Here is a 72,089-nt window from a genome sequence, read left to right as displayed (position 1 = left end):
ACAGTGATTTGTGTCACTTTGGAACTGCCAGAGTCATGACGCATTTTTCAAGCATTCTACCAGTTTTTTAGGATTTTGCAGTTGTTCAGGGGTGAATGTCCAAAACACTGGAGGTGCCTACTGCTCTAGAAACCTGCCCATATCCTCCCACACTCCCTGCCACTCACAACTATCCCGCCTCAAGACAGATCTCTGGATGAGATTCCTAAGTAGTTGTTTAACCTTAAACAAAACCTGAAGCGTATTCAGGAGACATAACAACACGAACATGCTGGTCTGAGTATCCCAAGGATATTCAACATCTTGGAGAACTATTGTAACTAGCTCAGGGGATAAGAGGGTGGTGAAAGAGAAAGGGAGAATGAACAAGTAGGAAAAAATATCTTCCCGTCCCCTCCACGGATTGGCTCCCTGACGAAAAAAGGCAATAGGTGTAATTGCTAATAGTTTCTGAGATATGGTTTCCAAAGTATAGAGTCGACGACAGTGCTGAGTACAAATACCAGGTTAGAGTCGTGACCAGATATTTCATCATTTCATAAGCCATTGTTACACCGCACAGTACCTTAACAATCTTAAACCAGGGCCCGGAAAGGATAAACAGCGCGACAGGGAGCACATACAGAAAGTAATGTTCTATAAAACTCAATTTGGAAAACAGGCACAGCAGACTTGAGATTAAGGCAGTCAACATTGTGACTAAGCAGGTCCAATACTTATACCAATTTTAGTTTAACACACTCTGGTCAAATCTGTCGATATCTCAACCCTTCGTGCCCCACGTTGGGCGCCAAAAGGACTGTTGTGGTTTAATCCGGCTGGCAGCTGAACACCACACAGCCGTTCGCCCACCCTCCCCCCTCCCTCTCTGGGATGGGGGAGAGAAACGGGAAAGTGAAGTCTGTGAGTTGAGATAAAGACAGTTTATTAAGACAGGAAAATAATAATAACAATAATAATAATAATAATAATGATAATAGTATTACTAATAACAATGTGTACGAAACAAGTGATGCACAATGCAATTGCTCACCACCCGTTGACCGATGCCCAGCCTATCCCCGAGCACCCAGCCCCCCCACCCCGGCTAGCCACCCCTATATATTGTTTAGCATGACGTTAGATGGTATGGAATACCCCTTTGGCCAGTTTGGGTCAGCTGTCCTGGGTCTGTCCCCTCCCAGCTCCTGCTGCCCCCCTAGCCTGCTCGCTGGCAGGACAGAGCGAGAAGCTGAAAAGCCCTTGGCTTGGTGCAAACACTGCTCTGCAACAATTAAAACATCAGCATGTTATCAGCGCTCTTCTCATCCTAATCCAAAACATAGCACCCTACCAGCTACTAGGAGGAAAATTAACTCTGTCCTAACTGGAACCAGGACAGGAGATTAGGTTGGATATTAGGGAAAAAAAAAAAAATCTTCACTGAAAGTTTGTGAGGCATAGGAACAAGCTGCCCAGGGAAACCAACCGTGTGGTTCTCATGGACATGGTTTAGTGGTAGGCTTGTAGTTTTAGGTTAACAGTTGGACTTGGTGATCTTGGAGGTCTTTCCTGACCTTAGTTATTCTGTGATTCTAAAAAAGATGAACTTTACAGGTCGATACAAAAGGCTAATCAATGAAGATGGTATGAGTTCATTTTAATACTTCCCAGTAAAGCTGTTTTTATAGTAATCCTTTAGGAAAACAAACAATCAAACAAACAAACAAAAATCACCTTTCCTGACATTTCTGCAAAGTTCTTCCAATCGTTATAAATTTTCATTTGTGACCATGGCTAAAAAAAAAAAAAAAGTGCAAACTAAGATCTGATCAATGTCATCATCAGTCATTACATAAAAAATAGAAAGTCTTTCCTTATTCAGCTCAACTACACATGCTTCTCAATATTTCATAATCAACATTCTTGACCAAACTCTCTCAGTGCTTTACTTCTGCCTCTGATGATTTGACATCATTTCTGTAATTGTTTCATACATCATAAGTAAGCTTGGCATCAGTCAGGGGGCACTACAGAAGACGTTTGAGCACCTTCATATCAATAACCTCCCCACACCCTTACTCTTTCTGTATGTTGCATGACAATCTCAGCAATAAAACTGCTATCTTTCACTGAGGGCTTTGGGAGGCTGCTGTTAGGTCCCTCCCTTACTTTCGCCAATGTGAACAATCCCATCTCTTTCAGCTTCTCCTCATAGACTGAGTTCCCAACTATTTTGGTCACTCTCTGCTGAACTTGCTCCAATTTATCACCATCTTTATTGCATGGGGTCCCAAAACTTTTCACAAAGAATTCCAAAGAGTTGAAAATATCACCAAATTGTTCCTGAGATATGATTTTATAGCATACGTTTGGTGGTTTTGCACCAAAATATCACATTGCAGTTTTTTCTATTTGTTTATTTTACAGCATGCATGTTGTTGAACAGCTGTGCCGACTTAATTACTTTGAATCTAATAGTAGTAGATTGTTTCTGGTCTTTTGACTATATTCTTGCTGATATTTGTAAGAATTTATTTCTGCAAGTTTATACTCTGGTGTTATGACATTTGATATATATAATTTACGGAGATTAATTATACAGTTTAATTGAAATTTAAATTATGTATAAACAAATGAATATTTTATAGTTGTGAGTTGATCTATTGTACACACAGGCTAGTTTTCTTATTCCACTTTTTCAGTAGCAGTCAGGTTTTGTTAACACTCCTTCCAGAATTTTCTCAAAAAATTGTTTGCATTGGTACATACAGCATTTGTTTATCTTTTGCAATGTAGAGGATGGTGTATGTTATGTTTGTGTATTTATTTAATAACTTATTTGTTTGTCTTTTTAAAATATGTGACTGAAGGTTTGCAATAAACACTCAATTATTAGTAAATACAAACGTCATAAGATTATTTTTAAAATGTATTTTTAAAATATGTAAAATCTTTTTTTTCACATAGTGGAAATATTTAGATTGGTCTCCTATTTAAACTTAAATCAGATGTGTAAAAATTATGTAGCTATGATTAATGCAGAGAAGTTTTTGTAGATCAAAATTGGTTTTTCTAAATTCCTTTTTCCCTTGGATTTAAGAAATCACTAATTTATTCTGGCACTTTCTTTTTCTTGGTTATATTTTAATTAGTTTTAGTCCCTTTGGGTTGGTGGTCATAGTTAACACAAATTATCATCTTAAGGTCAAACTGTTAGTAAAACAAAAGATAAAGCTCTGTGTACTGGTACATTATTCATCTTTCAAACCTTTCAATTTTGGAGGAGAAGAATAATTAAAGTTGTGGTAGTGTCCCATCAAAGGATGAAAGATGAATGAGGAAAGGAAAAAAAAGTCAGAGACTGGAAGGGCAAAGGGGATGATAATTCTTGAAATTCATGGAATCAGTAAGATAAGAGCCAAACATTTTTAGGAAATGATCCTCCACCTCTCTTGCTCCTTTGTCTGTCTTAATTAATTAATTAATTAAATTATTAATTTTAATACCAATTTTTACTAATATTTTAATACTTAACTAATTAATTAAATTAATTAATTAATTTAATTTTCAAATCTTATATTTATCTTTTCTTTTTTTCTTTCCTCCTTACTGTAACGCACCTGTGAATCTAGCTGAATCAGGTAAAAGGAAGCATCTTTTTTATCCTCATTCAAATCTGCGGCATTCTTTTCAGTAATGAATGTACCATATCTGAACATTTAATTGCATTTGTCATAGCACTGCCTTATTTTTTCTCTCTGCCTTCAGACATGCCCAAAATAATTTGTGTTAGTACTAGTTTGTTCTGCCTTCCTTAACAGAACGGCTGTCTTCTTTGTGTTTAGAACAAACTTCAGAAAACTTATTCTGACGTGGCCCAAGGAATTAACTTGCTCAAATGGATTGATTGTTTCAAACATGAGAATATCATCTAGATATCATTTACTTCGTCTTAGCCCTTGTTGCACCCTTCTCTTGACACTTCGGTAGAATTGATAACTCTGTAGTTTAAATACCATAGAATTGCTTGGGTAGGAAAGGAAAAGGACCTTAAAGATCATCTAATTCTGACCTTCCCTGCCATTGGCAGGGATGCCACCCATTAGATCAGGTTGCTAAGGGCCTCATCCAAACTTTTCTTGAACACCTCCAGGAATGGGGCATCCACAGCTTCTCTGGGCAACCTGTTTGAGTGCCTCACCACCCCCTGAGTGAAGAATTTCCTCCTAACATCTAATCTAAATCTCCCCCCTTTCAGCATAAAAGTATAAAAGTATAAAAGGGTAACATATAAAACTCTTCTCTTGTCATTTTCTGTCTGAGCAAAAAGTTGCTCTCCATCTTTTTTTATAGGCCCTTTTTAAGTATTGAAAAGCTGCAATAACGTCATGCCGGAGCCTTCTCTTCTTCAGGATGAACAGACCCACCTCTCTCAGCCTTTCTTCACAGGAGAAGTCGATCTAGCCCTCTTATGAGTTTCATAGCCTTCCTTCCCCTGGGCCTGCTCTAACAGATCCACAACTTTCTTGTGCTGTGTGGCCCCAGGCTTGGATGCAGTACTCCAAGTGGGGACTCATGAGGGTAGAGCAGAGAGGGACAATCACTTTCCTTGACTTGCTGGCCACTCCTCTGCAGATGCAGCCCAGTATGCAATTGGCCTTCTGAGCTGCAAGCATGCACTGCTTGTTCCTGTTGAGATTTTCCTCAAGCAGAGCTCCCAGGTCTTTCTCTGCAGGGCTGCCCTCAATGGCTTCTTCTTCCAGTCTGTACTCATGAATGGGATTGCTCTGGCCCAGGTGCAGCATCTTGCACTTAGACTTGTTGAACTTCATTAGGTTCACATGGGCCCACTTCTCAGGCTTGTCCAGGTCCCTTTGGATGGCTTCCCTTCCTTCTGTTGTGTCAGCTGCTTGGTGTGATCTGCAAACTTGCTGAGGGTGCTCTTGATCCCACTCTCTGTGTCATTGATAAAAGATATAAACAGTACCAGTCCCAGGACAGACCACTGAAGGTCACTGTTTCTCACCAGCCTCCACCTGGACATAGAACCATTGACTCTCAGGGTGTGACCTTCAATGACTCCTTAACCAGTGGATGGTCCACCCATCAAATCCATCTCTCTCCAATTTAGAGATCAGGATGTCATGTGCTACCGTGTCAAAGGCCTTACAAAAATCCCGGTAGGTGACATCGGTCGGTCTTCCCTTTTTGACCAATGCGATCACTCCATCCGAGAAGGCCACCAGGTTGGTCAGGCATGATTTGCCCTTGGGGAAGCCATGCTGGCTATCTCAGATCACCTCTGTCTTTCATGTGCTTTGACATTGCTTCCAGGAGGATCTGTTCCATGATCTTCCAAGGTACAAAGATGAGGATCACTGGTCTGTAGTTCCCCAGGTTCTCCTTTCCACCCTTTTTAAAAATGGGAGTGATGTTTCCATTTTTCCAGTCACCAGAGACTCCACCTGACTGCCAGAGCTTCTCAAATATGATGGAGAGAGGCTTGACATCAGGTCCCATAGACTTGCACTTGTTCAGTTTTATCAGATGCTCTTGAACCTGGTCTTCACTTACAGTGGGAGGGACTTTGCCCCCCAGCCCTCCACTTCAGGTTCATGGAAATGAAAGACGTGGGAAACCTGACTGGCAGTGAAGACGGCGGAAAAGAACTTGTCGAGTACCTCAGCCTTCTCCATGTCTGTTTTTACCAGAATATCTCCTTAAGTTAGAACTTGTTTTTTTATGTCATGTAGATAGTTTTTTATTATTATTTTTTTGCCATGTTTTTTTGAAATAAATTGAAAAAATCTCCAACAAAACAAATGAAAAATTAATTACAGTATCTCACAGGGTTCTTCAAAATAAGTATGGCAAAAGCAGTCACTTTCAAAACCTAAATAACCATTCTTAAGCTGAGATTCCTTCCAGTAAATAATCCAGTAAATAAATTAACATTTCATAGTTGGGCATAATATGTAGCTATGTTACATACACACAAACTGAAATATTGTGTGTTTGTGTCACTTTGAAAGAGTTTCAAAAGTTCATGAAAACATCCAGCACACAAATGAAATTTTCTCCAGCAGATTTTCTCTCAAGCTGTAAGTTACTTTATAATTATATTTCTATCTCCAAAGGCCTTCATAAAGATATTCAAGTGTAGCAATACAAATATACAAAACTATTTTATTTTGTATGATCATCACTTCATTGTATCATACGATCATTTAATAAGTAAGTAATTTTGTAAGGTTAGTTAATTCACACTGTTTTTTTCATTTTCCTTGTTTTGGAAAATACAATTGTAAAGTTGATAGTAGACACTGTAGTTTGTTCAGAATTATTCTTACTGTTCGAGTTTAAGTTCAAAACAAACAAACAAAATAAACCACTTACTTGTCATGGTTTAAGGTACATCTTTACCAGTTTTAAAAATTTGACTGTGCACTTAGTGAGTGAAGAGTTCTTTTTGCTCACCAATAACATCACAGGCAAAACAGACTCAGCATAAGAGAGATTAATGCAATTCGTTGCCTTTTTGTAACAGACTAGAGTAATGAGAACTAAAAGCAAACTAAAAACACCTCCCCCCATACACCCTCTTCTACCTCCTTCCCCTAAGAGGTGCAAAAGAATGGGGAATAGGAGCTGAGGTCAGTATATGATGCTTCATCTCTGCCACTCCTTCACAGTCACTCTCTGCCCCTGCTCCAGCATGAGGTCCCTCTCATGGGATGCTGTCCTTCCTGAACTGATCCTGTGTGGGATTCCCACAGGAAGAAGCTCTTCAAGGACTGCTCCAATATCGATCTTTACCACCCAATGTGTGCAGTCCTTCAGGAATGGACTGCTCCAACATGGACCTCTCCATGGGACACAGGGGAACTTCTGCTCTGGTGACCGGAGCACCTCCTGCCCTCCTTCTGCACTCACCTCGGGAGCTGCGGGGCTGGTTCACTCTCTTTCCTCACCCCTCTCTCCCAGCTGCTGTAGCACACCATTTTTTTCCCCTTTCTTCAATCTGCTCTCCCAGAGGCCTAACCAGCATCACTCACAGCCCTGGTCTGGCCAGCGGCGGGTCCCTTTTGGAGCAGCTGGAGCTGGCTCCTCTCTGACATGGGGCAGCTGCTGGGCTCTGCTCACAGAGGCAACCATGGCAGCCATCTGCTATCAAAACCTTGCCACATACAAGTAGTTAGATGCTGATACACTGAGAAATTTATGGGGATATGTTCATTGTTCCTTGAGTCATTCAGATTTGCCTACTATGTTCTTTATCATCTTCCACATCTTTCGGATATTTCAAATAGACTAAGCTAGTAGGAGCTCCTCTTTCTCTCCTATGTATGGGCTTAAGTTTTCTCTCCATAATAACTTAAGTGAATACTTCCAGAAGATCTTTCCTTTTTTCTTGTTTATCAGTACTTTTCCCCATTTCCCCCCATTTTATCCCTTTTCCCTCCTGCCTTCCCCTTCACTCTTTTCCCACATTTCCTCTCTTTTCCTCCTTTTTCTTATTTCTCATCCTTTTTCACTTTTTTTTTAACCTGTTCCACCCTTTTCTGCTTTTTTCATTTTTTCACATTTTTTGCCTTTTTGTTCTTTTTCTTTCCTCTTCATTTTCCTTTTCATTTTCCGTTTCCTTTTCCTTTTCCCTTTCCTTATCCTTATCCTCTTTTCATACCTTTTTCTCGTTTCTTTCTCCTTTTCTCCTTTTTTCCTTTCTTTTTCCCTTCTTTTCTCCCTTTTCTCCCTTTTCTCCTTTCTCCCTTCTTTTTTCTCCCTTCCTTTTCTAACTTCATTTTTTTCCTCCATTTTCTCCCTCCTTTTCCTCTCTTTTCTTCATTTTTTTTCCTTCCTTCCCACTTCCATTTCCTCCCTTTCCCATCCATATCCTTCCCCATTCCTCTCTTCCCACTCTTCTTTTCCTTCCTTCCCCCCATCCATCTTCTCTCTCTCCCCTTCACCGTGTCTGCCCTTTCACTCCATCTCCCACCCTTGTGACCTGCTCTCTCACAAGTAAATACAGAATACATTTAGAAAATTAGTCTATAGATATGTTAGACTGGGTTGTTGTTATTTCCTCCTCATTCTGTTTCTCAGATTTATTCTCACAATTCCTGTCTCAAAAAGCTTGTATTCACTCTCCAATATGTTTATTTTATACTGTTACTCAGTTCTGAAGAATGATTTACAGTCTCAGTGTTCCCATACTATAAACTCCAGTGTATTTGTGCTAAGAGTTCTAATTTGATGGTGTTGTTCATTAAAGTGTTGTGTCGTACCATTATTTTTGCAATGCTCATTTGTACCAGAAAATTGTATTTTATTAATTCTTAATGCCTTGTTACTACTGCTTCACAACAGTTTCTACAGTACAGATTCTCCCAATTATTCATCTTTAATAAAAGTAGAGGACACAGTAGAATTTTTATCAATTGCATCAAAAAAAATCTGATGCATGTCCTTTTATTTTAGTGAGGGCTTGTCTATGTAATGATCATGTATGGATAATGGTGATTAGTAAAATTGACTGACAGCTGGAGGTCTGTGGGAAATTTTCATGGATAAATGCTACAAATCTCATCTGTTTCTTTCAGTACCTCTGAGTGTAGAGATTGAGACTAGTGTCAATATTTTGATTGTTACTCTGTCTGGAGAATAAAAATGACTGTATAGGTCTCTTTATTTTGGTACCATGGGTTTTAATTAAGAAACAAGTATTTGCCTCAAAGCAAGAGTTGTCATCAGAAATCACATGTAGCTTCCAAGCCCACTAGTATTAATCTTGTTTGCATATCTTTAAGGCTAAAAACCTTTCTAATTAAAGTCTTAAAGCTTCTTATCTCTGATTCCTGGATGATGCTGTAGTAGAATATATCATTCCCAGCAACAATGAGTAAAATTGTAATTCCCTATATAATATGAACCAAGCTGAATGTAAAACATTATATTCATTTGAAAGCAATAGATTTTTTCTTGTTATATCAAAGCAGCTGGTATTTAATCCATGCCAAGAAGGAGAATGCTATTTCACACTACTTATTTGTTAAATCACATCTAGGAGTGCAATTTACTGAAAAAAAAATCAGACCAACCTTATAGTATGCATATGTTCCCAAGATAATATTAATAAAATACTGGGCAATAGATGAATGTAATACAGACAATTCTGTGCAGGGAAAAAACGGACTTTTAGGATGTAACAAGTTATTTTTAGCAATTCAGAAACACAGATTAGAAGTGAATATGATTTAAAGGCGAATAAAAATTTTATTTTGTTATGTGTTTCTGGTAATAAACTAAATGCCTTTGTTCAGTTGGGAAAATTCTCATGCCCAGCAGTACTCATCTTAAACTGAATCTCGGAAATCTTTCACGTTGCAGGATGTTTTTTCCACCCTGCATCACAGAAAGAAAACATGTACATTTCTTCCTTTTAACACTATTGTCTACACAGCTCTGTTTTCTGCAGAAGAAAAATTTGCATAGAGATTTTGAAGGGTTTGCAGTTTTCCAGCCAGAGCTGAGCAAGCAGAAGAACGGCAGTTTACAGAATTAATATTGCTGAAACTTGATGAAGTAAGATTGAGTATATAGAGTTAATAAATTCCTTCTCTGCTCAGAGAAAAATACAGTGGTTTTTTTTTTTTTTTAATTTCTATCCTTTGCCCTGGTATACTAAGTAACAGAAAATAAGGTGCAATGGGAAGTAGCTAGCTAATGAGGAAGAAATGATAAGTTCTATTTCCTCCAAAGTGAGCACTCAATGTTTCATGTAAAGGGATCAAAACACACTTTTTAATCTAAAATAAGATAGCTGAGTTAGTGTTTGCTCTTTGCTGACCTCCTATAATAACACTTAAGGAGTTTAATGTTTTCTCTCTTTCTTGTTCACATTTTTGTTGGCCATCCAGAAGGGTTTCTACACAAAAGCACATGTTAAATGTGAAAAATCCACAATATTGGCGTTATGAAAATAAACAGAGGTCAGCAGGGATGTGCTCTTTCTTTCGGGACCATGGTGACCTATTCCCACCAAAACATAAACCTCTCTAGAAATTTTGGGTATTAAAAATAACATATTGTGGTACCATAGTGCATCGGATGTTACCTCCTTTGTACAAACGGGATAACTGCAAATCTTATACTAAAGTGTTTCAATTTGTAATAAGGTGCCATATATGTACATAACATTTAAATGAGTTACAAAGTTTTCATGCCTGCACAGCAGCCCCCATGGGGGGTTCGTCTGGCTAATCCCATCCTTGCACACATGGACATGTGACAGCTTGGATGGAATGTAAAATGGTCTGCTTAGGAGAAAGTCAAAAGGTCATTTTCTATATATTTATTATATATAATTTTTCTGTTTATTTATTTATTTATTGATTGATAATGGCTAACTTTACACTCTTCTTGGTTTGCACAATAGTTTGTAATCCTAATTGTTCTCTTAAGCCTCTTTTATGTTATTTACACATGCTATCACAAACACTTTTAGTCAAAACCATCCAAGACTTTCCTAAGAAAGGTTGTGATCTTCTAGGGAGATGTGTTACAGAGAAAAAAGTTTCCAACTACTAGGCAAGGATTACTTCTATGACATATGGAAGAGTGTCCAGACAAAAATGTACCAAATTACATCACTCTACCTCTTAGCTTATTAGACTGATGTAAACAACATGATTGTCTTCTCTGTCTTGTATCTAGATCATGTATCTACATATTCAGTTCTACTATTTGTTAAGGGATAACATATAGGGCCTTAAATATATATATCTCCAGAAATACTAATTGAAAAAAACAAACAAAAAAAAAAAACAAACAACAACAACAACAAAAAAACACACCTACTTGCCCAAATAACTTACTGTACATTTCGCATTTATTTTGTATTATCTTATTTAACTTCATCAATAAAACTGAACATAAATATTTCTGTTGTTGCTACAGTTGCAGATCATTCACATGTAAGTGATGTTAATAGCAACATATGAAATGAGATTTAAATTTCTGTAAATTAACATTTATTTTAATTTCCCCATTAATTTCCAACTCAGTTTTTCACAGTTTCTTAGTTCAGTTTTCATTTAATTTTATTTTTTTTCCCCTCAATTGTCATTCAGACCTTTCAGTTATTCTTTGTTTTGGTTGTGTTTTCATTTCTTATGTAGCTTTCTGATTATTTCTGCTTTTATTGGAACTAATAAAAATGGAAGGCCTGTCTAAACGTGATGTAAATTATGTGCCAAGAACTTGAGTTGTGCAGCTTTAGGCAGACCTGCATTCTAATTTGTCTTACTGTTAGTTCCTGTTGTAATAGTAGTGTTGTAGCTTTTATAGATGGCTTTCATATGAAACTGGAACTTTATCTGACTTTCTCAGATCTTACTGATTTCCTGCTAGTATGCATAGAAAGAGATCACTTGGACAACATCCTATAAAATTTTCTTGTAATTAGGAGAAATCTCTGTGACCTTTTATTTATTTATTTATGGTTCTTCATTTCACCAAATGAGCAGTTTTTGTAGCAAACTTCAAGTCTGATATTTTCAAACTAACTTCATTTAATGGAAAAGAAATAGATGAAAATAGTAAGAGTATCATGCAATAAAGTCTGTATACCTTCCTGAAGAAAAAGGATAATTAAATTAAAGCTAATAAATATAGTGGGAGAAAAGAAGAAAGTAAAAATAAAGGGATCCATAAGAGAAAATAGATCTCCTCTTGAAAACAATGTTAAGGTTTATTACTTTTAAGAGTGAGTTGTCTGTATATTTAAATGTTTTTTAGATTCCAGGTTATTGAAAATTCTGAACTTTTCTTTAGTAAGAAAGCAGAAAATGTCTAAAAGTCTTTCTGGCTTCTTCTGCCACTCCAACTGAAGCACACACACATAAAAGAAAAGTATTTAATAAAGTAAGTTTAATATATATGTCTCTTGTCTGGGTGTATTAAATTCTTGCTTAAATCAGGTATTAATGAATGAAATTTTAAAATGTATTGTCTGAAACTAGGTTGTGCATGATCAGTACTTTCTCATCTGAGTTATAAAAAGTTCAGCATTTTGTCAGAATCAGTCAGATTGAGAAGGGTGGTGAATTATCAAATGCAGTCAGTGACATGAGAAAAAAAGTCTGTTACCTGCCAATGTGCCATCCCATTGCTCAGCACTGGTGACTTTCATATGCTGTAAGATTTATTAATATCAGTTAAGCAAAAGTAGAATTTATTAATAAGATTTATTTGAAGTTACTTGAAGTATAAAAGTATAATCTGGTGCTCAAAGTAAACTTGAGATGGGGGGAGGGGAGGGAACGGATGGACAGGGAGAGTAGGGTTAATTAAAGCTTCTTTTCTTTTGGGGGGGGAGGGAGAACACGTATGTTATATAAGGAGATATGCGTTAAATAATTCTGGCAAGCAACAATTTCTTCTCTACGGTAGTATCCAAAACACTGGGCAACCTGATTTTTTTTTTTTTTTAAAAAGCAAATATTCTGTTTCAGCAAACTTTGTCAAGTTACAGTGAAGTTTTGGTGTAAAAAACACTGAATTTTGCTGAATTTTGAACCCTGGCATTTGAATGTAGCACCATAAGCTAGCCTTTATGATCACAGGTAGCAAAAAGCCCCAAACATACTGTGAAAACCTCAAGGCAAATGATATTGCAGCGTTTGTGATAACCTCAGAGCTCACAGGCATTCAACCCGTTAAAAAACCTCACTTACTTTCCGTAGTTGTTTAGGTAAAGCATGGTATTTTAGAAGAAGGTCCACTAAGGTGGCAAAACAAGTTCAACTTGCCATCAAAAAATTTATATAGATGTTTTATAAGGTAACCACACTAGTAGCAAAGTAGCTGTAAACGGTGTTATTTTGTGAGTGATGCTGGCTGCTTTGCATATGGATTATTCACAACTGCTCTCATTTCTCCTACTCATGATCTCTAAGTAAACTGTGTTTATTTTAACATCATGTGCTTAATTAGTACTGGAGAAAAGGAATATTACTATTCTTAATGCAGATGTGAGAAGCCACATCCAGCTGCAAGAAAACTGAACATTATTAGGAAGTTAGGAAATATTTCATTCCACTTTCCTCATCACCTTTGTTTCTTTTCACCGGAATGACTGACCATCTGCAGTTCCTACTGTCACTGCAGATGGATTCCCTGAAGCCCTGTATGGAGTCTAAACAACCTTGGATGTAAAGTCTGGGTGTACTAACACTAAATAAATACACTTCATTTTTCATTCTCTTCTTAAGCCATCTTATCCAGTCTGCTTCCAAAACAACTTGGTTTGCTCTTGCTTAGAAAACAATGAACTCAAACACGTTCAAGACTATTTCTTTTAAAAACATTTTCCCCTGTATAATAGGAAAATGACAGTTGCTCTTTCTGGTTTGATTCCACCAAGCCCTCCCCTAGTGGTTACACATTGTTTCTCTTAAGGGACTTGAACAGAAACATTGTGTGTGAGAAATGATAGCTGCAGAAACCAAAAGTTAACTCCTGGATATACCTGAAAGTCCCTTCCAGGGTTATTGGACAGCAGGAGCAACAAACACAAATGCTTTGCAATGATATTCAAGATTCACTTTGTGTTCAACCCTTTTTCATTCCATTTTACATCCAACATCAAGTTTGGCAAAGATGGAAAATAAGGAGATTTATTTTTTAAATGCAGGGAAAGAGTATTATGTGTGACAGGAATGTAAAATTTGTACTTGCCTTTAGTTACACATCATGCCAATCAATAACATGCATATCCCTAGGGAACATGAGATGAATTGGGTGAGGTGTCTTAAGACTGACTATTACTGAATTTCAGAAATATCCCATTGCTGCATCTGTTCAGCAGATGTGGTTAGTCTTACATATGATACATATACTCACACCTTCACAGCCTTACAGACATTCCTCCCTTCACAAGGTACTGATTGTTCTGGACAAAGAGTTATTTAAATGAAAGGAACATGTGTTTTGTTCTCAGATGCAGATTTTTTTGTTTGTTTGTTTGTTTAATTTTTAGGGATTCTTTTTCATTATTTGTTTTCTTCAGTCAAGGAAATAGCTAAAAAATGTAAGGTGACTGACATAGTATTTTTGGACACTTGAACTATTTCATAAAATAAGATGACCTATATCCAAAGACTTCCTCCAAAATTTTTTGATAAAGAAGCAAAGCAATTATTAAAATATTATTATTAAAGTACATATAAAGTAAATATAAAGTATTATTAAAGTATAAAGGACTGAATGTCCTTAAAGAAAAGCAGAAATACTTTTTTTCTCCTCATCCATTACTGTGGATCTTTTAGTTTCTATCCATTTTCTGTGACTAAGCAATGATGAAAAGTATTACAATAATAAAATTTACTGCCTGAAACTTTCCCTCTGATAAACAATATACATTATTTGTAGTACACACATTGTTTAAAAGACTGTACAGACAATTGGTAGTAAAATTAAGATGTGTTATACTATTGAAATGACCTGTAGAATGTACAACATAATGAAATGACTTGTAGTTAATTGAATTTGAGTTAAACAAAGTCTTGTGTGTGTTTTTTGTTTCCCAATTAAAAATAAGAAAATTAGAAAGACCTGAATGGATAAGCGTGACTTCTTTAAACGTCCTTTGAAATTCAGATTGAGTTAACTTTGTGTCCTGGTTTCAGTTAGGACTTCAGTTGTGGGTCTGCTGAGGGTTGAAGAATAGCAAGTGCCAATCGCTACCACAGCTGTGCTCCGGCGGCAATATCGCACTAACCGAGACTCCCTGAGTCCCATCCATAAGCTAATTCGTCAACTGGAGAGCCAAGGAGTGATCAGCAAGACTCATTCACCTTTTAATAGTCCCATAGGGCCAGTGCGAAAGTCTAATGGTGAGTGGAGATAACAGTGGACTATCGTGGCCTGAACGAAGTCACACCACCACTGAGTGCTGCAGTGCCAGACATGCTAGAACTCCAGTACGAACTGGAATCAAAGGCAACCAAGTGGTATGCCACCACTGATATCGCTAATGTATTTTTCTCCATCCCTCTAGCAGCAGAGTGCAGTCCACAGTTTGCTTTCACTCGGAGGGGAGTCCAATATCCTTGGAATTGGCTGCCCCAGGGGTGGAAACATAGCCCTACCATTTGCCATGGACTGATCCAGTCTGCGCTGGAGCAGGGGGAAGCTCCTGAACACCTGCAGTACATCGATGACATCATTGTGTGGGGTGACACTGCAGAGGAAGGTTTGGAGAAAGGGAAGAAAATAGTCCAAATCCTTCTGAAGGCCGGTTTTGCCATAAAACAAAATGAAGTTAAAGGATCTGCATGAGAGATCCAGTTTTTACGAATAAAATGGCAAGATGGACGTCATCAAATCCCAATGGATGTGATCAACAAAATAACAGCTATGTCTCCACCAAGTAGCAAAAAAGAAACACAAACTTTCCTAGGTGTCGTGGGGTTTTGGAGAATGCACATTCCAAATACAGTCTGATTGTAAACCTGCTCTACCAAGTAACCCGTAAGAAGAATGTTTTTGAATGGGGCCCTGAGCAACGACAAGCCTTTGAACAAATTAAGCAGGAAACAGTTCATGCAGTAGCCCTTGGGCCAGTCCAAACAGGACCAGATGTAAAGAATGTGCTCTACACCGCAGCCGGGGAGAATGGCCCCATCTGGAGCCTCTGGCAGAAAGAACCTGGGGAAACTCGAGGTTGACCCCTGGGGTTTTGGAGTCGGGGTACAGAGGATCTGAGGCCCGCTATACTCCAACCAAAAAGGAGATATTGGCAGCATATGAAGGAGTTCGATCTGCTTCGGAAGTGGTCGGTACTGAAGCGCAGCTCTTCCTGGCACTCCGACTGCCGGTACTGGGCTGGATGTTCGAAGGAAGGGTCCCCTCTACACATCATGCAACTGATGCTACATGGAGCAAGTGGGTTGCACTGATTACTCAGAGGGCTCGAATAGGAAACCCCAGTCGCCCAGGAATCTTGGAAGTTATTATGGACTGGCCAGAAGGCAAATACTTTGGAATATCAGAGGAGGAGGAGGTGGTCCGTGCTGAAGAAGCACCACTGTACAACAAACTACGAGAAAATGAGAAGAAATATGCCCTGTTCACTGATGGGTCCTGTCGTATTGTGGGAAAACATCGGAGATGGAAAGCTGCTGTATGGAGCCCTACACGACGAGTTGCAGAAGCTGCTGAGGGAGAAGGTGAATTGAGTCAGTTTGCAGAAGGGAAAGTCACCCAGATGGCTTTCACAGAATCACAGAGTCACAGAATCACAGAATCACAGAATTGTCTAGGTTGGAAGAGACCTCCAAGATCACCTACTCCAGCCTCTGACCTAACACTAACAAGTCCTCTACTAAAGCATATCACTAAGTTCAACATCTAAACATCTCTTAAAGACCTCCAGGGATGGTGACTCAACCACTTCCCTGGGCAGCCCATTCCAACGCCTAACAACCCTTTCAGTAAAGAAGTTCTTCCTAACATCCAACCTAAACCTCCCCTGGAGCAACTTTAGCCCATTCCCCCTCATCCTGTCACCAGGCACGTGGGAGAATAGACCAACCCCTACCTCGCTACAGCCTCCTTTAAGGTACCTATAGAGAGCGATGAGGTCACCCCTGAGCCTTCTTTTCTCCAGGCTGAACAGCCCCAGCTCCCTCAGTCGCTCCTCGTAACACTTGTTCTCCAGACCCCTCACCAGCTTCATTGTCCTTCTCTGGACTCTCTCAAGCACCTCGATATCCTTCTTGTAGCGAGGGGCCCAAAACTGAACACAGTACTCGAGGTGCAGCCTCACCAGAGCCGAGTACAGGGGGACAATCACTTCCCTAGTCCTTCCGGCCACGCTGCTTCTTTTACGAGCCAGGATGCTGTTGGCCTTCTTGGCCACCTGAGCACACTGCTGGCTCATATTCAGCTGACTATCAACCAGTACTCCCAGGTCCTTCTCTGCCAGGCAGCTTTCCAACCACTCTTCTCCCAGCCTGTAGCTCTGCTTGGGGTTGTTGTGACCCAAGTGCAGGACCCGGAACTTGGCCTTGTTGAACTTCATACAGTTGGCCTCAGCCCATCGGTCCAGCCGATCGAGGTCCTCCTGCGGAGCCTTCCTACCCTCGAGCAGATCGACACACGCACTTAGCTTGGTGTTGTTTGCAAACTTGCTGAGGGTGCACTCAATCCCCTCATCCAGGTCATCGATAAAGATATTAAAGAGAACTGGCCATAATACTGAGCCCTGGGGGACTCCACCAGAGACCAGCCTCCAAATGAATTTGGCTCCATTCACCACAACTCTCTGGGCCCAGCCATCCAGCCAGTTTTTAACCCAACGAAGCGCACGCCAGTACAAGCCAATAGCAGCCAGTTTCTTGAGGAGAATGTTGTGGGAAACGGTGTTAAAAGCCTTACTGAAGTCAAGATAGACCACATCCACAGCCTTTCCCTCATCCACTAAGCACGTCACTTTGTCATAGAAGGAGATCAGGTTCGTCAAGCAGGACCTGCCCTTCATAAACCCATGCTGACTGGGCCTGATCGCCTGGTTGCCCTGCAAGTGCCACGGGATAACACTCAAGATAATCTGCTCCATGAGCTTCCCTGGCACTGAAGTCAAACTACCAGGCCTATAGTTTCCCGGGTCTACCTTCTGGCCCTTCTTGTAGATGGGCATCATGTTTGTTAGCCGCCAGTCAGCTGGGACCTCTCCTGATAGCCAGGACTGCCAATAAATGATGGAAAGCATCTTGGCCAGCTCCTCTGCCAGTTCTCTCAGTACCTTCGGGTGGATCCCATCTGGCCCCATTGACTTGCGTACATCCAAGTGCTGTAGCGGGTCGCCAACCATTTCCTCGTGGATTATGAGGGCCACATTCTGCTCCCCATCCCCTTCCACCAGCTCAGGGTACCAGGTATCCAGAGAACAACTGTTTTTTCTGCTAAAGACTGAGGCAAAGAAGGCATTAAGCACCTCAGCCTTTTCCTCATCTTTTGTGACTAAGTTTCCCCCTGCACCCAGTAAAGGATGGAGATTCTCCTTAGTCCTCCTTTTTGTGTTGATGTATTTGTAAAAACATTTTTTGTTATCTTTAACAGCAGAAGCCAGATTGAGCTCCAGATGAGCTTTGGCCTTTCTAATTTTGTCCCTGCACAGCCTTGCAACATCCTTATAGTCCTCCTGAGTTTTTGATATGACAGATTTTATAGAGGCATAAACTCTTCAGAAAAATAGCTAAAACACTTTGAAGACATTGTTCTTTCCTCCAGACTTTCATTGTTATTAATGTGCGTCTTTCAAAATCTGGCCAAAAGTTTTTACTGAAAATAATTAATGTTGGTGTTCCTAAAAGAGAGTATATAAAACGTTCTATAAACGTTTGTAAAACGTTCTATTAACACTGACTGTTGTCTATTTTTTTTTTTAAGAATAAGCCTTCCACATTGTTGAAACAGTCATATAAAAAGGACTTGAGTTTATTTGTAGGTTTCATTTTTGTTTGTTTCTTTGTTTGTTTTGAGACTAAAAGCACATGGTTAGGTTGTATTGAGCTTTTTTTTAAATTCTTTTTTCTTTTTGTTTTGTTTTGTATATTCTGGATTTGTTAAAATTGATGAATTAAGCAGTTAAATCGATGTTTTCTCAAGATTGCAAATTCTTATAATCAGTATTTATTCACTTGACAGTCCATTTACTTACCAGACTGCAATGCGAAACAATATAGTGAAAGGAAAGTTTCAGAAAGAATCAGAGGAATCATTCTAAAGAGCTCATTGTTTAGGTTGTTGAAGTGTTTTTCCCTTTTTTCTGTCTTGTTTGTCACATTACGAGGGGTAAAACAGTTGTGTTCAGAAAATGCTTACATTAACAGATTGGAGGTAGGAGATGGGACAAGGGGATATTAACTGAGAACAGGTCTGCACCATATGGTAATAGCTGCAAAATAAACAATGACCTTTGTTGGGTGCAGTATTACTGGATTATTCCCTGAAACAATTTAATAAATCCATTGTTTAATCAGATGATATTTCTGGTGTATTATGTTTTTTTCTCTCGGTGTCCAGGACAAAATGACAAGTACTTAATACTAAAAAGAAGACAAGTAAACTGACATCAACAAATTCCAAACAATTGATTTCATTGAATTCAGTGAGTTTTGGAAGAGAGGTGGAAATAATGTAAAGTGATCTTAATTTAAAGAAAGTATGAGAAAGTCAAGGATGTAATTTAAAGGAACGTCTTTTGGTATGTCTTTCACATTTTGTTTGGCTAGTGATGAACTTTAATATCTGTTTCATTATGTAGGAGGTTAGTGTTTAATGTTTTTATCTGAAATTATTAATGCTGAATGTCTAAATGGTGATTTTGTATGAAAAGTTGAAAATTCTGTGTCCTTTCTCTTGGAATCATAGAATATCCCAAGTTGGAAGGGTCCCTCAGGAATCACAGAGTCCAACTCCTTGCTCTGCATGGGACCACCCAAAAACCAGACCAGGTGTGAGACCACTGTCCAGGTGCTTCTTGAACTCCAGCAGGCTATTACCACTTTCCAGGGAAGCCTGTTACAGTGCCCAACCCCTAATACCCAGCCTGAACCTCCCTTGTCATACTTAATGTTGAATATCATTCTACTTTATAAACACGGAGGGTTAGGGTTCATTAGTCATATCCTTCACTATTCAGTACAGAATAAGTGATTTTTCCTGCATCTAATCTACAAAACCCAAACTGTTGGGTAAATATTCAGGCCTTGCAGATCACCTTAATTTTTCACCTGTATTTGAAAACATGTGCATTTCAAACATGCATGACTACCTGACTTTCTAGGACATATTGCAACATCTTATTTTTGTTAAGCCTTTAAACCAAGCAATGAATCTGAATTTCAAAACAGAGTAGAACAGCAGAGCAAAGAAAATTTTCCTGGTGCAATCATCCACACACAACAATTCCAATTCATCTGCTCTTACAAATGGGTAAGATGCATTTGGAACAGTGAAGGAGGTAGACAAAAGTGTTGTCATTTTCCTTTCTCTACTTGATTCTCCTCGTACTGATTCATGGGAAAAATTCTAAGGCAAAAGGCCCTAAGAGGGAAAAATATATCAAAAGCTTTTTCATTAATGACACATATCTTAGAAAATAAATATTAAGGGACTGTTAACTTTCAGTTATTGTATCTTATCTGTTTGATACCTGAACATTTGATTTTAGAGTTTACATAAAGTATCACTCAAGCAACTTATTCTCATTCTTTAGAAGAAAGATAGCAATTGCTGATTTACATGTATACTTTTTTTTTTTTTTTTGCCGGGATCCAAAAATGCCTTATGAACTGCCTTGGAAACTGCTCAAGTTACTTTCCAGGGGAATTCTGTTCTCCTTTGCAGCTCTTTCATTGAATTACTTAAGTATTTTTTAGAAATATGTATACATAGAAATACACACACATACACATACAAGCTTGGAACGCAAGTATACAATACAAAGCTGCTTAAAATCTATGGTTAAAGCATTGGAAAAAGTACCAATATACAAGGCTATTTCTGTCAAAATCATACAAACTGGAAGACCACCATAAAAATGAGAGAAATAGGAACCTCCCCTCGCCTTTAAAATAACTCCTCCCCCCCCCCCCCCCTTAAAATCCCTTCAATTCTGTTGTTGCACAGCAGTTATAGGATAATAAGAGATTTTTTTTTCATATTATGCATATGAATTAATATGTTTGGAAGACATGTAGCTGCATTAGCAGATAGCTTTATCTAGGATTCTGTTAGCAAATAGTTGGACAATACAAGGTCTGTAGAGCAAAATGGTTGGTGTTAAAGCTCTGATGACCGCCTTTACAAAGGTTTACTTCAGATTAGCTCCTGCTGTTCTTGTGAACCAAACACCCATCAGTGACTGGAAAAAATATTCCAGAGTAGTGTAATTCAAAATGAATATAAGTTATCTGTTCTGAGCTCATCCCGTGATCCTAACTAGACCATGGCAACGAGTTAATGAATCATCCAAAAATGTTAAAGGCTACATATTCATTAGGTGATATTATCAATGTTTGCGAGTTCATCCTCCTCTTAGATCTTCTTTTTAGAAAAGTTATGGAATTTTACTTCCAGGTACATTATTTATACATAACTCTAAGTTCAATGTAGAAGGAAGAATACACATAAAGTTCCTTTCAAATTAGTGTTTTTTTTTTTCCCTTTTAATTATTATTTTTTCTCTCTTTTTTTGTTTATATTGTCTAAGTTAACTTACTGGTTCATTATTGAAGTAGATAAAACAAGTGATTGTCTTCCTATATTCATGTATTGAACCCTGGTTAAAACCAAAACAAAACAACCAAACAACAACAACAAAAAATAAAAACAAGTAACATTTCATGATTATGTCTGAGACATGGAATTTGAAGTGCTCTAAGGAGGCTGAAAAAAGCCAAGTAAAATATTAATTTGCAACACAGTGATTATGCCATCACTCCATCCTTATGAACAAACTGAGATCTAATCTATAGTAAAAACTAGACTCAGAAGAAATTAAAACTCCCAAAGCTGTCTTTTTGTCATTTTGAAAAACAACCACATCATGCCTTTGCAAAATGCACCTGATTAACAAAAGCAGTGAGAGTCTAAAGAGACAATTTCTACTGAAAAAGCTTTAACATTTCTCAAACTGATCTATATTAATATCTATGTATAAGAAACATGTTAACTTGAGCAGGATTTGTGAATCTGTTCCTGAAGTACGTTTAACAAGTGTAGGTGAGTCTAAAAGTTAGAAAGATGCAAAAAAATAAGAAATTCAGGAATGGTCATTCTGTGAAGCCTGTGGAAGAAAGAAATCCTTGTATGCTACAGATCTGTTTCTTGTGGGAGAAGTCCCGTAAGTTTACGTATATAAGTAGCACAACGAATAACTGTTCAGGTCATATTGCAGAGTTGTTTGCTCAGTGGAAGAAAAAGCAACTGTTTTCAAAACAAAACAAAACAAAACACAACAAACAAATAAAAAAAAAAACCTTTTGTCAAAACACAGACTCTACCCATCTGACAATTGTAGTTAGTCTGGCCAAAAATTTTTAAAGTTATTAGATGAGGAGAGCTGCCATACAGAAAGTAACTTCTAAGTTTAGTCTGACTACACATCCTTGGTCACCTGAGGAAACTAAGACATAAATCAAATTTGGAATTGAAATTATAAATCAGTATTTCCTTTGGAAATAATAAATAAATAAATATATAAGAATTCTAAGACTTCATTAAAATTAGATTTGAAGATAACCGCTATGAAACTGTGGGTCTGTCGGAGACAAATTTTTAACCAGGTTCAACACTGGACCACACAGTGTTGATTTGGAAAACCCTGCTTAGAAACCGTTGAAGTCTCTGTTGTGCCTCCACAACCTCAGTTCTAACTTTCAAATACCTGAAGCTGTGTGATCTCTGGGTGTATAGGAACCTGAATGTTAAGATTAACACACTAAATTGGATCAAGTTCTGTTGAAAGTTATCCTTATGTCATTGTAACTGGTACTCTAGGACAAAATGTTTTGCTTTTAGTGACCTTTTTTTCATGGACAATTATGTACTCTTCTGTAGAAAACATCATTCTAGAGTAACAAATTTATTTGTTCTCCTCAGCAGTGATTCATTACTAAAACTTTCCTTAACAAATTAGACAGATAATATTACTGGATAGTTCTTAAGTGATTGTACAGTGATATACACATGACGTCCTACCTTTAATACTTAATCAATTTAAATTCAGATAATTTACTTGAAGAGCAATAACTGATAAATTGGAAGTGTCAGAGGATGTACAAAATTCATAAAACAGGAAAATAATCAGATGTTGTATGGTATGATGATAGTTACAGAAGATAATAATTCTCAGCTTCATCCATCTCATTTAACAATGTTCTTTTAAAGGTCAGAAATAGATTGAGGCCTGTGCTAAAATGTATTATTTCACAGGCAAAGTGGCTACCTGCCAAATGAGGATCTGAATTCAAGATATATATTATCCATGAGGTTTGAGGCTTACAATTATTCACACCATAAAAGGATTAAGTAAATTAATATCCACTGATTTTCCATGAGCTCGTTTAAAACATACTTTGATTCACTTCTTTTTTACAGATAAAAATTAAAACATTTAAGCACTATGCAGTTTGACAGTTTTACATGCTATTTCTGTCTGGCAATTCACATGATGTAGTTTAAGTGTAAAAGCTTTCCTGTATTTTTAAAAATTCTTTATTCTTTATATATTAGACATTGTAAAAAGTGGTGTGTGTGTGTATGTGTGTGTGTGTATGTTCATGTGTCTTTTAATAATTTCACTTTTTATTGCTTCATTTTTTTGAGAAAAAAAAAAAAAGGTTCCACTTCAAAAGAAGTTCAGAAAAAGTTCAGAAGTGAACTTTTTTTTTCATGAAATTTCACACTTTTCTTTGTCACTTTAGACAGCTTTGTGAAACTGAAGACAATGATTTTTAATTCCTTCCTTCCTTCCTTCCTTCCTTCCTTCCTTCCTTCCTTCCTTCCTTCCTTCCTTCCTTCCTTCCTTCCTTCCTTCCTTCCTTCCTTCCTTCCTTCCTTCCTTCTCCTTCCTTCCTTCCTTCCTTCCTTCCTTCCTTCCTTCCTTCCTTCCTTCCTTCCTTCCTTCCTTCCTTCCTTCCTTCCTTCCTTCCTTCCTTCCTTCCTTCCTTCCTTCCTTCCTTCCTTCCTTCCTTCCTTCCTTCCTTCCTTCCTTCCTTCCTTCCTTCCTTCCTTCCTTCCTTCCTTCCTTCCTTCCTTCCTTCCTTCCTTCCTTCCTTCCTTCCTTTTCCTTCCTTCCTTCCTTCCTTCCTTCCTTCCTTCCTTCCTTCCTTCCTTCCTTCCTTCCTTCCTTCCTTCCTTCCTTCCTTCCTTCCTTCCTTCCTTCCTTCCTTCCTTCCTTCCTTCCTTCCTTCCTTCCTTCCTTCCTTCCTTCCTTCCTTCCTTCCTTCCCTCCCTCCCTCCCTCCCTCCCTCCCTCCCTCCTACCCTCCTACCCTCCTACTCTCCTTCATTCTTTCTGCCCTTCTTTCTGTCCTTCTTTCCTTCTTTCCCTGAATAATAAGTTGGTGTTTGCACTGAAACTCTGAAGAATCCTGAAGAGGATGAAATTTTCTCTCACGGAATCAAAGAATGCTTTGGGTTGGAATAGACCCAAAAGATCCTGGCGTTTTAAAGGAGATCAAGGTTAAAATTTTTGAACCACTGACTACAGGTTGTAAACTCTTCTTTAAATAGTGGTTGTAGGGGTGGTATTCTGAAAAAAAGGTAATATTATTTTGTGAACTGATGTGTCTCACATACCTGATGGGGTGCTTTGAGGGAATCAGTGAGTGTATGAGTCAATCGATGAGTGAGAGACTTTTTTTTTTCTTTTTCCAAAATTTATTTCAGCTATATTCTTTACAAAAACACCTCAGATAAACCAATCTGTCACAGGATAAAAGGAGAACACGTTCAGATGGATAAATAATAATTGCTTATGAAAAAGTAAATAAATTTTGAAGTAGTTGAACAGTGGAGGCACACATTAATAGGAGATAGTGGCCATGCTGTTCAACTTATTCACCTAAATACTGAGGTGCTTGATAAATAAATAATATGGTCAGGTTAGCAAAAACAGAACTGTACTGCAAAATATCAAAATATCTTTGGTGCTGAATGACTGAGAAACAAGTGGAAGATGAAATAAAACTGCAGATAAATGTAAAGCAATTGCACTATGAAAATCTCATTTCATAAGAGTCATATCACTGATAAAGCTAAGATAATGATAGGTTTTATCAAGAAATGATAGAGAAAAAGAGAGAATATACTGTTGTATTTTATAATGCAACTTGAACATTCAGCAAAATCCTCACAGTGCACAATTAACTTACTAGGTGTTAGAGATTATAGACTCTTACACAAGCTCAGAAAGCAACAAACTTTTGTGGAAGAGAAAACACGAATGCAAATACAGACTAGAATAGATCTCTGGTGTGTAATTACTTCATCATCCTGTTCAAAAACTGGACTATTGTTAAGTCAATCACATTTACTATACTAGTTAATTGTTGATGCTCATTATAATATGCTTATATATTATGCTTATTATTATTATTATTATTATTATTATTATTATTATTATTATTATGCTTATTATAATAGTCATATTGTATATATGTTAATATATAATTGTTATATTGTACTGTGAATATATATTATGGCCCTGGTTAATTTGCCTGTTAGGAGCCCACTGCTGGGTGTCAAGGCATTGATCTGAGCCTAGAGGACTAGGTAGTTTTCATTCCACCTAATGGTTTTTACTTTCAGTTCATACCACCTCCACTTCCAAGTGAGAATGCAATGGAAGACTGACAAAGCCATTACTAATCATGGTGTATTTCACCCACCACTATTTTTCATCACCACAGCCAGCAATTTTATCACAAAAGCTGAACGGTGCAGTTGGGAGCGATGTGTGGCTGACAATTGTGTTGGTTGTTTCTGATTATCTTGCTGTGTTGATGTGATTGGAAATGGTTCTAAGAAGCCAGAGCTGGGATCTTTCAAGGAGTGAGATGAACTGGACAGTAGTTCTTTAGATACTTGTCTTTGCTTCCCTTAGTGGTAACATTTTCAGTCATCATGGGCTTTGTGTTGGTTGACCTTGGCTGGTCACTGGGTGCCCACCAAGCTTCACTCACCTCACACTTCTCAGTAAGACAAAGGGAGAAAATAAGATGGAACAAACAAACAAACAAACAAACAAACAAAAATAATTGGTCAAGATAAAAGCAGCTTAATGAAAAAAAATAAAATAAATCTTATCTTCTATTTATCGTCAGTAGGTTCAAACACTTCCTGGGAAGCAAAGTCTCAGGATACATAAGAGTTGCTTTGGAAGACACTCCTTATTAATGAATGTCTGCCCTCCCTTTATTCTTCTTTTCCCCAGTTTTAATTGCTGAGCGTGATGTCTTATGGTATGGAGTATCTACCTGGTCAGTTTGGCTCCTGGCTGTGTCCTATCCCACTGTCTTTCCCATCCCCAACATGAGGGGGGTCTGCAGGTACAGCTTTGATGTTGTGAGAGCATGGCTCAGCAATAGCGAAAATATTAAAGTATTATCAACACTGTGTTCTTTTAGCACACTTAGGTGAAATCCATCTGGCCTATGAATCTGAACACAACTAGCTTGTGTACATAGCTTCTATCCTGTTCCTGTTTGGTTAGGGCTATTCAATTCAGAATTACAAGCATCAGCCTAGCCATGCACCCATGACAACGCTGACATGGCTGTTTCTTACCATATCCTTCTCAGCTTCTCCCCTGCTATAATATATATACATATATATGCATATATATATGTTATAAACACTTCTTAATTTTGGTTAAAAAGACTGTCCTTTAAAAAAATAAGAGACATAAGCTTTCTACCACTTAACAAGAAATTTTAAAATTGCTGCTGAATTTTAAACTTGCTACAAGTTTAAAAATAAGCCTTCAGCAATTACTATCACACGTCAAATATGCACTTTTTCCATTATCAGGCCAGATTAGCATTTCCTAATTGTTGTAGAGACCGTGAAGTTTCATAGGTTTCAGTCCGTTAATAGAAGCCAAAAGTCTACATTGAAAAAATACTGAACAGGCAAATATTTCTGAAAGTATAACTGCTCAGCATACAGAAGAAATCACTACTTAAACAAACTATTGAGATATACACACACAAAATAAAATGTAATACAGTTCTCTCAGTATGGAAATTCAGTTCCTAACAGTCACATTTGTACTAAGTTAAATTGGTAAATATATTATTATACTCTGGATGAACAGACACTCTCACAAATATTACGAAGAGACTACTAAAAGATCCAGTCAATCTTTTAATGGACTGGGATAACAAAAAGATATACAAACCATGACTGGCTGAGCCAAGTGCCTCCATTTCATCTTTTTCTCCACAGTGTTTTGAAGACCATATTTTTGAAAATAAGCAGTTAGAAGTCAGACAATATTTACTCTGTAATACAGTAGATGTCTACTCAGCTGTGAGATACAGGCAGTAAGGAAAGTGCTCTGAGGATACAACAAATATGATGTTCTTCAGTTGAGGATGGACTTTGTCACTTATGTCACTGATGAAAAAAGAAGAGAGATAGAGAGGGAAAGTTTACCTCTTACTGCCTTTTTCACTGGTATGCCATTTTCAGAGGAGGAGAATATGCATTTGAGAAAAATCTGGAGCTTAACCATCTGTCCAAATCATCAGACCTAAAAACAAGAAATGATGTTAAACCTTGTGCAAAAATAAACCTTCCCTGCTGAAGGCCAAAAGACTTATTTGTTGCTTTGTTTGGATGTTTTGTTCCCAACCAATCAGACATCTTTTCTTCATCCAATAATAAATAAATAAATAAATAAAATGTTAGAAAGAACACCAAACAAACAAACACAACAATTTATTAATATGTGTAAGACAAAATTTGGCTGGAGCCAGGGAACACCGTACAACCTGAGTTATGTTCCGAAAGCTTGTATAGTTTCTTCTTGTGTTTATATTAACTCTGGATCTCAAGGGTCCTTCTCTGGGGGACCACAGCCATTCCATCTCTAACATTTTGGGATAGTTTGGAGCTGTATAACCTACAAATTTCCATTAAAGTACCATTTAATTCCAGGACTTAATCTTTCATATAAGTTTAGTGGCATCTTTTGTTAGCCGTTTATTTTTACTTCATCTCTCACTTGGCAATAAATGGCAGAAATGTCACTTCCATAATAAAATGTAGAAGTATAAAGTCAGCACATATTTTTTATGAGTCCTGCTGCTTGAGTATTGTGGTCAGAATTTATACTACTGAGGGCATCAGTCTTTCATGTGAAGCATTGGAAATGTGAAACCTTATCATATATAAATATGATCTTCAATATCTAACTGATTATGAGGATGAGCTCATTTGACAATAAGACTTAAGTAACTGCAGAAACATTTATTAAAGATGTAGCTCACCAGCTCCCTGGTTCTTTTGTGTCTAAATTATATTTAATATAACTTTTACAGGACCATATTGAAGATCATTAGAAATAAGCATTTGTCTGGGATGATATAGAACTAGTTCAGAGATTTAAAAAAAATAAAATAATTCTTCCCATATATAAGAATGAGAACAGCTGTTTATTTTTTCTGTGCATGAAGTGAAGGAGAGCTCTTAGATGAAAGCATTATTACTTAACAGTTTGAACAGAAAATCAAAATCCCTCCTTTGACTCATCATTTCATGTCTTTTCAGATTGTAAGTGTATATTTAAATACTGTAATTTGTAATCTAAGACAAAAATATTTCTAACTTTAAATATTTAGGGCATTTCAATCATCACAGAATGCCATTAATTGTAGGTGCTTAACTGAACAATTGCCAGATACATTAGATAATCTGGATATGCAGTGGAAAGAAGCATTTGCCATAATTTACACTCCTAGCCTTCAGCTTCTTGATTTAATCTGATTTTTGAGTATTTTGGGCCATAAAGAGTCTAAACATGATGATAGTGTAATATAAAAACAAAGTATGGTTGAAAAATTGCTACTGCAGACATGGGCATTTTTGCAGAAGTGGACTTTTTAAGGTATGCAAAGATATTTGAGTGTCTTTTTATGTTAGGCTTTCTCCCTTTATGCTGAAAGAGTATTGCTAAATAAACACTTCTTCCTGGAACATGATGACAGTCACAGCACTGTAAATAACAAGAGGAATGAAATGTCCCAAGACAATATGTTGCAAAACACTTTTTAGAGTTAGAACATGGGAATGAGAGAAATCTAGATTTTGTGTGTTGAAAAATAAGTCATTGGAAGCTTGTTATGAGGCCAAAGCACATGTGGTAATAGCTTCTGCAAACTCACAGCTGTGTGACTTCATCCTATTCACAAACAAGGAACTATTTTATATTTTTATGCTAATTTTATTTTAATAAAAATATGAGACACTAATTTTAAAATTTGAAGCTCTAGATGGAAATATTTTAAAGACCCTTAAAAAGACACGTGCAAAAAGTACTCCACAATCCTCTGAGAGTCAGTTGTGCAACTTACTAGATTTACTGAAAATCTAGAAAGTATAAAAAATTCCAGAAACTTGATCTCATTAAGCTTAAAGCAGTAGGCAAAACCCTTGGTAATGTTAGTAGTAATGATTATGCTATGTTTAAGTCCCTAGTGATAGGAAAATGAATCTTCTGTGCATTGTAGGAAAATTACTGTTCATGGTCCTCTTTACTCATGTACTAGCTAGCAAATGTTTGTTCACTGATATGAGCCATTTTCTTGACATCAGTTCTCTGAAACTTAGAGTTCTAGGTTGATAACAAGGATATAACCTTTTGCTAACCCTCTTTTCTTATCTGTTTTGTTAGATGTGATTAATGAAGACTACAGTCTATTGCTTTCTTTCTTCTAATAGCTATAGTTAATAGCAATTTCATGCCCTTAGTATTTTGACCTGAGGAGCCTATCACAAATAGAAAGACTTCAAGAAGGTAAGGTGATTTTTTTTTCTTCACGTTAAGTAGAAGAATAAATGTTTCTTAGAGTTGAAAACCTTGAACTTCTAATCTAAAAAGAACCGAAAATCTCTAGCTTCATTTTTCTTTTATTAAGAAACTCCACAGATGTAATTATGTACAACAGGTGAATGTGAATGGAACGAATGGTGCACAGAGGACTGAAGTGTTGGAATTCTGTTCTGCTCTGCCCAAACAACTTCCATTGAAGACACTAATTTTTATATTAGTTATTCTGATACCTTTACAAAACCTTTGTTAATTTACAGTAAACTTAATGTATTTAATCTCTCTCAAAACCAAAACAAAACAATCAAACAAATAAACAAAAAAAACACAACATGCTATTTACATAATATCCTTCTGACTTCAGAAATTAGCTAATCTTATACAACCCTTGGTAGAAGGAACACTGTCTCTTTAGACTGAAGGTGTTAGGCAGTTGCATAATATAAACTAGAGACTAAATGGAACACAGTGCAAGATGGAGGCCCACTATAAATTATCATAGAGTCATAGGAACATAAATCGTAAAGTCATATAATCATAGAATGGCTCAGACCCTAAAGCGACTGGTCACAAGTTTTGCTGGTGTTGGGGTCCATCCTCTTCAATGATTTATTGATGGTTTTTATGAGGGAATTGAGTGCACCCTCAGTATTTTTGCAGACAACACCAAGTTGGGGGAAAATGTCATTCTGCTGGAGGGTAGGAAGGCTCTGCAGAGGGGCCTGGACAGGTTGGATCAATGGACAGAGGTCACTGGGATGAAGTTCAGCATGGCTAAGTGTTGGGTCCTCTACTTTGTCCAAAACAATGCTACAGGCTTGGGGCAGAGTGGCTGGAAATATGTGAGGAGGAAAAGGATCTGGGGGTGTTGGTCGATGCTCTCCCGAACATGAGCCAGCAGTGTGTCCAAGTGGCCAAGAAGGCCAATGACATCCTGGCTTGTAACAGGAATAATGTAGCCAGCAGGACCAGGGAGGTGATCGTCCCCTGGTACTCAGCTCTGGTGAGGCTGCACCTCAAGTACTGTGCTCAGTTTTTGGCCCCTCAATACAAGAAAGACATCGAGGCCCTGGAACATGTCCAGAGAAGGGCTACAAAGCTGGTGAAGGGTCTGGAACACTAGTTCTATGAGGAGAGGCTGAGAGAACTGGGGTTGTTTAAGTCTTGAGGAGGCTCAGGGGAGACCTTATTGCTCTCTACAGCTACCTAAGGTGTGAGAAGCTGAGAGTCAGCCTCTTCTCACAGATTACTAGCGATACGACAAGAGGGAATGGCCTCAAGTTGAGGTAGGGGTGGTTTAGTTGGAAATTAAGAGACATTTCTTCTCAGAAAGAGTAGTCAGGCATTGGAATGGGTTGCCTATGGAAGTGGTGGAGTCACCATGCCTGGGGGTGTTTAAGGAAAGGTTGGACATGGTGCTTAGGGACATGGTTTAGTGGGTAATTTTGGTGGTTGGGAGGTGGTTGGAACAGATGATCTTGGAGGTCTTTTCCAAGCTTAATGATTCTACAATTCTATGAATCTGTGATTAAAGATCTAGTTCCAAAGCCTTGCCATGGGCACAGATACCTCCCACCACACCAGATTGCTCAAAGCCCCATCCAGCCTGGCCCTCAGCACTTGCATGGATGGGACATCCACAACTTCCCTGCTCCCCCTTTTTCCACTCCATCCTCCCTTGTCCCTCCCCTCTTCCTCCCTCAAACCTGTACCCCCAAACATTTCTCTGCAGGGCTGTATTCTATCCACTCTTTGCACAGCTTGTATTTGAAGTTGTATATGTTATAATACTGCCTTATCCAGAGAAAGTTTGAAAATAACATTCAAGTCAAACATATGGATCAAAATGAGAATGTAAGTTTAATGATTTGTAGGTTTATGTGTTTTTTATATATATATATATATATATATTCTTTTTCAGTTAAAATCTATCCCATGTCTACATTTTTTTTAACTTGATGAATTGAAATGTGAACTGAAGTTTTGATTATTAGGCTCAAGAATATTGCTGTGACTATGATTAATTCAATGAAATCTTTACTACTCATGTATGTAAGTGTTTGAATATGGCTTATATCAGTATTTATATGTTCTAGTAAAACCAGTACAAACTTGATTTTCTTGCAAATTGCTTACATACAAATAGCCGCAGACAATCCTGATAGGCTTATTCATTATATTAAAAAGAAATGGTAAGTAAAATAATTAACTTTATGTGATAACTTTTATATTTTGTATTTAATTGCATTTTTAAATTCAAGATTCCTGTTGCATAGCATATTAAAAATGATCATGCTGAGAATGACAGTTAATTGGGAAAAATTATCCACAAAAAGTAAAATTACATTTCTTTCATAGCTGGCAACCTTGAGTTTGCCAAGCAATAATTATTCCCCTAGAATCACATGAACAACAGTCTTAATATACACAAAATATATTATAAATGCCATCAAGAACAAAAGTAAACCTACGGAAAGAATACAACTGTAATCCACCTCTTTGGTGAATGTACAATATTTATATGCTATCACATTTCAACAAACTGTATAAACTCCCAATTTAGAGACAGAAGATATTACATACAACTTGGAAAGATAGTTCAAGACTTGCTTTAAAACAATTCTAATCATTTATTGGAATGCCTAATTTATTTATTTATTTTTTCATTATTATTATCTTTTTTTAATCACAGCTTTATAATAAAACTGTAAAAGTGTTTATGAATTCTAAAAGCAAACACATTCAAAAAAACAGATACCACAAACTAACTTTTAAAATTTTAGAATTTACTTTCAGACTAAGATTTATTCAGTGTAGCCAGTATGAATTTCATTCTCAGGGTTACTGTGCATAATCTTTTCTGTGTAGATGAGAAGCCTGTAACCTTTTCCAATTTAATTAACAGGCCACAGAAAGATTTTCCAGGTAGAGGTGTATATTACATATTCACCCAAGGTGTGGTTCTCTGTATGTCTTTATGGTACTGCATCTGTCAGTATTTGCAATTCAGTTTTTTACTCACCTGGAGTACTGTGTCCAGTTCTGGGCTCACCAGTACAAGAGGGACACAGAACTACTGGAGCAAGTCCAGAGGAATGCTACTAAGATGATAAGGGGACTGGAGCATCTCTCATATGAAGATAGCTTTAGAGAGCTGGATCTGTTCAGCCTGGAGAAGACAGAGAGAGAATCTTATAATTGTGTACAGATATCTGAAGGAGGGGCGTCAAGAGAACGGTGCTGGACTCTTTCCAGTGGTGTCCTGTGACAGGACAAGAGGCAACAGGCACAAACTGAAGCACAGAAAGTTCCATCTGAATATGAGAAGGCACTTCTTTACTGTGAGGGTGACAGAGCTCTGGCACAGGTTGCCCAGAGAGGCTGTGGAGTCTCCTTCTCTGGAGATATTCAAAACCCATTTGGATGCCATCCTGTGCAATGTGCACTAGGTGACCCTACTTGGCAGGAGAGTTGGACCAGATGATCTCCAGAGGTCCCTTCAACATTCAAACGTTCTGTGTGTGTGATTCTGTGTGTATGTGAAGGGGCTGCTGAGCATTTTGCAAGGACCAGTTACCAGGAAGCCCCAAGGTGCCTCCTCAATTTCCTCCTTTACTCCCATACACTTGGGAACATCAGATGGTAGATTTTATTTCTCAGACTTTTGCCAGCTTCAGTGGATTCTTTATCATGTCCCGAACTTCCAGACACACCCAGAAATTAAGAGAGAAAATCACAGTAAGCCTCTTCATTAAAGAGCAAAGCTGTTGAAGTCCTGGTCACACGTTGAAATCCCTCTCCTCCTGTCCTCACCTCATTCATGATCAGCTGCAAACACTTAGTTGCCCTGCAGCTCAGATTCAAGCAGTGATAAAACATCTATTGTCAGCTTTAACTAATCTCAAATGTGAAAAAGGATGAGTGCTTTGCTGTTTTCATCATGGTCACCAGAGTACAGTGGCAGTTCCTGGCTTGCTGATGCTTTTCTGGCATGACTGACATGATCCCTATGTGATGGCACTTAAGCACAGCACTGATGTCTCCATACTCAGGTGAACAGTCAAGGTGTCATGAATACATCCTCACGAGGTGCTGTATCACCTAATTCTGTCATCCTTCTTCCATGGAATCATTTTGGTTTTGTTTCCATTTTTTTTCCCCCCTCCATTTTGATGAACTGTGAGAAAAATTGTCTGAAGTAGTATAATTTAATTTTTTTCATCACTCCTGTAGATAGCTGTAGTACGTATGTTAAGGAAATGAGGATAATTGTTTGTTGAAGCCATACGTGATCAAGATTTCTTAGTGTATGGATCAGAAAAAAAAAAAAAGAAAGAAAAAAAAAAGAAAAAAAAGTTTTTTCACTAAAAATATTCATTAGTTCTAGGGAGTAGATTCCTTCATCTTTCTTTCCACACCAGCTGTTTTTGCAAGACAGACTACAAGGATACATGGAGTCAATATTCCAGGGGTAGGCATAGGAATGCTATCTAGCTATCAATCTCTGAATATCACTATAAAGTAGAAGTATTAGATAAAGCAATTCATCTTCCAGTGTGTGACTCCCAGCAAATCAGCTGATAGGTTACTTAAGATATACACATTTTTAATCATAGCTTAGATTTTCCTTGATTTCTGCAAACATTATTTTCATATCAGAATTGATGAAATTGACAAGTTTGTAGTACAAACCGTGGCATTGGCATAGGGTAACCCATAACCTTCTTGCTTAGTACTGGAAATATCCTGAGGAATTCACTGCTTCAATATTTTAAAACTACTAACAATCTTCACTGTGGTTCAGAACATTGCCTGAATGTCCCATAATATTACAATCTTTGGCTTGCCAGTTTACAGTCTTGAGCCCTCATTTTCAATGTAATTAGGCACATGGGACAACTTATTTTTCTACGTTTATATATTGTTATTATAGTAGTGGGAAAAAAAAAAAAAAAAAAAAAACAAGATAAAGCACATGAAACTGAATACAGTTTTTCCCTCCCAATTCAGAAAAGAACTTTAGAGAAGATTTTTTTTGTCTGAGTTGTCCTGGTTTCAGTTAGGACAGAGTTAATTTTCCTCCTATCTGCTGGTAGGGTGCTATGTTTTGGATTAGGATGAGAAGAGCGCTGATAACATGCTGATGTTTTAATTGTTGCAGGGCAGTGCTTACACCAAGCCAAGGACTTTTCAGCTTCTCGCTCTGTCCTGCCAGCGAGCAGGCTAGGGGGGCAGCAGGAGCTGGGAGGGGACAGACCCAGGACAGCTGACCCAAACTGGCCAAAGGGGTATTCCATACCATCTGACGTCATGCTAAACAATATATAGGGGTGGCTAGCCGGGGTGGGGGGGCCGGCTGCTCGGGGATATGCTGGGCATCGGTCAACGGGTGGTGAGCAATTGCATTGTACATCACTTGTTTCGTACACATTATTATTATTATTGTTATTATTATTGTTATTATTATTTTCCTGTCTTAATAAACTGTCTTTATCTCAACTCACAGACTTCACTTTCCCGTTTCTCTCCCCCATCCCAGAGAGGGAGGGGGGAGGGTGAGCGAAAGGCTGTGTGGTGTTCAGCTGCCAGCTGGGTGAAACCACAACATGAGTTTAAGCAGAACGTGTGTAGCCTGGAAGACCAGGCAGAAAATTAGACAAGGCTGGAAGAAGAAAGAGTCATATCACTAATGCTGAATGTTATGAGAATTATCTGCCAAGGACTGTCATAGATTTTACTGAACTGCACTTTTCAAAGTCAAGATTAAACATTAACCAGAAGACGTGCTGCAGTTCAAACAGAATATTTCAGATGTCTATGATACACCTTAGGTAACAGATCGGATGAGATCTTCCTAATGCTTTCTCCTGGCCCTGAAAGTTGTGAATAAGAGCTAAATGGCCTTATGCACTGAGATAATCTGAGATGCACAGGCTAGGTAGAACACAAAGGAAAAAGGTTTTAGGATTTTGCCGCTTTAATATCTGTAACCATAATCCTGTTTAAGACATTTTGTTAGTTATTTTTTTTTTTCTTTTCTGTTCTTTATCCTTCTAAAACTTATTCTTTAGTTTGTCTCATTGAAATTTATCCTGCAGAAGTTGACTAGAAACTCAGAGATTCCATAGCTATTTAGTTACTGATGTAAATTTTCAAACAAGATTACGAATTGGGGTGGATTAAGACATAAAGGTGGAACAGTGATAAAGCTAGCATAGATTTTATGGAGAATTTGACAAGCCTTTTATACTGCTTAAAACTACACACTAAATAACATAAATTACTAAACTTTTGCCCAGCCAATCTGCTGACATTATTATCTATTTTGATTGTCTTGAGTAATGTTTCAAACTTTTAAAGGCACTTTTCAGAAAAGCAAACAAAATAACAGCAACATAAAAAACAAACAAACAAAACAAACAAACAAAACCCAGATAGAAGCCATTTTAAACAGTGAGCTGAGCAGAAAGCAAAATCCTACACCTTTCTGACTCAAAGGAAATACAACTTCCTACACTACCTATCTACTCTGTTATTTGTCTCTGTTATGAATTTTCTTTCTTTATTTATTTTTTCCAGTATGGAAAATATTACAAGTGACCAGCAAAAATATTTTCATTTAAAACCAGGAGAAAAATATCCTTTCATTATAAAATCTTTATTGAGAAGAGCGTGGGTGTTTCAGTGCTCCAGATACGGAAATCATTCTATCTCTCTATATGTATATATATATATCATATATACATATAAATATATATATATATTTCTGTAGCAACTTGTGGTAGTTTAACACCAATACCTAACTGAATTTCACCACACTGCTCTCTCACTCCCACTCCTCAACTGAGTAGGGGGAGAAAATATGTTGGAAAAAAAAAACAAATCTCGTGGGTTGAGATAAGAACAGGGAGATCACTTATCAATTTCCATCATGGGCAAACCAGACTCAGCATAAGGGAGATTAATGTAATATATTACCTATTGTTAATAATAGACTACAGTAGTGGGAAGTTAAAAGAACACTAAAAACATCTTCCTACTCCATCTACCTTATTCTATCTCCTTCCTCTCAGTGGTGCAGGGGAATAGGGGCTGCAGTCAGTCCATAAATCCTTGTCTCTGTCTCTCCTTCACCACCTTTCTTTTCCACGGCTCCAGTGTGGGGTCCCTCCCACTGAATGCTGTCCTTTCCAAACTAGTCTTACATGGGCTTTCCACAGTTCTTCAAGGACTGCTCCAATCTGTACTGGATCTGTACCACCCACTGGGTGCAGTCCTTCAGGAACGGACTGCTCCATCATGGACCTCTCCATGGGATGCAGGCGAAATTATGTTCCACGCCTGGAGCACCTCCTGCCCTCCTTCTACACTCACCTTCGGGACTGATGGGCTGCTTCTAACTTTTTTTTTTTTGGCTAGCACAGAGAGAAAATTGTGTCCAATTGTCTTGAAAATATGTTCTAGAAGGACAGTGACCCTTGGAAACCCATAGAAGAGATTATGCCTCAGGATAAAAATATCTCCTAAGAACTCACATTAACAGTGTTTTATCACTTCATTTTTTATATGATAATGTAGATTTGTATACATATGTAGATTTTGCATGATTGTAGATTATGTATAAAAATGTAGATTCCAACCAAATGCAATTAATGAAATAGTAAGTGATGATTGTTTTATTATGATGTAATGTTACAGAAGTAAAATTCATCCTTGTGATGTAAAGCATTGTAGTATCTTCCTGCACCAGTTGTGTTCCATCAACTGCTTCTAAACCACCCCATTGTAGTAGTCTCTACTTCATAATACACTGCTGAGATATGTGATATTTAGAAATTTCTTTGTTCAAAATGTTAAATATGTATTGTTTCCTATCCCCAGTTCCATGAAGGTGTTGCAATTAAAATAATAAAAGTAAAAAAGCTCATTATTTGTAGTGGAATTTACAGTTTTTTTTTTTTCCTTTCTTTCTTTCTTTAAGAACAATGCTTCTACTTTATTTTATTGTTTCCACTGGAAGTCAGACCTTTTACTCTGAAATGTAACTTTCTTGGTTATATACCTGAGGTTAGTGCTTTTAAACTTTTTGCCAAAGTGAACCGCTAGGATATCTGTATTCAACTAGTAGATACATCTAATATTTAATTATATTTTTTTCTTGTATTTATTTTATAACCTGATGTCAAGAACACAAGACCTGTAGGAAGACTTTGAGGGAGTAGTGCTTGTTTAGTTAGGAGTAAAGGAGGGAAGAAGGAATCGAATATCAACCTGCAAACTGATGTTAAAGAATGTGAACGTTGATCACAAAACAGCAGAACCTAAAACAATAACAGAAGCAGTAGAAAACTCTGAATTGTGAAGTGACATGTTAAGGTAAAAAAAGTCATTAGGTGAATAATGCAGCACCAAAGGAGTCACTGAACTGCTTTTCCAAGGATTCTGTGAAATTTCCACCTCTGAAAGTTTTCAAGACTAAGCTAGTCAATCCACTACCAATCTAATCTGGTGTCAGCAGTAGTCCCACTTTGCATGGGAGGTTGGTCTAAGCAGTCTCCAGAGGTTCCTTGACACCAGCTCTTGGAGGATACCGTTTCAAGAAGACTGGGTCCTGTCTATATTTGTCAGGGTATCTGTTAGGATGAAACTGTACTTCTTTGCAAAAGTACTTTTACCAAGTCAAAGCATTTACTTGCATTAATGAGATAATGTGCATGGTCTCTAGGAAAATAAATAAATAAATAAATAAATAAATAAATAAATAAATAAATAAATGAAAAGCTAGATAACTGCCTACAGTAAGTATTCATACATTTAGAGCTTAGTGATATAGTTTAGTGGAGGCCTTCTTAGTGTTAGGTCATAGGTTGGACTAGGTGATCTTGGAGGTCCCTTCCAACCTAGATGATTTTGTGATCCTGCGGTTTTCTCTGAGGCCACAGCAAGGGAAAGAGGCAGTCATAGTGCTCACCTTCTACAAAAGTTGTTTCAGCACCTTCCACTGGTAACCTTTGCATGAGTCTTTTAATCACATATTGATGGTTTAAACTCAGCACTAGGTTGCTGAATAGAGCAGCTTTAGTGTGTGAATAGAGGTGTGGGCCTAGGCATGGCCTAGCCTTGTATTTCAGGTTTGTATAAGGAAGTGGAGGAAGGACAGGTGTCTCCATTATTTTGCAGCTCTTGTATATTGCAAAACGTGGTAAGTCTTTCTATTCTTCTTTTATTTTTCTTTTAAAAAAAATCCCCCAAACAAAAGTGATAATAAGCTAATTTCCTTCAAACATATGGAAGAATAACACACACACACAAAAAAAATACTATAATTATCTTGATCACAGTTCATTTAAGCTTAATGCTACCAAGAGTGCTACTTCCATCTTCATTCTGGCAATAAACCAAAGTTCAAGGACAGTAGCAAGAAAGAGAGATGCATCGGAAATAGCGAAATATACACTAGCACTGCCAAGGAAATCCCGATAACAAAGAATTAGCCAGGTGACTGGGAACATTGGCCAGATGAAGACAGAGACAGAGATTAGGCAATTCTCCCAGAGAAATTATAGCAAATTATATTATTATATGCTATTGTTATTGAGGTAGGAAAATGAAAAAAATTAAATCATTAAACAAGTCAAAGACACAGAAATTGAAATTTTTAGTCCAACTCTCACTTTCTTGGTAGATGGTTTATTATTTTATTTTATTTTATTTTATTTTATTTTATTTTATTTTATTTTATTTTATTTTATTTTATTTTATTTTATTTTATTTTATTTTATTTATTTTATTTTATTTTATTTTATTTTATTATTTTATTTTATTTATTTTATTTTATTTTATTTTATTATTTTATTTTATTTTATTTTATTTTATTATTTTATTTTATTATTTTATTTTATTTTATTATTTTAATTTTTATCAGAACACGAGAGGGGGTTAACAACAAAATCACGTTGCCATGAATAAAGGGCATTCTCATTTTTCTGGGGAGCATTATTTGATGTTTCTTTTGACTACAATGGAAAGAAAGAAAAGTTAGCCTTGGAGATTGCTGCCTGAAATATCAGTGAGATTTTCTATTTTCTATTTCTTATTTCCTATAATTTTATTTGTCATTCCAGGAGAGAAGATTCAGAGGCAGATGGAAAAACATTCTCATCTCCTGTCATTGCTCCAGGAAATCTGGCTTTGGACACTGTAAGTGAAGATATGCTATGTGACCTCTTGTTAAGAGCAAGATGATCCTAAGGAAATCTGCAGGGACTCTAAAACTGCTTTGCTAGTGTGTAGAGAAACAAGATATTTGAATTTTCTTTCATTCTTCTCTTCATGTTTCTCTCTCTCTTTGTCTCTTTCTCTGCCCCTTCCATCCTCCCCCACCTTTCCTTCTTTCTTTTTCTGAAAGATTGCTTCCCTTGTCAGAGCAGGCCTGAACTGATACTTTCAGAGACACCACTTCACCTTTACACACATAACGAGCTGTAGTTTTAAGCTCCAAGTGTGTCTCACAAGATCAAGCCTAAAAGTCTCAGAAGGATGCCCAGTTTGGTTTATTGAATAGTGACCAGAACTGGAAGCTGAGGAAAAAGCCAAAGGAATAAAAGGTGATATTACCTTACTGAAGCAGGAATGCAGTATTATTCTGAGAGTATTATTTGTTGTATTAATTAATTCATAATTATCAGAATTATTATTTCTCTGTCTTTGTTTTAGAAAATCATTGTACATGTGTATAAGAAACATTAACTTTTCATTCACTGCTCTTCTCAGATGACATTCTCCACCCTCAACTCATAACTATCTACAGAATTAATGGTGGTTCTCTTTTGGTCCACCTTGTTTAGTGTCTTCATGTAAGATTTCTTACTACCTTAATTCTTTTAATCTTTTTAAAATTTGTCACAAACTCAAACAGGTCTGAGATCATGAACATGTCAAATTTGGAAGCAATTTCCTTTAAAATAAGTTTTTCTAAAGTTTGCCTGCTTTCAATATTGATGATTTCTTTGCAGATATTACTAAGGAACAAATGCTCTCTGTGAAGTAGAAGTAGGGTTTTTTGTGTGATTCCCACTTCTGTAACCACTTATCAGGAAGTTATGACTGTACTGACTTGACACTCACCCTTATCAGCTCTTAGAGTTTATTTTTTTGAATGTGTTAAAAAGAAAAGAAAAGAAAACAACAACAACAAAAAAACACAGTTACTTAAATTTCTGACTGATAAAAAAACTTACGTGCAAAAACTTGAGTGTGTGTATGCATGCACAAATTTATAATATGTATTTAAAATCTTTTTTGATATACAGTTAGGAGACCTTTATAATTCTAAATCTTCACTGATGTGTTAAAAGTCAATACACTGCTTTGAGGTTAACATTTCATGACAAGCAAATGAATATTGAAGCGCAAGATGAGACTTGTACATTTTTCCCTATGTTTTACAAGGAGCTGGCTATTTTTGGCACTTCTACATGAGACAGAAACATGTCATGTCATGAGACAGAAACAACTTTCAAAAGGTTAAAATTTGGCAAGTAGCTAAGGGGAGAAGCAGGAAGGGAAAAGAGTTCTAAATTTTAAGGTGATTAATGAGTTTAATGAGGATTAACCAGGAATCCAAGAGACTGTTCCAACAAGAGGATCTTTGTGGAGAAGCAAACAAGGATGCATATTTTGCATAAAGGAGTCTAAATAATGTATCAAGCTTCAGGACTCTTGTTGATGAGGGAAAGACAGAAGATATAAGGATAACCAGGAACAGCAGTCAGTGTATACTAGTCATTGTTTTCTCTTCAACAGCAAACTGGGATATTGTTTCATGTTAATATCCATGGGTGACTTTCTCTTCAATAACATCCTGACAGTACTAACTTCCCTTTCATGAAGTTGAGTTCTTCCTTATTTCACAGAGTCAAAAATACTAAATATAAAACATTCATGTATGTCTTTTTGATACACCTCTGCTATTATAGGCTCCTATCTTCCCAGTTATTAAAAAGCAGAGGGCTAGCTGATTGCTAGTAGAAATGTTATTTTTTCCACCCTATTGCCAAAACTACTTACATTTTCCCAGTGTGGGAATATATGGATATGTGGATATATGTAGAGTCTGGGGGATGAGAGCTGGAGAACAGCCCTGCAGAAAGGGATCTGGGGGTTCTGTTTGACAGCAAGTTGAATGTGAGTCAACAGTGCGCACAAAGGCAAACCATACCCTGGCATACACGCCAGGGCATACACGTCTGTACCTAACACTGGCATACATGCCTGTACCTAACGTACATCAAGCACTGCATTGCTACCTGGTGAAGGTAAGTGATTGTCACCCTCTGCTCTGCACTGCTTCAGCCTCACTTTGAGTACAGTGTGCAGTTTTGGTTGGAACAGTATGAGATCATAAAACTAAGAGAGAGTGTCCAAAGGAGGTCTAAAAAATTGGTGAAGGGTGTAGAGGGGAAGATGAGGAGGGACTGGGGTCCCTTGGTTTGTTCAGCCCAGAGCAGAGCAGGCTGAAGGGAGGCCTCATGGCAGCCTGCAGCTCCCTCACGAGGGGAATGGAGGGGCTGATGCTGAGCTCTGCTCTCTGGGGACAGCGACAAGACCTGAGGGAACGGCATGGAGCTGGGAAAGCGGAGGGTCAGGTTGGATGTTGAGAAAAGTTTCTTCATCGAGAGGGTGGTTGGGCACCGGAACAGGCTCCTCAGAGAAGTGGTCAAGGTATCAAGCCATGGAGTTCAAGAAGCGGTTGGACAATGCTCTCAGACATATGATTTTTGAGTTGTCCTGTGTGGAGACATGAATGGGACACAGTATCCCTTATAGATCCCTTCCAAGTCAGAATATTCTATGATTCTATGAGTCTGTGAAAAAGCTGAAGGGTATACTAAGTTTTTAACAGGAGGACCCCATCAGGAGTGATATTGTATTGCAATACCATCACTGTTTCAGAATCAACACAATGTATTTCACTACCTTCTTGCTGGAAACAAAAGTGTATATATTATTTGAATTGTCGTAGTAGCTTAAACCAAAATTTACAAAACAAACGTTAAATGTAGGTAGAAAATAGTAAGTGGTTAGACATAAAAATGGAAGAAAAGGATAAAATAACTTTATATCTCCTTAGAAAAAGGTTATGTGTAGGTCTACAGTTTCTGAGTTTTTATTTTTTTTTCTAACTGAATTGTCACTCACTTCATGTCACCTACATGAAGATCCATACAGATACCATTACCCATTAACATAAATAAATAAATAAAAACCCATTATGTTATTATATAATTTTAGTTACAGTCCCTGAATGAGTTCTGTTTTTACTTTCTAGTAATACTTTCCATATACAGCTTCATGTAAAGATATCCAAGTCCTAAAGCATTCATTCAATAAACTAATAAACTAATTCACATGTAAAACAAGCAATTTACTACATTAATTTTATACTAAACCATTGTGGATTTTTTCTAAGCCTAGCATGCAAACTGAAATCCTATATTATATATATATATATATATAAAACAAAAGCAGAAAAAACACACACACACACAAAAAAAAAACACTTGAAAATCACTTTTGCATTTATTTCTTTGTAGATGTAAGCTTAGCAGCAAGGTGTCTTTTTTTTTTTTTTTTTTTTTTTCCCTTTTTTTCCCTCCATTCTTTTGAATATGAGAATTTTCCCTTTTAAGCTGGTTGATCAGATTTTACAGTGAAAAAACTATGACTTGTATCATAACCTTCAACTCATTTGCAAAGGTTTATGCCAGAGGCAGAGCTGTGGGCATAAATAAATAAATAAATTCAAGAGGCTTGAAGTTGTGTTGGTGTGCAATGTTATAACTGCCATGGCAACCATCTTACAACCTTTTTTAATGTCCATACTGCCCTTCTTAATACTTTCTCTACAACACAATATTTTAGCTGACTGCAAACAAATAATGAACTACTAATAAGATATAACCAGGCTGAAACAATATATTGATCCTTTTCATTTTCCTAGGAATTAAGTCAATTTACTTCTAGTTCAGGGCTTTATTTTGTAGAAATAAACACATCTTAACTGTCATAGCCAGTCCACGTTCTGTTCAATATTCTTGAGAAACTGAATTTGTCAGCAGCTGAATGTAAGTTGAGTCTTATAACACTTGCGTAGTTCTAGTTTTATAGCATTTGTTCAGGTTCTTGATCTTTACTAACATAAAAAGTAGTACAATTAATTTAAATTCAATGGTTCATGCAAGACAGGAGATTTTGAATGAACAAATAAGTAGGATTATGCCTCATTGCAAAGCTATGGACTTCTCTTCTGCCATTCTACTTTAAAGTAGTTAAATTTCAGGTAGTTTTGAGGAGATTGGAAAGCTGCTAACATTAAACACGTCAACAGACTTATGGGTAGATAGATCTCTATATTATTGCATAAAGACAATGTGTTACTACTGTAACTTAATGGGATAAGTCATTAAAAAGTGCATATTTTGGTCTTTTAAAATATATCCTATTAATTGGATTACAATCATAATAATAGTCATAATATACATATTAAAATAAGATATTTTAAAATAAGTGAAAAATAACAACATGAGTACAAGTTTTCAGAGTGAGCGCCTAAAACATTATGCAAATACCCAGGAAAGAATTCGCTTATTAGAAAGAATAAAAATAGATTAATTCACTAAAATATCAGATCCATATAAGATGAGGTTTTTAATTGGATATTATATTATAGGACTATTATATTTCTGTGCTAATAAAGACTAATACTTTAAATAGGGTTTGTGTGCTTTCTGTTCTTGCATTTAGGCAGTAGAGCTGTACTAACAGTGATGCTGTCACCTGCTGGGCTAGAGCTCTGGAAAGAAGGGAACTTGAATCACTTCCCTTCACTCAGACTAGGCAATCATCTTCATGACTTCTTAAGTACCTTCAGCGATTGACCATGTGCTTTCTGGAGGGTCAGATAACACTGAATCTTCAGCAAATTTTGAAGTTTTCATTCACAGAACTCTTCTCAAGCGAAATTTCAAAGACGAGCAATGCAAAATACTATTTCAATGAGTGTAATAAGTGTTTTTAATAAAGTCTTGTAATTCAGTGCAGAGATTGCACTGAACCAGTATGATATTAAAAATAAAAGGATTATAATCAAAGCAACACTCTTTTGGTTTTCCTGAAGAAACTGGAGAATAAACATATTATTTACTTATTTTCTTAAAATAGATATTTTAAGGAAGCCAGGCAGTTAATTTAAATATTCAATACAGGGAGTCAGGTTATTATTCTACTCCTTTTTGAATAATAATGACTACTTAAAATAAGGGTGGCTTAACTATTTACAAATTCAGTCTGAGATTAACACACAATTTTACAATTGTTTTGTTATGGTAAGGCATTGAAAATACTGCTTGAAATGACCCAGTGAACATTTTAATACAATCTTGCATGGTCTTTCTCTGAAGTGTGAACTCATGCATGGAATTGAAACTACAAAAAATAAAAATAAAAATAAAATGATAGTAGTAATAATAATAATAATAATAATAATAATAATAATAATAATAATAATAATGAGAGAAAGTAATTGAATTATACTCAAAAATTACAATCCAAAAAAAACTTAAATGATCATTGAAGTTAGTTAAGATCATAAGAAAAAGTCTGGAAAAAAAGAGCAGTTTTTGCTTGTTTGTTTGTTTGTTTGCTTTGTTTTAAGTAAGGTTTCCAGTGTGTATATCAAACATGCAATATATGCTCATGAAACCCCATAAATTTAAGGATTATAAAGCTCTAATGAACAGACATTTTGATATCATGAGTCTGTTGTACTGTAGTGTAATTTTTAGAATAGTTGTGTAGAATGACAACTGAAATAACAAATAAGATAACACAGTTTTAAAAGTTTAAGTAAATTATAAGCAAAATGTTAGCAATATAAGATAAACCTGTGGAAAGAACAAAGTTGCTACATACTTGTATAGCTTAAATTATGCCAAGAAATGTTGAATTTCTCCAGTAGAACATGCTGAATTAAGTCTATTATTATGAAGATGTCACTGAGCATGACTTCAGCTGTTAAGAATTGGAGAATACCAATTTAAACCTATGAAAAATCTTAAAATTTATAAACTTAAATTAATGCTTTTCATGCCTTATCTACTTTTGTTTCAAAATGCAGGTAACTGTAGAGCACCATATAATACAGACCTATAATCTTCTGATTTACTCTCTTGTGCATTTGGCAAAACATTTATTCAGTTTAGCTATTTTTTCTTATTTACATAGATTTTTTTTTTTTTTTTTCCCCCGTTAACATCAGGCAGAGAGAAATATCTGTAAGTCTGAAAAAACCACAGAAGTTATCAGGACCAGTTATATTTTATTTATTTATTTATTGTGTACATTTTTATTTAGATGTACTAAATCGGAAATTGATGAAGTCACTTATATGGCAAACATTGTGTAACATGATTTATTACCATCAGATCACATAACCCGCAGCATTTAATAAAAAACATTTAATATACAGAAATATAAGAAAGTATAAGAAAACATTTAATATACAAAAGTATTGAAAATAGAGGAAGCACAACCTTGCAGAAGATATTAACATAAACAATTAAAAATATTCTGATTGATAAAGAAGAAGTTAAAAATAAAAGTGCTAAAAAAGTTTTGTGCTTCTGTATGGACTTGTGAAGTTTTCTATACCTCAGGATTAATTGAATCATATCAGAAAAAGTCTGGGGTTATAACTTTTGACTATGTGTTGTCCAAAGGAAAGCAACAAAGACGATGAAGGGTCTAGAGGGCAAGACAAATGAGGAGTGGTTGAGATCATTTAGTTTCTTTAGATTAGAGAAGTAGAGATTGAAGGGGGACCTCACGGCAACCTACAGCTTCCTCATGAAGGGAGTGGAAGGGCAGGAAATCTGTTCTCTCTGGGGACAGTGACAGGACCCAAGGTAAGGGCATGGAGCTGCAACAAGAGTGGTTGGATATCAGGAATAGGTTCTTCACCCAGCGGGTGATTGGGCACTGCCCAGGGAAGCGGTCACAACGTTGAGCCTGCCAGAGCTGAAGAAGTGTTTGGACAATGCTCTCATATGGTATGATGTTTTCTTGTTGTCTTGTATGAAGCCAGGAGTTGGACTTAGTGATCCTTAGGGGTCCATTTCCCAATTCTATTTTGGGGAGAAGAACTGGGAGAAAGAAAGAAAGGAAGCAAGAAAGAACAAATGTAAATAAGTAAGCAAGGAAGAGGAGAGAGAGGGAAATAAATAGGAGTTCCCATATTCATTCTATTTACTGTGTTTTTCTTTGCCTTTCTAGTAAGGGGTTGAGAGTTAGCTACTCTCAACACTCTTCCACAGCCATGTAATATATAGAAATCACAGAATATAAAACATCTTATATATCATCACGTATGCAAAAATGTACTAAAAAAAGCAAATGGCTATCCTTTACTGCCCTCCCATTATTTTCTTCATCTGTTGTTTCTTCCAGAAAAATATCTGTTCGTGGGTAGATTTAAAACGTTGTAGAATTATGAACAAAATACAATAAAATTCACTCATCTAAAGACGTGTAGATTCATCTCACAATTTTAGTCCTCATTCTATATGTAAATTCCTTTTCAGAAGGAAAAAAAAAATCATTCAAAAATGTTTATTCTACACCATGATACTTAATAATGTTGTTTTCAATGATTTCTTTCTCATTGATTTCCTTAGTGACAGGCCTGGTTATCAATCAATTTATATAATATATGGTAACCATCCACCATTAGTGTGTCTTCGCCTTGGATTCCTGTTGTGGTTTAACCCGGCTGGCAGCTAAACACCACACAGTCGTTCGCTCACCCTCCCCCCTCCCTCTCTGGGATGGGGGAGAGAAACGGGAAAGTGAAGCCGGTGAGTTGAGATAAAGACAGTTTATTAAGACAGGAATATAATAATAACAATAATAATAATAATAGTGATAATGATAATAGTATTAATATTAATAATGTGTAAGAAAACAAGTGATGTACAATGCAATTGCTCACCACCCGCTGACCGATGCCCAGCATATCCCCGAGCAGCCGGCCCCCCCACCCCGGCCAGCCACCCCTATATATTGTTTAGCATAACGTCAGATGGTATGGAATACCCCTTTGGCCAGTTTGGGTCAGCTGTCCTGGGTCTGTCCCCTCCCAGCTCCTGCTGCCCCCCTAGCCTGCTCGCTGGCAGGACAGAGCGAGAAGCCGAAAAGTCCTTGGCCTGGTGTAAGCACTGCTCTGCAACAATTAAAACATCAGCATGTTATCAGCGCTCTTCTCATCCTAATCCAAAACATAGCACCCTACCAGCTGATAGGAGGAAAATTAACTCTGTCCTAACTGGAACCAGGACAATTCCGTAAATTTGTCCCTTAGTTATTTTGGAGTCTTGAAAAATTTTGTTCAGTATTTACGAGAGGAAAATCCCTCATATCTTTTGTGTGTGTGTGTGTGTGTGCGTGCAAGATTTTCCTATAGACAGGAACATCTGGAGCCTCTGTTAATAACAGAGTCGCTTTAACACTACCATTTCAAGTTTATATTTCTTAGAGAAAGATATATTTTGTTACCTCTAGACATTTGAATCTGAACATTTGAAAAAAAATATTTTACTGAGAGAATGAAATATTCACTAGAGATTTTTTTTTCCTTTCTGCCACCAAAATCTAATAGGCCAGACATAGCTACTATGCTCTAGTCTCATTTTGCATTTTTTGTTCCTTTTCTCTCAGTTTTTGCTATTTTCCTTTCATTTCTGCCTTGAAAGCTTCACACTTCCTTAGGAATAAGAAAATATCAGAAAAAAACTCAGGGAAATCTTTCAAAGTGGTGTGTGTAGACTGAGACAAGGGACTGGCATGTTCTGATAGCCTTACAGACAGCTTTGAAAGTGTACTCCCAGCTCTGACATCTGTTATGGTTTGGCAGGGCTTGGAGAGAGTCCAACCTTTTTTTTTTTTTTTTCCTTTAAATATGTATTTTTTATAAACATACACACATTTATTTGCATTCTTGAACAAGCCAGAAGAAAAATCCTAGTATCCACAAACCCATGTCTGTCTGTCTTTTCCAAAGGGATTAAAAACACTTTTGAATCCATGCTCTTCAAGTAATTTATCTAGCTTACCAAAGATCAAACATATAACTGCTTAAAAGTAGGTACTTTTATGTAGTGTCATGCTGTTCATATCTAGCACCACTAGTACTTATACAAACCAATAGCCTAAACTCAGTGTTCTCATACTGCTTCAGGTAAGATAATTTTTTGCCCCTGGATGTATGTGTGAGTGCATGCTTATACTTATATGTGTAATTTATAATTTTATTTCAAAATATGTGCTTTTAAATATAGATTGCATTTAGAAATAAATATATATAAATGCAAGTACTTGTGATATATGTAAGAAGTGCAAGCGTTCAGTACATCACCATACTTCGATAAATCTTACAGATTTCATTGTATGTGAGTGCATGTCCCTTGTCAATGAAAAAGGAAAGACATTTATCTGGCAGGCGTATTTAACATTGCATAGTGTGATTTGGCCTGTGAAAAGAGATACGTCTCCCAGATACAGGAAGTGGTGCATGACCTGCTATATCAGGCGTTTATGAAGAGGAGTTCTGTTACTAAAACTTCACTAAAGGTGAAATATGACAACAGAAAAGAAGCTACTAAATTCAGGATCCACCAGCAGAGATAATACTGTACTGCAAAAGTTTTTTACCTAAATAAAGTTTTGGCTAATGCTGGTGTGTATTAATGCTCATGCAGAAAGTGAGAAAATATGAGGTGCTTGTTGCTGCTAATTGCTGTTAAAACAAGAATTGGACATAGCAATGTACTATCTGAAACAGAAAACAAAATGAGGAGGAGATTATAAATTCTGCATTTTTTGTCATGCAATTAAGTTAATATTTCTGTAAATTGTTTGCATAAAAATAATTGCTAAAAATGACACAAAGTGAAGTTAAGTGTTTTAACATTTCAAAATGACGGCTTAGACAGCCAACTCAGAGCAAATGCAAGTCACTGCTTTCTTAAACTAATATTCATGTCAAATTCTGTGATTCTGTGACTGTATGAACAGTTAATATAATGTATTATAGACTATAAACTGCTACATATTTTTGCCTTATATATTTAAAATGTTTAGTAATAAAGAAAGTACCTTATGAGTACCACAGAAATAATTAGATGAGGTTTATTAAAAAAAACAATTCTGCAGTTCAGCATATTAAGTATGCAGTAGTCTTTGATACCTTAAGTAAATTTCTAACAATATATCTTAAGTAAATTTCTAACAATGTCAGAATAATCAGAATAGTTTGAAAGAACATAAGGAAGACCCTACTGCAAATAACTATGTATAAGGTGCAACCCTGAAGCTTATACATGTATTAAGATTTATGTGATATAGATACAGACATCTATTTTCATCAGAGATGGAGTTAACAAACTACATCAAATGTTTACTGGCATGGGAGGAAATGCTAAGACTGTTCTAGCCCTTATATTAGCAATGTCTGTAATTCATTTGGTTTCACAGTTTTTATCTTTTCTTATTCACGCTGGCAGCAGACTCAATTTTTTAAGTAATTAAATAATTTTAAATAATTAAAAATGTCAAAATGTCTAAATATGTTGATTACTTTTTATGTTTAATGAAATATTAATGAAGGCAGTTCAATTTCTGATTGTTAAATGTCATATAACATTTGAAACAAGACTTCAAACTAACAAAGCTGTTCATCTTCCATCACAAGACCAATGGATTAAGATACTTATTATATATATCCTTATAATAATAACTGTTTTCATTTACTTTGTTTCTCACATTTTATTTAAAAGTTATAGTCAAGTGTTTCTTCATTCTTCCATGCCATAACTTAATTAGTATTCATGGTTTTAAAATTAGTAACATGAGGAAGCTGTTAATCCTTCTCTAAAGTATTACATATATTGTCTTGGAACAATGCTATCAGGTAATTTACAATCAAGTGTAATAATAGTAACTACACTATTGCTACTATACTACAGCAACTACAGTGTTACTACAATGTTACCATAAGTACAACACACTACCACTACTACAATGTACTACTGCATGCTGAACAGTGAGCACAGTATTGTAAGAATAGTCATACCCAAATATTTTCTAGTGTACTAATTCAACTTGAGTTCAGTCAAATTTCCTTCTGTCTGGGAGCTTGGTTCAATGAAGTAAAAAACCAAATCAAACCAAACCAAAAAGCAACAGAGATGCAGTCAAGACAGTAAGTCACTGGAGATTTTTTTTTTTAATTTTATTTTTTTAAGTAGTCAACAGATTTAGGCATTTGAACATATTAAATTATTTTTAAATAAATATTATACTGGGTTAAAAGTAACTTAAAAGTAACATCATGGAAAAGAAATTGACTAATATTCATTTTTACTACAATGAAAGTCTGGAATTTTTCAAATCCAGCTGAAGCTGTATGTTTTTCTGTACATGATTGCACATGCATATTAAAATACATACTTCATTACAAATCTAATCTGGTTAAAACAATGCAAACAATAATACAGGAAAAAATGATAATGTTCTGTATGGGTGAAAAGGTGGACAATGGGAAATCAGAATAGAATTCACGAAGTAGAGACTCAAATGATAAGTATATGACTTCATACTGATATTTGGAGTCATGAGAGTCAGCTCTAACTCTCACAGGTCAGATCAAGGCATGTATAAACTCAGAGGAAATTTTGAGTGAACAGAGATTTAAGAATCCAGTTATGCATGGGAACTTGCACAACCTATGAATGATTTCCTTGGGCTTGCAGAGAGAAGACGCTGAAGAGTTGGAGCAGTAGGATATAATACTTCGTTAGTTTTACTTTAAAACTTCTTTTAAAAAATGATCTCGCAGCTTTCAGTAATATTAGAAGAGTTATTTTTTTTCTATAATAATTATCATTAGATTATGAAAGATAATACAGAAGATCACTTTACAAAATATTTCAAAAGAATTTTCCTTTCTTTGTTCTTTTCATCCCTATTCTTCTTTCCTCTTCCAAACACCATAACAGTACCTTGTTTTGAACTCAGTAAACTAAATCAACTTCTTTAATGATACTCAAAAAATGAATAGTCCTGTATGACATATTTCTCACCTGAAAGTCTATGTTGGGGGGAAAAAAAATACATTTCTTGGTTTCACATTAAAAAAAAAAATCCTTTACATTTTTAGACTTGGGATTACAGTGTCAAAAGGGACCGAATGTCAAATCTGATAATGGTGGATATGTATTTGTACATATTTTAAACATCTGAGATCTTGCAATTTCACTAATATAGGTAAGTTCTCAAAAAGTTATTATGTCGTGCAAAAACTTTTACAAGATAATATTTGTGTTAAATTAAAATTGACCTTATTTCCTTATCTGTTCAGGGAACGGTCTCTGATTTTTAAATTTTCATGAATTCTACTAATTTAAGTTAAAAAAAAAAAGTGTTCATTTGTGTAAACATTGAGTTTTAATGAGACTGAAGAAGAGCTTAAGGCTAAATAGCACGATATTCACTAACAGTTAGACTATCCTAACTCACACTTCATAAACATTTGGTTCATTACTTGCAAAACAAACAAACAAAGAAATAGAAAATACCAACTTTTTTTTTTTCTTTTTTCCCCAGTGGTAAAACAAAACAAAGCAACAAAAAAACACACACACAAAACAAACAAACAAACAAACAAACAAAACTACCACCAACAAAAAACCCTATACTTTTCTCAGAGTTGCCAGATGTTGGTAGTAAAAAATGTTGTTGTATTTGGAGAACAATTGCAATTCAGCGTAATTTCCCATGTATACTGTCTTAAACAAAATACTCTGAAGAACACTCTGAAGATGATTTTGATTTCAGATTTCAAAACAAAAGTAAAAACAAAAACAAAAACAAAAAACAACATGCTCTTTTTTTTTTTTTTTTTTAAAACACATTCAAATATAGAATTGGTGGTTCACAGCTCCTCACATCTCTGCCACTGTCTATAGAGTAGGTTCAGTTCTCTTGATACAATGTCATGGTCTGATGTTTAATTACATAGTATAAAAATATTGCCTAAATTAATGCATGAAATGATTACATTACTACATTAATTTATTATAAATATAAATAAACAATATGGTATATTAAATTGGTAGTAGATTCTGGGGTGATTCTTAGAGATTTGCAAGCAGGTTTCAGGTCATAGAAAGCAACTCCTTGAAATTGTCATACTACTGTCAATTTGTACCAGTTGAAAAGTTGTGTGCTAGCATTTCAGTGTCACAGACTAATTTCAGATAGGGCATTCATTTTACATATGGTTGATATTACATCAAAAATCTGGTATTAGAAGGTTGTGTAACTGGAAAGCAGAAACGTTTTTTCAACTGAAAAAAAAATGCAAGAAACATATAATGGAAAGCAACACTATGAATCTTAAGTTCCTTAGCTTTTTTTTTTTTTTTTTTCATATTTCTATGCACAGATAATGCTGATGTTAATTTGTCTAAAAATATCCTGTTTCTTCTTGAATCAGGTTAAAAAATCTGGCAGAAAGTTAAATGATTAATCATACTTGTTAGACCAAATCTGAATATTAAGAGCTTTGCAGGAGACATTGATGAGATTTCTTAAAAATGTTTATCAAAATTATTGGAGGAAAATATTTTCTGCCAGATCCAGCCAACCAAGAGAGACAAAGCTACTGCTGTTGCAGCAGCAGGTCCCCAGATCCAACAGCTGCAAAAGCGGAAGATGTACTCTCAGCAGGTGCATGGACAGAGCACATGCATATGCCATATATAAATGTATCTACATGGTTGGCCATTCACATCACAGACAGATACTCATGGTGATGGATTTCAAGTTCAGACACTGGGACTGATGGCTCTACTGAGACATGAGATTTGGGTTCACATCTGCCTTTGTGCCCCTGTGCTCCTGAGCTTGTGCAGATGGGCATCTGAGAGGTGAAAAAAATACATGTCTATGCCTCCTATTTAACCTTCCACCAGCAAACAAGACAAAAATTTTATTCTCCTGTCAGATAGCAGGAATATTCAAAGTATTCCAGACTCTGATTTTGACAGGAATCATGGTGAAAAGACTAGTTTCTTAAGTGGACATTTTAGATACTACATATTCTTCCAGAACAATTTATCCTTCCTCATCATTATAATCATATACATTATAATCATATTGCTACCTCAAGCCAGTAACATCTCACTGAACGTTTCAATGTTTATGTAAACTTCCAGAAACTGATGCAGAGACTGAAGGAAAAAAAAAAAAAAAAAGGAGTGAGGAGTTGTAACTGCCATATCTTTTCCAGGCCTCTTATTAGTTGTGTAGATAAATCCAAAGCATAAGTTATTATAATTAGTTTAATTAAATATTTATATTTGTATTCAGTGGAAAGGCATCCAAGAATATTTAAAAAGATCAAATTCTGCAGAAAGGAAGGAAAGTAAAAGGAGCTACGTGGAGGTGTTGAGTACTGCATGAGCTGCCAAACAGAACAGAGGGCTGTCATGCAAGTTTCACAGGGTCCCTGAAGGCTGAACTACTAGGGAGCAAGCGAAAGCAATTGAGATAGTAGCAGTAGAAGGGAAGTGCTTGGATAGAAATAGGGAAAAGGATGATTTATTTATTTCTCTGTCTTACAATTCCGTCAGCTCAATGAATTCCAGGTAAGGGATGGTTGAATAAAAAAAAAAAATACACTACTATTCCCCAGGAATAATCCAGGAATAATTGCTGTAGAATGAGGATAAATCTGTCCCACATCCACAATTAACCACTAAGGCAATTACATCCATGGCCTATGCCCTCACATCTAAAATGACCCTAGCAATGAATAAAAAAAAAAAAAAAATGCTGAAATTACATATGACTCACTGTGATGGTGTAACCTCAGATTTCCCAGTCACTACAGAAAGGATCCTACAGATGACAGATAACTTATGGCTAAATGACATAACTCACGCCTCATGGAGACAGCACAGCAGGGTGCCACTGAGGAGAATTGCCTGCAGCCAAAATCCATCCTGTGATGAGCTGTCAGTCAGGGAAGAGATATTATAGTAGTTTGGGGGCTATTTAGTTTAGGTGTTGTCAATAGTTGAGCAGCTGGACATTGAAAAAGCTGGTGCAGAACCAGGATGATGTCTAAATCTCCTCAAATGGCATTACAGTAGCCAGTGCCTGTCGAAAGAGAGAGACACATCAAGTGTGTTTAAATCCTGAGAAATGAGATACCATCTTAATGACGTTTTAAGGAAGTATAGGAGAAATTTTAATATCATTGGCTCCTGCATACATGTTGACATTTTGATTTCCAGTACACAGTCAGAGTATTAATTTTGCAGTCAGCAAGATGCAGCCTGATATGGAAACAAGAAGTTAGGGACACACGGAGTGTTTTCCCTGTTTTTAATGCATTTATTCTGAATAAATGTTTTTGTATAGCTCAGTGCTTTTCCACATCTAGCCAGATCCCAGATGAATCAATATTAAGCTCTAATGACAGAGAAATCAGAGCTTCAGCAGCCTATCAATAAAAGCTCATCAAATATTTGTGAATGTCTTGCCCAGTGGCAACATGCAAATTGGAAATAGTAAATAGGCCAGAGGATGTGGAAAAGTCTCCTGCTGACATAAAATGACATCTGTTAGCTAGGTAAGAGCAGAAGCAATGCAATCGGAGTGCTGCCAGCATGACACTTAAATTCTGGCTCAATCTAGCATGATACAATGATCAGTTATATCACTCAGAAGTGGTTCTTAAAGCTTCGTTCTACCCTAAAGATGTAGCTTCATAAAAACACCACAGTAGGGGTCTACATTTATTGACTTTAAATGACTGAAGGTCAAAATTGCACATTTTGTAGGATTTCTCCTCCCTTGTGCTCATTGCCATTCATTTTTATATCAAACCATAGGATCTTAAAGTCAAGACGTTTTATTTATTTAATTATTTATTTATTTTAGGAGGTGCTTTGAGGCGAAATAGCTATGGAACTGTTTATCTAGAAGATTTGAGTTCTGGCTGTTGCTGTCATGACACAAGTCTTTGCCACAGCTGTGTAGTTGCTGTACAAAGAGTGTGAGAGGGCAAGCAGGTTGAGAAGCCTCATAATCTGTGATTTAAAACAATACAGAACAAATATATTTCCTTTGGAACTGGGATTGCTCTTTTATATGGAAATATTAATGACTGGGAAACAAAACCTTTGCAGCTTGTGTGAATTTAGAGGCAGTCTGGTACACATTACAGGTATGAAAGGCACCTTCCAGGTCAGCTGAGAGGTATTGTACCTTCCCTCTGCATCAGCATAGACTGTGCTATTATATCCATGTCTCTAAAAGAAACTGGTCTAGAGTTAGGTTTGACTGCAAACTGTTTTTTATCACTTCTTGTGTTCTTGCACAACACACTTAACTGTTTTGTTGTTGTTGTTTATTTGTTTTTTTTTTCATGCTTATCTTTAGACTAAGTCTTTGTTAAACTAGGTATTTGGATCGAAAGAGACTCAGGAGCTATTGCACAAGCAGCTATAACTACAAGAACAGAAGAAATGGTTGCTTTTGGAAGAGGATGGTGGTGAGGACAAGTTTGACTGCACAAATTCACATGAAGGGGAATGTGTGAACATAATGTTATACATCTGCTACTGACTTTCACTTACTCCTTTCTGAGGGCTCTGGTAAACACATAATTGACATTTAACTAAAATTCCTTGCATCGAATAGGGTACTACAGGTTGGCATATCACACCTCTGCTTTTCTAATTTAAGATTAGGAACTATGCCATATCTTGTAGGCAACAGCTCCAATGACTGTGCTTTCAGGATCATGGTGGGCCTGCAAAATCCCAGAAGAATTGATTATGGCACCTGAAGAGGCTCCAAGGTCTTTATAATACCTACTGAGACCTCCTAACCATGAGTGGAAATGCAGGAGAGGCAGAGAATTACTTCCATGGAAGCAAAGATAGATCCTCTTTTTCCCCCTGTGCAGCTTAGGCCCATAGGAACTGAACTCCACAGAAACCCAGAGATATACTCTTGCATTTCCCTCTCTGCTTCCAGTTCTATTAAAAAGGCTTTTCCACAGAATACACACGAAACATTTCAGCAGCATCTAAAATCCTGACTAGCTGCACACTGAAGAGCTTTGAAGCATATTACCAGCTTTGCAGAAACTTCAGGGTCAGAAGCAGAGATTTTTCATTAGGGAATTGACAGCAAAGCTTTTATCTTCCTTCTTTTTATATATTGTTGGCAGCATATAGGTCTGACCTAAAAATGGATGTCATGGTCTTCCTTCCAAATATCCTTTCATACATGTGTGGAAACATTTGCTTTGATTTGCTTTTTTACAATACTAAAATGTATTTTAGGAATTTTTAATTCTTCTCTTTTTGCATGTGCTTTCTGATAAATGTATCTTAAAGTCCAGTTTGTACTCATTTATTTATTTATTTATTTTTTATTCCAGCAAGTCAGATCCCTTATTGCATTACAGTTAGGACATTTGGAAAATTGTTTAGAAGGCTAACGGGATCAATAAATGTACATAAAAGTGTAACTGGTCCTGCAGAGCCTTCAAATAGGAAATAGTTTAATAGCTTAACTAGCTGCCTCTCTACAGAATTTCTGGGACTAGTTAGAACCATAGAATCATAGAATCATAGAACATATCTATCCCTGTATCAAAAGTAAAAATGAGATACTGAGAGTAAGAAAATCTAAATATTCAGACCTGATACACTCTGAATACTAAATCTTTTATTAGGAAAGATTTCATTGTAAAGCTAAAGCAATTCAAACAGACATTTAATGGGATAACCACTAATAAAAATTTTATTCCTTTGCAGAAACAAAAATTTGTTTTTGAAGAACAGTTCAACAAAAATAGTAAATGTGTTAAATGTTCTTTCATAATCAACAACTAGAGAAATAATGGATTCTAAACAATTCAGCATAGAATCGATTCCCTTTATTTGAGCCCCTGCTGGTAATATTCAAAAATATTTTTACTTCTCTACAATTCTTTGGAACATATTCAATTGCTTTTGTTTGTTTGGTTTGGTTTGATTTGCTTGTTTTTTTATTCCCAGCTCGACTGCATCCCCTACTCATGTGTCTGAAACATTTGTTCTTACACTTCCTGCCCTTAATTCCCTCACAAATGAACCAAGAAGGAAACTCCCCAAAAAGCTCAGCTGAAGAGTATTTTTGGGGGTTGAAAATAAGATTTTAATGTAGAATATAATTAGTAAATTAAATACATTAATAAATTACATGGCATATCTCTGTCAATATTACTACTCTTAGAGCATGTGCAATGTTTTCTGTAATATGAAAATTAAGATTAGTAAAAGCCCCAAGAATCTAGAAAAAAATAAAGGATTTCAACCTGGTGATAACTGAAATACATTGTCTCCTTTAAATTCACTAGGAAAAGGAGTGACTTATTTTTCATCTTGACAAACTATAATGTATATAGACACCTGCAAACCACAAACACATTTGTTGCAGGTCAACACTACTCCTCATGTAAGTTGTATGCCTATGTATGTTTAGCTCAAGCTTGAAAACATTAGCCTCATTATACATAAAACCACCTGTCTAAATTCTTTGCCAGAACTAAACTTTGTGTTAGGTTAGAAAACGTGGCTAAAACTAGAAAAGTTAAAGTGCATCCAGATGTTGTGTACACTGAAGTCTTTCAGTCTCTGGTCATGGTAAGCAGTTATTGACATTAAATAAAAAGACATAGTGAAAAAGAAGGATAGGTGGCTGCCCATTTACTGGAGGAATGTGGGAAATTCTACCTTTGGAAAAAAATAAATAATTTTGTGGTAAATTGTAATTTTGTTCTGTTTTAGGCTGCTTAAAGATTTCAAATATAAAATCACATTGTATTTACAATAAATTATTCTCATTGCTCTTCCTCTGTGTTGCTAGGTCATGTTTCACAATAAAAAAAAAAAAAAAGATTTTTTTTTACTGCCATGTCTGTTTATTTATTCAATATTTCTAAAAGCAAAGGCATACAGCCATCTTAAAAACAAACAAACCAATATTTCACACTGTTTTACTCTTATATTTGATATGGATTAGGTAGTTACTAACTACTGAGAGTAGATATTAGGAAAGGAAATCTAAGAATATTTGACAGGTTTTCATAATATAAAGGCTCATATGAAGACATGGTGTTAAAAATGATATTAGCAAGTTTACATTTAATTTTGATTAGCAGAATTAATGTTATTATTATGAAAAATAAAAAATCATAAATTCTGTTATTTTTCACTTAAAAAAATAATATCATAAATATTATTATTAGAAGTGCAGATATTTTACTATGTTACATAGCTATCTACTGAATTTTGTTTTGTTCTATTTTCATAGAATCACAGAATGGCTTGGGTTGGAAGGGACCTTAAAGATCATCTAGTTCCAAACCCCCTGACATGCGCAGGGATGCCACCCACTAGACCAGGTTGTCCGGGGCCTCGTCCAACCTGTCTTTGAACACCTCCAGGGATGGTGCGTCCACAGCTTCTCTGGGCAGCCTGTAGTTTTACGTCCCTCTTGTACTGGGTGGCCCAGAACTGGACACAATACTCCAGGTGTGGCCTCACCAGGGCTGAGTAGAGGGGGAGGATCACCTCCCTTGACCTGCTGGCAACATTTCTGAATGCAGCCCAGGATCCAGTTGGCCTTCTTGGCCACAAGAGCACATTTCTGGCTCATGGTCAACCTTCTGTCCAGCAGGACTCCAAAGTCTGCATAGCTGCTCTCTAGCAGGTCAGCCCCCAGCCTGTACTGGTGCTTGGGGTTATTCCTCCCTAGGTGCATAACCCTGCACTTGCCTTTGTTGAATTTAATGAGGCCCATCTTCTTGAACTTCACGGCCCATCTCTCCAGCCTGCCCAGGTCCCTCTGAATGGCAGCACAGCCCTCTGGGGTATCAGCCAGTCCTCCCAGTTTTGTGTCATCCGCAAACTTGCTGAGGGTACACTCTGTTCCATCATCTAGGTCGTTGATAATTAAGTTGAACAGGACTGGACCCAGACCTCTGGGGGACACTGCTAACTACAGGCCTCCAACTCCAAGTTCATTGTGCTCCATTGCCTTTTTCTATGAAATTCCCAAACAAATTATAGTGGTTCAATTGATGAATGCCTATATTAGCTGCATCTGATGCCATTTAAGAATTTGACCCAAGAGCCATTGAATCACAAGATATATTTTTTTAATTATTTATTATTGAGTCTGCTAGACATGTCTACTAAAACTGTTAATGGCATATATGAAAACAAGAAAAATAAAAATCTCTGAAAGTTTTTATTAACAAGATTTAAAAATTTACAGAACGTCTTCTGTTTCCCATCAATATTCAACAATAACATTAAACTGCTATTATTTTATTATTCCCAGGTTATCAAAAGTGAAATAAAGAATTTTTCTTCTGATTGATATTTCTTAATAATCATCTGTCCCACATATTCCTTTATTCTCAATCAGCTTTTGCTGAGGAAAATGGTTTTCTGAGAAACTTCTTCAGTGATGAAAAACTATCATTTTTTAAAAGGATTGTAAGATTTGCAGGGTAAGTAAAATAAACATGACCTAATTTTAATCAATGCTGTGCACCCTTAGTTCTCTAAATTTTTGGAGAACTGTCAGTTCTCATCACCAGTATCTGTCAGTATCTGTCATGCAGGGTTTATACACTTCTTCGTTTACTGATACATACGTGGTATGACATTCTTACTCCTGTTTTCACCATCCTTTGCATCTTCTAATGACTCTTTCATGACCTACACAACTGCAGTATTTTTTTCCTATTGAGAGACCATCTTCGGTAAGAAAATGATTTAGAAGACAATAAAATGGAAAATATTTTAAAATGTTGCAATAAATAGTTGGTGATCTAGAGCCAAAGAACCATTGAACAGAAAGAAGAAGAATTTATCTTTGTAGAATAATTGCCTAAGGTGCCTAGGAAAATTAAACTAATATTCACATTTTAAAGAAAATGTACAACATTGAAGAAGCTTTCAGGGTGGAGTGTAGCTGCACTACCTAAGCATTCCCTAGGACTCCAAACTTAGATGCTAATGCACTAGGGGAAGCTGGTGTGCTGACTCTAAAGAATGGTATGGAGTGGAGGACGGAGTGGGGACACCATGGCTAGACTCTGTGACAAGATGGGAACTTGATTTTTCTTGTGCACACAGAGACCAATAAGCTGCACATTTGCTACCCTGAGCCAATGACCTGTCATGTTTCTGACAAAATGCTGTACTCTAGTGAACTTTTGCTTGTTAGAATATCATTATAATACCAAAACACACTTCCACCCCAAAAGTTACCCACTTCCAAGGTACAACCATCCCTCACTGAGCTTGCACTCTGAATTTCTTGGAGCCTATACATTAAACGAAAGCGAGAAAACTTTTCACCAATCATAACCAAGATATGCATGACTAGAGTCATTCAAGCTCCACCTAAAAGATGGAAAATAATATAAATTGGCTTAGGAGAGATGGGATGTGAGGGAAGATACCATTGTGACTTCTAGGATCAGTTCACGGGCTGAGTCTCTCTTCCCTCCAACACTGGGATACCTTTGGGTAAGATTTGAACACTTGGTTACATCAAGTGCCTCCCTGGGAAACTTAGAAATCTCTATAGAGTCTTTGTGCCTTTTTAATTCATTAATAGCCAGGCTGTGTACCTGTGTATTTCATGCATGCTAGCTTGCTTTTACAGGCAGTGAATTTATCACCGGCAATCCAAAGAACCTGTGTACCTGTTGCTGTAATAAATAGCACATAATTGCATTGTTCCTAGCCATGGTATTTCTCATTGAACCTGACTAGAGTGAGGCGTATTACGTTCCTGGTGAATCTGTGACTGTCATGGTTCAGTATTCTGAATTCAGCTGGACCCATATCGGTTAATGGGCTTTAACACGACAATCTTAGCCTCATCACATGTGTACATCATAGTAAAAAATGATGATGATGATGATAATAATAATAATAATAATAATAATAATAATAATAATAATAATAATAATAATAATAACCTTTTGCATTGTTTGGCAGCCTGACATTAATAATTTGCAGTCAAATATACACTGTCATGCTAAAGCAAATTCAGCTTCAGGTAAATTTTGACTTCTGGTAGTGGTATGTGGCTTACAGGGCATGATAATAAAAAGTTTTCTTAGATAAAAAGTATTTTTAAATGATTCAGAATTAAAGTCTTCCTTTATTATCCTGGCCATTGCCAGCTCAGCACCATGATCTCAGACAGGGGTGCTAAATAAGACCAAAAACTTGGATGGCTTTTGTAATATCCTAATTTATCCAACTGCTACTAGGAGGCGAAAAACAATTTCAAAAAGATAAGTTTTCAATGATAGCAGAACAGCACCCTTAGAAGGGTTGTAGTTACTTATAGGTACTGTAGGAACAGCTGTTCAAAAAAAAAAAAAGGAAAAACAGTTATCTTTTCCCCAGCTGTCTGTTAATAATATTGGAGAGAATATATTCCAAAATCTCAATAATTAGCAATTGTTAAAAGGTAATAGTTAAAAAGTTAACTATCTGTTTTTTAATAGCCAACTACTTTTCTAAATAGTTAATTTCACTTGTTGTCAGAGTTCTGAAAGAATGAGTGAATATTTTGGAATAAATCAAGTAAAGGATGATAGTAACACTTCTGCATGATGTACTCGTAATGTAAAGCTAACATACTGTTAACAAGTAAGATCTGTTCTTATCTCTTTATATATCAAAATAAGGTTCTCTGAGTAAAGGGAAAACTAAAATTATATCATCAACCAAAGCTAGCACAACACCATTTGTCTACAGAAATATCATTTTACACGAGCAGCTGCTATTGAATGCAAAAATATATACAGCAAATATGAATTTATGTAAAAAATGATATAATAATATTTTAAACATGAACAGTCTTTAAGAGTTTATTTAATATAATGCTAATAATTAGTGTAATTTATTTTTTCATTGTAAATGATTTTATATAATACACCAGAAATATGTGTTTAATTTTGTGTTTGCCAATCAAGCTTTTCAATCTCTTTGTTATCTTTGTTGATGTAAAAGTTCCCTTAAAAATATGGAGAATTGTTCACCATTTAACCTAACATAAAGATTTAATCATATTCCAGTTAACTGCTGAAAAGTACTTTCAGGTTCAGGAACTTCTTGGATTTTGTATTGAGGACATTAGTTTTCATCTTTACCTAATGCTGGGATAATGATCAGGGTCAGAGTTTCACAGAGAATGAGGTATTCAAATACTTTTTAAAATTCAGATCAAACTTGTGATAAGATAGTCTAATTTCCTTTTCTTTGCCATGGTTGTAGTAGTATTGCTTATATATAGGAATATGAGCAATATATATATCTATACGTGTATATATATATATATGTATGAACCTGTCTTTCAATTGCATATGGGATGTGCTAGAAAAGAAGAGGAAAATGTGAAATTTTGTCTTTTCCTATTCTCCTATCTATCTCCTCAAGATGACTTCCATTCCATGTTTTTTATGAGACCCATAGGGCTGCAGGTCTGGGACTAGAAATGTGGTGTGTTTTGTCTGACTTCATATAGCAAAGTGGTAACACTATACTGCCACAATAGGCGAGTGTTGTCTTCCCACTGTACCATATGTCACCCCAGGTTTTGACCTATAAAGAGTTGGTTAACACCTGGTTTCTTCAGGACCAGATGTATAGAAACACAGCTTCTTCATTTAACTTGATTTTGAATAATCTACTGATTGTTTTCATTTATGAAAGAGAGAGGATTTGTAACCCATCTTAACAAACCTGCTAAGTTTAATTGACTAGTCTGATGTGACTGTTTTTACATTTTATGGGAGTTAGCTATCCAAAAATGTATGTCTGAAAAACTTTCTCTTCTGTCAACTGTCTGTAAGTTTATTGTTTCAAGAAATCAAATAATATGTTTCTTCAAAAATGAAAACTGTGAAATAAGAGTTTCTTAGTATCACACGGCCATGATTTGGAAGGGAACTGCTTTGGAACAACGCAGAAGAATATGCTTCTATGCTGGGTGTACATCTTTCTATTTTCGCATACTGTGGATAAAGATTAAATGTTCACCTTTGAAAGTTTACCCAGAGGTACATAGAAGGTTAATCAGACTTTCTCTCTTATAAAAAAAAACATCAACGTGAAAATCCTAAATCTCATAGAACCTGTTGACCAAAATTTACTTGTAAATGGAAGGATTTTCTTGAAATGCTCCCCCACACCTATACATACACAAACTTTCACACACATGCTGCTGCCTGTAAAGACTGCAGTGTGAGCACAGCTATAAACCATTTACATGAATTGCAAAATGCGGCTCAAGGCAAGATTTTCAAAGTTCAGGCTGAAAAAAGCAAAAGCAAGCTGCCTACAACACAAAGATTCAATTTAGCTAAAGGCCTTTTTGTTAGATCCTTCTTCTGTCATGAAAACTTGGCACTTGAGACATGACTAAGCTGTCTTACTTATTCAATGAGATCTCTCTAAGATATTATAAACAAAAAAGACCCCCAAACCCAACAAAACAGTTACATTTCTTTTAGTTCATTCACACAGAGAGCACTATTCGGCTGAATGACTTTTAATTTTCCCACATCATGTATATGCAAACAACAATGTAAAATAAATTGTAAATACAAATTCTTTTCATTTGACTTACAATGTTAGTTGAATATATAATAACAGAACTATGGAACTAATTCATTCTTCACATAAAGCACTACTGATTGAAATTCAGTCACAGTATATACATTTATAACAATAAACCTTCAAGATGATGCCTTTTTTGTTTTGTTTTTCACATACAACTAACTAATGCACTTATTATAGAGGAAATAACTGTGGTCATACAACTTCTTGTTGGTTTAAATGTGTCTTTTTTTTTTCCCCTCTCTTAACAGACGTAATTTTTACTTTATTCAGTCCAAGTGAATAAATAAGCAAGAGTAAGCATGCATGTATGAAATATTATTTCATGTATAAAGTAGTGCAGATGGAGGTTCTTTAAAACATTTTAAAGTGCAAAACATATAAGGTATATTAAGAATAGTTTTTTTTTTCTTTTCTATGAATACATGCCAAAGGAGGATTGTGACAATAGTTTCCATCAAAGGACATTATCGGGACCCTGTCTTGACAAAGAAAATAGATGTATGCTTAGATTTACATACTGGGTTGTCTGTTTATCATATTGCACTTCATTGCTGAAAACAATGAGAATACTCAGGTTTCAGCACTTTTTTGGAATGGGATTTTCAACAGGTAGATGAAATGTACGTTATAATGACATGTGACCATATTGTGTTTTGTATATGTAGCTAGTTTTTGTTTTGTATACTTGTAATCAGTTATTTTAGTCATTTTCTCAAGACTATATGAGTTTGTGATCTATATGGACAGAAATAGTCACACCAATAAAGTCTAAAAGAGATATATATATACATATATATAAAGAATAAACAGAAAACACATACAAAAAGAAGCAAAGAAACAGAAAACACGTATAAAACATTGAATTAATTTCCCCTCCCTGACACCCAACCATAAAAAAGGATGCTATCAATAGGCATGAAGTGATACAAGCATACAAATAGGCATGAAGTGATATAAGCATACATTTTATTAGCACAGGTCAGTGTGAATATAGAGAAGTCTTAACTGATGCTACATATGAACACCAACAAATTTATTTTAATCCATATTTTTTAATAATTAGGAGAAGACAATGGCAAAGTCCCTTCAAATGAACATTAAATTTTATTTTTACATTCTATTCATGACACACAATCATCTTACAATCATTTCCCTTTCCATAATAACCTTTTATATTTTATTTATTTATTTATTTATTTTAATTTTATTTTGGCTTTTTACTGTCAGTTTCTCTGTTTTGGAATGCACACCCTTTTCCTCTCTTTCCATTTTTCATCAGCATCAGCTAACACACTGGCAGTGCTACAGAAATATTATACTAACTGTCCTCTGCAAAAATCAAAAGTATTATAGATGATTGAATGTAAAAGTAAAAATTCCTGCAGTCTTTTCTCAAGAATCAGTTTTAAAATATTTTCTCATATTACAGAGCCAAAGGATAGTTCATTACTGAGGAGGTAAAGCACTGCCATTTGGCTAAGAGATTCTGAATTGCATGTTCAAATAGACTTTATCTTGGCCTCTAATTCTGGGGCATATCCAAGCAATAGAGGGTTTACTGTAGTTTAGTCATAATGCTTGAGAAAAGGGAAATGATTTAGCAAGTTGTAGCTTCTTTCTTCTGTCCTGGTTACTTCGTTACACAGCATTACAATAGTTGTGCTTCATTTTATTTATTTTATTTTATTTTATTTTATTTTATTTTATTTTATTTTATTTTATTTTATTTTATTTTATTTTATTTTATTTTATTTTATTTTATTTGTGTGTGTGTGTGTGTTATCTGTTGGACAAAGTAATCTCATTAACAAAAAATTCTTCAGATTCATTGTAACTCTGCAAAAGGACATTTTTGATTCTTATTTGTAGATTCTTCTATAGTTGCAGATTCTTCTAGTCAAAGACATCTGTGTACTCGAGAGTGCCGTGTTAAACAGAAATGATTTAAAACGGTCATTAAAACGGTCATATAACTATTTCTGCTTTCATCCTAATTGAGTGACATTCTGAGGCATTCTGCGGAAAGAGAGAAGGAGGAAGAGGAAAAAGAATAACCTAAAATTGAGGAAAGAAAACTAAAACAAAGGAGTTGACAACAGTGTCAATAGTCAATGATAAAGAGCTAATTATAAGCAATTTCATAACGCAACTCCAGAAGGTGAGCTTCAGCTGTAAGGTAGGGAAACAGCTGTAGGCTAATATACGACCTGTTCCAAACCTTGCAATTAGTATGAAACCAAGCATGGAAGAAAGCTAGGATTTTTCTTATTTTATTACTACCATATCTGAATAGTACTTTTTTGAGTTTGAGAGAAGTAACTTCTCACAAAAAAGTGCAACAGCACTACACATTTGTAGTGGGTTTACGTGACTAGGTTTTGGTAGCAGGGGCCTGCAGGGGTGGCTTCTGTGAGAAGAATCCAGAAGCAACCCCATGCTAGATAACGGCCCTGCTGCTGTCCAGAGCCGGGCCAATAAGAGACGTTGTTTGCACCTCAGTGAGAACATTATTTAAGACAGGGAAGAAAACTGCTGGGGAACAGCAGCTGGGAGAGAGAGAGGAGTGAGAAACAGCCTTGCAGGTGCCAAGGTGAGTGCAGCAGGAGGGCAGGAGGTGCTCCAGGCAGGCAGCAGCAGTTCCCCTGCGGCCTGTGGAGAGGCCCCTGGTGGAGCAGGCTGTCCCCCTGCACCCACGGGTCCCACACGGAGCAGATCTCCACGCTGCAGCCCGTGGAGGAGCCCCCGGTGGAGCAGGTGGATGTGGCCTGGAGGAGGCTGCGGCCCATGGAGAGCCCCCGCAGGAGCAGGCCCCGGGCTGGAGCTGCAGCCCGTGGAGAGGAGCCCACGCAGGAGCAGGGGGTCTGGGGGGAGCTGCCGCCCGTGGGGGACCCGTGCTGGAGCAGTTTGCTTCTGGGGGATGGATGGACCCCGTGGTACGGAGCCATGTGGGAGCAGTTCCTGAAGAGCTGCTGCCTGTGGGCAGCCCCTGCAGGCTCAGTTCGGGAAGGACGGCATCCCATGGGGGGGACCCCACGTGGACCAGGGGCAGAGAGGGACCGTGAAGGAGCGGTGGAGATGAAGCATCAGGGACTGACCACAGCCCCACTCCCTCATTCCGCTGTGCTGCTCAGGGGAAGGAGGTGGAAGAGGGTGGATAGGGGGAAGGTGTTTTTGGTTTCTTTCCTTTGTTTCTCACTTCTCTAGCTTGTCAGTAACAGGCATTAAATCTTACTATCTCCCTACTCTGTTTTGCCCTTAACGATAATTGTTGAGTGATCTCCCCATCCTTATCTCAACCCTTGAGCCGTTTGCATTGTATTTTCTCCCCCTTTCCCTTTGAGGAGGGGGAGTGAGAGAGTAGCTGAGGTGGAACTTAGCTGCCTACCCAATCCAAATTGGCCAAATCATTGGCCTTTTTTTTTGTTGTTGTTGTTCCTTTCAGTGAATTGCAGATTAAATAAATCAAATAAAAAGTAAATACAGAAATAACATACAACAAAAATAAATATTTCGAATATTTTGGAAACAGTGTTTCTATTTGTGAGACATGGTCATTTTCCATGGAGGAAAATCACTAATTAAGACTCTAAACTACGGTACTATCTGATGCTATCTGAGAACAGTGGCTGAATGACCACAAAGATTTTTAAGATTAGGTAGAAATATTCAACGTATTGACAACAATTCAGAGCAGTCTTCACCCTGACTTCATCTGAATACCTAATTACATATTTGGGAAAAGTGCGTAAATATTTCTCAACTATTGTGCTCAGAAAGCCTTTAATTAACTTTTGTCATGTCTCATTTTTACATCAACATGTGCTAACAAATTGAAAGTAAACATTTACTATCAAAATGGCACATTATTTAGCTAATGCATTTAGAAGTTCCTCTTCTGTTATGAGCTGAAGAAGTATGGGTAAATATATGTTATGTTCCAGGAATCGGTGTCTTATGCATTTGAATTCATTGAGACTGAAGTTCTGAAATAGATTGGATAAGGGATTTGAAGGAAGTGATTGTGAGTTTGCACTGTAGCAGTTGCAAATATAGCACTAGAGCTGAGAGCTGGGCAATAGAACAAGTTCTTCAGTCAGATATTTTGCATTTCCTGAGTATGTGCCCAAGACAAAAAGATTATCTGACTTAGAGAGTTGTTACTACCAACTGTGGTTTGAGTAGACCTCAAGAAACACCACTGTATGGTAGATTTGTCTGAATGTAATTTCCTACAAAGAAGTTTTGGAACGCTAAACAATGAGAATAATTAAAAAAATTATGGTGGTGTGAGAAGTTCATCACAGCATTTCCGTATGGATAATTCTACAAAAGTGTAGTTATCAAGGAGGACTTTGCGATGGTACTACTTAAATTATACTACGCCACAGAACTAATCCTGTTTATGTCATGTGTGTGGTAGTTCAGTCAGCAGTTTCTTTTGAAATGCCTAGGAAATAAATCTTGAAATTTGTTCTCTGTTTTGATTTCATGTCTTAATTTTCTCCACTTTCTGTTTGAAAAAATATCCACTAAAATGGAAATAGAGAATCAATGTGTATATAAGGTAGAGGGAAATCTGCCCTTGCAAATATACCAGGTCCAACAACAATAATGAGTTTCACTTATTTTCACTAATTTTCGGATTTTCTTGTACAATCTTGACTAACTATGAAGCTTGAATGAAAGAAGCACAAATCAAAAGTAGGTCTAAGATATTAATATCATTATTTTAAGTTCATGATAGCTAAATCTAATATATGAATTATTTGATACATTGCAAAATTAAATAATTTCTAGTGAAACAAAACAGTAGGATATTAAAAGTTCCATATTTTATTACTATTATAAAACTATTTCATTTGTAAAATGTGTGACAATTCCTCCTCCTATTAATTTGACATCAGCTGTTGATAGAAGTCTTTTTTTCTTTAGTTTAAGATACCAAATTATCTGCTAGTACACCTACACATGGACATTTTTGGCTTTAGATGGTTTAATTGCACATTTTCATTCCTATGTTAAAATTATAATTTCTAAAGGAGTTTAGCTCAGTGTAAAAGTTAATATTTTATAGAATAAAAAAAATGTTTTAAAAGAAGTCACATAGAAAGGTAAACTGTTACAATGCTCATTAGAGATACAAGTGGCCATTATTCTTAGTATACTTGAGAGAAAATATGACACAAAATAAAAGGTCAGCTTCCTAGCAATCACATTTTACATTTTATATATCTTCAGTGGAAAGCTTTTTTTTTTTTTTTTTTTTCTTCAGTTAATTAAATCCCTTTTAAAAATCCTCTTCAAGGAATACTCCTGCACATTTGAATTCCTATGTAAGCGACGTTAGAGATCATCTTAAAATAATCTGAAGAGAAATTGCTTTTGTTTAGTATAATATAATATGAAATTGACAAAAGTAGTTAACATGTAGTTCTTTAGTTATTAACATTTTAGAGAATATTTAAAGTATACCACCTATAAACTGTTGTCAATGTCATTGTGTGTTTTTCAGTTCTATGGCAGATTTAACCTATGGTCTGATGTCAGCTTTCACTTTCACTATTTCCTTCCTGTTGTATAATTTTTAAGGAAGACTTCTTTAGGCTCCCTTTTGGTTGGCAATGTCTAGATACTTAGGAAAGTAGGGAGGTGCAGGCTGTAGTTGAGAGCTGAGAGAATATGCAAACTGTATTGACTGGCGTACGATTCATTGGGTTAGAAACTGGCTGGGGAGCTGGGACCAAAGAGTTGTGGTGAATGGAGTTAAATCCAGTCGGAGGTTGGTCACTAGTGGAGTCCCCTAGGGCTCAGTACTAGGGCCAGTTCTTTTTAATATCTTTATTGATGATCTGGATGAGGGGATCGAGTGCACCCTCAGTAAGTTTGCAGACAACACCAAGTTAGGTGCGTGTATCGATCTGCTTAGGAAGGCTCTGCAGGATGATCTGGATAGGCTGAACCAATGGGCTGAGGCCAACTGTATGAAGTTCAACAAGGCCAAGTGCTGGGCCCTGCACCTGGGGCACAACAACCCTAAGCAGTGCTACAGGCTGGGAGATGAGTGGTTGGAAAGCTGCCTGGCAGAGAAGAACCTGGGAGTATTAGTTGATAGTCAGCTGAATATGAGCCAGCAGTGTGCTCAGGTGGCCAAGAAGGCCAACAGCATCCTGGCTTGCATAAGAAACAGTGTGGCCAGCAAGGCTAGGGAAGTGATTGTCCCACTGTACTCGGCTCTGGTGAGGCCGCACCTCGAGTACTGTGTTCAGTTTTGGGCCCCTCGCTACAAGAAGGACATGGAGGTGCTTGAGAGAGTCCAGAGAAGGGCAACGAAGCTGGTGAGGGGTCTGGAGAACAAGTCTTAACGAGGACCAGATGAGGGAGCTGGGATTGCTCAGCCTGGAGAAAAGAAGGCTCAGGGGCGACCTTATCGCTTTCTATAGGTACCTTAAAGGAGGCTGTAGCAAGGTGGGAGTTGGTCTATTCTCCCACGTGCCCGGTGACAGGACAAGGGGGAATGGGCTAAAGTTGCTCCAGGGGAGGTTTAGGTTGGATATTAGGAAGAACGTCTTTACTGAAAGGGTTGTTAGGCGTTGGAATGGGCTGCCCAGGGAAGTGATTCATCCCTGGAGGTCTTTCAAAGATGTTTAGATGTAGGGCTTAGTGATATGGTTTAGTGGAGGACTTGTTAATGTTAGGTCAGAGGCTGGAGTAGGTGATCTCGGAGGTCTCTTCCAACCTAGATGATTCTGATATTCTGTGTGATTCTGTGTTCAAGGAAAGGTTGGACCTGGTGTATAGGGACATGGTTTAGTGGGTGACATTGGTAGCAGGGTGATGGTTGGACCAGGTGATCTTGGAGGTCTTTTCCAACCTTAATGTTTCTATGATTCTTTGTTACACTGATCAGGTGTTACTCACCTCTGTTCTCTATTTTTTTTTTTTTTTACTAAATTCTGCTGGAAAAATAATTAAAAAAAAAAAAATCATCCAAATATTTTTTCTGCTCCTTGCTTTCTTGTTGCTGTATATGTAAACGTCTTTGAGTCAACAAGAGTTTACCTGCTTACAGTTAGCTACTGGAATGATCACATGCACACTCTCAAAAATGGTCGTCTGCTCTAGAAATCAACACATGGTTTTCAATAATCTGCCTTTCAGTGTTAGTGGAAATTGAGTGCAAGCAGAACAATAACAGAATGAAAGTTAAAAGATTCATTTTTATATTAAAAAATATTGAAAAACCCTGATGGAAGAAATAAAGAGAGAAAGACAAGTGAAGTTTTAAGGATTTCTGTTTGTTTTGCTGTTGATAACTCCTGCTACCAGGAATTTTAATTCTTTCCCTATATATCTCCACTGGTATCAGTTTGTATTGCGGAACCAAAAAAACATCTTCTCCTAAAATATCTTGTCAGTTGACTATTATGCATCTAATCAAGGTATAATAATGATTTTTAATCCCCTCCAGTTCCAAACAGGATGTTGTAGAGAACTTGAATCAAGGTGTGCCTGGTATCAACCTCCTAAACCAAAAATGAAATGATGATGAAGACTTACAAGGTTTACTATTTCACTGTCAGTTCTTACTGAAAGGAGAATTTAATTCCAACTTTGTCGTCACAAGCAAGAAAAGAGCAAAACAAATGA

General features: G+C 36.5%; 1 long non-coding RNA gene across 1 annotated transcript; it reads right to left on the bottom strand.

Moving 5' to 3' along the window:
• Window positions 1-24,818: 24,818 nt before the first annotated feature.
• Window positions 24,819-47,994, bottom strand: LOC125181353 (uncharacterized). Its single transcript, XR_010827908.1, has 4 exons — window positions 47,654-47,994; window positions 32,630-32,776; window positions 27,213-27,309; window positions 24,819-25,744 (listed from the first exon to the last, which is right to left on the bottom strand). It is a non-coding gene; the product is annotated as an uncharacterized lncRNA (long non-coding RNA).
• Between the last annotated feature and the right edge of the window lie 24,095 nt (window positions 47,995-72,089).

Source organism: Anser cygnoides, chromosome Z (assembly GCF_040182565.1).
Source record: "Anser cygnoides isolate HZ-2024a breed goose chromosome Z, Taihu_goose_T2T_genome, whole genome shotgun sequence".
Classification (NCBI taxonomy): Eukaryota; Metazoa; Chordata; class Aves; order Anseriformes; family Anatidae; genus Anser; species Anser cygnoides.
The sequence above is the reverse complement of the archived record's forward strand: the minus strand, read 5'-3'. Positions and strand labels throughout refer to the sequence as shown.